Source organism: Crassostrea angulata, chromosome 7, assembly GCF_025612915.1.
Source record: "Crassostrea angulata isolate pt1a10 chromosome 7, ASM2561291v2, whole genome shotgun sequence".
Lineage (NCBI taxonomy): Eukaryota > Metazoa > Mollusca > Bivalvia > Ostreida > Ostreidae > Magallana > Magallana angulata.
In genome coordinates, this window is record NC_069117.1 from 55764997 (window position 1) to 55837085 (window position 72089).

The following is a 72089-nucleotide window of genomic DNA, read 5'->3' on the forward strand; positions in this document are numbered from 1 at the left end:
GTTTCCAAGTGCAACTTCTATTTAGCTCCCGAGTTTTGTATCTCGTGGATCAAATATCGACAAAATCTTAAAAAGCAAGTCTCTGATAACATCAACAAAAAAAGCAACACCCCAAGGGGATTTCTAGAATGCCTTTTGGAGTATCGTCTTTCCAAAAGAAATTATACCCATATTTCTTTTAAGTCGAGCGAGTTTGATACTCCCGATATATTTGAAATCGAGGATGAAGTTAAATCTTTAATAACAGCTGACAGGTGCATTAACATAGAGAACCCGCCTTACATTGAGTCTGCGAGGGAGATGTCTACCTATTTAAATTCCTCGCACACTCGGACCAAGACAAATTGTATGAATTGTACCACACTGCAGAAAATGATAAAATATGGCATTAAAATTTCCTGACAGGCACTTACACAACGTCAGAACTACTTAATTCACATACAAAGTGTATATCAAATGAAACCTTACATGTGAAGATTACATAATATAAGAATTTCGGTTAGTTGGCAACAAGACTTTCGGCGTTTTGATGAGCGTCTTGCTGTTATCATGGAAACTCGATCCCGACTTTTTTACGGCAGATTGACACCTGTTGTCAGACATAAGAGTTGTACCTTAATGGGGAAGCCCATGACCTGGGGAAGTTTAATTTTGATGTAAACCTCTCATTCACCTTAAATCAATGACAGATTTCATCGTGACCAATTCCTGTGATGATTTTAACAGAATTCATTCAATAGAAAATTAAGCTTTCATGGATCACGCCTGTATTCCCATAAAGATTAAATCGAAGAGATTCCATATTCATTTAACGATGCATAGAAAAATTATTTCATACCGGCATAACGCCTTCATGATTTCACAAGATAACATAAGGCAACAAGAAAGTCTTTTATTGAATAGACCTATACAATGTACATATAATGTGTCTCGGTGGCATGAATTTGTGCAAAGTAACCCTGATGGAGAAACCCGAGAAGTTCAGAGGCAGCCAGACGATGATTCAAATACCACAACAGACATTAAATAGAAATTAAAACGTCCAATAAAGCTTTCAATTCACGTTTATGTAATGCTGAACAAATGTTGAACAGGTCCTGCCAACACACTCATCACTGATTCAAAAGAGGAATCCAGTCTTGGGCAGATCTCGTCTTCGTGTTTATAAGGTAATGAAGACATAAAGTACGCGCTACCTGGTTAAACTCTATATATATACAAATGTAGCTGATGCTACGTGTTCAACATAAATGAGTGAAATTAGGAGAGAGAGAGAGAGAGAGAGAGAGAGAGAGAGAGAGAGAGAGAGAGAGAGAGAGAGAGAGAGAGAGAGAGAGAGAGAGAGATTTTGATGGGAGCGAGAGGTAGAAATTTTGACGAGAGAGAGAGAGAGAGAGAGAGAGAGAGCGTTTCACAGAGTGAGAGAAAGAGAGCGAGAAAGAAGGAACGTAAGTTTGACGAGAGCCAGAAAGGGCGGATGCTTTTCTTGGAGTTTTACTAATGAAACATGCGACCTTTTATTACATTTGGGAATAGATTTATCTACAACACATGCATCTTTGTGCTGTGGGGGAAAATACGAAGACGATGACAAATCAACATTTAAATTTTTTGTTGTCTCGAAATGTGCAAGCTTACGCAATTCCGATATGCTTTCAAATCGACAAAATATTTCTTTGTCGAGAATTCCCATAAGGAACTTTTGTTTCAGAAGTATTATCTTTCAATTGCTCAATGGGTTCTCACATATATTTTCTATAAATCATATTTCATAGAGGGTAATCTTTGATTTTATATCAAATAATTTAAGAGGAACACCCCCCCCCCCCCCCCCAGCTGCGATATATACTTCGTGTGCCTGATTCACTTACTGGTGTGTTAATGCCAAGGTCACTAGGTCAACCATTTAGCGACCTTCCCCAGACCACATATCATATACGTTGTACATAATTTCTAGATTAATATGTAATTAGTTAAAAGTAAATTATCTTTAACAAATTTAATTAAAAAAACTTACTGCTTTTCAGACATTTAACACTAAATATGACTACATAAAGTTCTGGTAATGGAATACATGTAATTCGTGTAGGCTACACCTGCAGAAAAAATTCCACTTTCAACTGAAATATGGTATTAATATTTTTAAAGTTAAGTAAAACCATTTGTCTTGTCGAAGACAATATCATTCACGCATAGAAAACTAGGTGACACTTGTAATTGCGCTTGTACTTTATAACAATTAATGTTGGCGAGAGGGGGAAGCAAAGGGATCAAAGATTTTTAATGAAATGACTTATCTTTGTAACATAAAAGACATCCCTCGTCGGTTAATTCAGTGCAAACTTCAATAGGTATTTAAAAGTGTCAAAAAATATGACCACGGATGATGTATGTTTGAGAGTTATGGGAAAGTGAAGCCACGGTCGGAGCTGGCCTGATGGAGTACTGTGTGAAGTCAAAAAACACGATTTCAATTTCCTTCTTCCCCCATAATAAATGTACATCATATTGGTTTGTCAGCATGGCGTAGGGTTTGAAGTGTTTTTATCGTTTTGTTGATCTGTGGAATTCTGACGTAGACAGGGCTTATCTTGAGACCAAATTATGGATGCAAAAGCAACTAAAACTTAAAGATGAGTTATCGTAAAATACGAAATATTTGAAAATAAAAACTGAAAAGAAACACTACCGTCATTATTCCAACCACGCGTGAACAAAGCTTGTAACGGGCGATCAAGTCAGCATGGCTAAGATCTGGCGCTGGTGCCGATATGAAAACCATACTAAATCATTTTAAGAACTATCGGGTAAAATATATGTACATGTACTCTCTTATCTTTTAGCCAATAACACAACAAATTGTGAAACCTTGAGCTATCAAAGCGGTTATGTCATTTGAGCGAGAAGACTTTGATTGTGTTCTTCTCTTTCAGCGATAGTCTGTAATAGCACTGAGTCACAAACAGTTTGTCATTGAGAGGACTGATACACAATTTCCAAGGCCACTGAAGGCCGTCCTTAACAACCGCACCCACCAGTTTACCCTCTTTGTTGAGCTGCAGTATGCGCTGTTGGTCCCACGACACGACCAGAATCTGGTCCCCAAAGAATGCAATACCGCGAGGCAGGCGGATCTCCTCGTGCGTAAAGCTCCATATTTTCTGACCATTTTTATTCAAACAGAGCACGGGTCGATTGGGGTAACCGTTCTTGGTGACCACAATTCTCTCCCCTTCTTTGTCGACTGCAATGTACATGAGGTTGTCGACATCCAACTTCTGCAGAAGGATCCGGATCCAGCGACCTTCCTCTCGTTTGAAAACGTGCACCGTGCTGCCTGAACAGGTGGCCAGAATACCGTTGTTGTAACTTGCAGACGTACATCTGTCCCCGACCGCAAGTGATTCCCCCGGGATAAGTTTATTATTTTTCAACTTTTCATGCTTAAGTTGCTTGGTGTCTGGTAAACAGACAATCACTTCATCGTCTTGAAATGCGGTGACGTCACCAGGAGCTGTTGAAAACTTGATGCACCCGATGTAACTGTATTTTTGGTCAAACAACTTCAGTGAACTGTGATAGGAGTCGGCAAGAACCACGTGACCAGATGCCAAAACTGTTGCACCTTCAATGGAACATTCGTTCTGATCCGGGGTAGAGGCATCGAAGGTTGACCTGAGTTTTGCCTGTATCAGTTTTCCATTTTTAGCCATGATGTCCGCAGACGGCCTTGATTGGGTTAAATCTCTTGTTGTTTTGTTTCCATCCAACCTTCCACTTCTCGGTGTTGGCGATGTGTTCTGGGATTCCTGCTTGTTTCGGAATGGTTCCACACTGGATGCCTTCGAATAAGTAGAAATGGCGCGATGCCGAAACGAAATTGGTCTCGATGTGTAACTTGGGATTGATTGGCTATCTTTGACTATGGAAGCTCTGGACATTAGCCGGTATGATGTGCTGCCTCTGTGTAACAAGGAGATAGACCTTGGTGTTTGTAGGACGCTTTGTCTGCTCTCTGTATATGATTTCGCATAAGGTAGTGCATATCGACTTGGTGTTTTTTCAACAGACAAAGTACCCAATGACTTGATCTGTTTCAGAATTTGGTCCACTGATCTATCGGTGATAAAGATAACTTTCACACTCTTTAGATTTTTGGAAAAGTTTAATAAAGCTATTTGCCTGTTTTGAAACATTTCGAATTGTTTCAAATAAGACGTCACAAAATCTATTGGTTGTTCATTCTGAACGGACTCCTGGAACGACTCCAAACATTCCCGCGTGTCTTTCAAAATGTCCTCGCACGTTTCCACCTCCAGTCTTAAAACCTCTGTTTCTTTATTCTTCTTTAGCATAAGTTCATTTATCACTTTATTTTCGAGGGCATCCAAAGCCTCCATAGTTTTCTTTCGCAAATTCGTCAAACGAGCTTTGATGTCATCCTCGGTTCGATCCAAGGATTCTAACTGGCTTCTTCTGTCGTTTAGAATTTTTTCAGTATGAGAGGACTGTTCCATCAGGACATTAGCCAATCTCCCGCTGTCAATTCGCCGTCTCTCGGCCGCTTCCTCGATAGGGACCACGCCCTCACACTTCTTGTGGGCGATAGTGGCACACCAAGAACAAAGGGAGAGGCTGTGATCTTCACAGTAAAACTCGATCTCCTTGTCCGAATGATGTGGGCACGTTCTAAGATTAGTTCCGGATTCAAAAGCCTCTAAAATACTTGTTAGTGCGTCATTCGTCTGTAGATGGTCCGCCCATGTCAAGGTTGGACCATTGTCGGGTTTGGGGGTCTCCTTTCGGCAGACTGGACAATTGAAAGCCGATGGGTCTGATTGGTTCTTTGTCGTCTTGACGATGTGATCCGCGATGCATTTCTTGCAGAAGGAATGGACACAAGATAACGTCTTCGGTTCTTTGAAGCGGTCCCCACATACTGGGCAGAGGGTTTGTTCCCTTGCTGCCTTGACGACAGCATTCATTGTCAGACCAAGTCTGAAAAAAAGAATATGTACTTAGCATGAATGTATATGTATCATATTGTTAACTTGACGGTACATGTATCATATGGTAACTTGAGGGTGCATGTAAAATATAGTTAACTCGACAGTTCATGTATCATATAGATAACTTGCGGTATTTCTTTCATATAGTTAACTTGGTATATGTGTTATAAAGTTAAATCGACAGTACATGTATCATACAGTAAACTCGATAGTACATATATCATATAGTTAACTCGACAGTAAATGCATGTATCATATAGATAACTTGACAGTATTTCTTTCATATAGTTAACTTGGCGGTATATGTGTTATAAAGGTAAATCGACAGTACATGTATCATACAGTAAAGTCGATAGTACATATATCATTTAGTTAAATCGAGAGAACATGTATCATACAGTTAACTCGACAGTACATATATCATACAGTTAAATCGACAGTACATATATCATACAGTAAACTCGATAGTACATGTACATATATCATATAGTTAATCGACAGTACATGTATCATACAGTAAACTCGATAGTACATATATCATACAGTTAAACCGTCAGTACATATATCATACAGTTAAATCGACAGTACATATATCATACAGTTAAATCGACAGTACATGTACAAATATCATATAGTTAAATCGACAGTTAGTCATGTATCATATAGATAACTTGACAATGTTTCTTTCATTATGTTTACTTGACGGTATATGTGTCATATAGTTAAATTGACAGTATATGTGTTATAAAGTTAATTCGACAACACATGTATAATACAGGTAACTCGATAGTACATATATCATATAGTTAACTCGACAGTACATGTATATAATATAGTTAACTTGACAATATAGCTTTCATACAGTTAACCTAACGGTATATGTGTCATATAGTTAATTCGACAGTACATATATTATATAGTTAACTCGACAGTACATGTATCATATAGTTAAATCGACATGTTTTACTAGAATATAGTTAAATCGCCAGTACACGATCACACAGCTAACTCGATAAGACATATATCATACTTTTAACCTCAACAGTACATGTATTCGAGTTAACTCAACAGTACATGTATCATATAGTTAACTCGGGAGTACGTGTATCATATAGTTAACACACACACATATATATATCTATAGTAAGCATAACTGTGCGATTTTTTAGCGATTCTACGTCTTTACAATTGATCAACTTCCAAAAGAATTACTGGTGTGGTTTATCGGCTAAGAACTATAGGCTTAAGTTAAAAATAAATATCTATCCAACTTCTTAAATCAGTTCAAAGAGTTTTATTTTAAATGATGAAACTGGCACTATGCATTAAGATTCTAAATATTTTGAGAATAGCATGTAGTATAATGAGAAAAGCAGCCCCATGGTCTCACACCCTGCATGGATCACATGATCGTTAATATCAACAGCTCTAATTTTGATTTTGATTTTCAACGGGAATTTTATAAAATTGATTTATGATTAAAATATATGCATTGAATTTATTGATTTAGGAAATTTAAAATGTTCACACAAACACAGAGAGAGAGAGAGAGAGAGAGAGAGAGAGAGAGAGAGAGAGAGAGAGAGTACTTGCTTCTGATGCTTACTTGATGGGGAGAAGTGAGTATTCAATTATAATTTAATTGGTTGACAGTGTCGGCAATGTGCAAAAGGGGCCTTGGGTTTCCGACGACGATTGCTGAAGTAAAATGTTAAGAATGCTTGAATTAATAATGATTTTAGTGTATGATAGGTTTGTTCTATTTTAGATCAAATGAACATTCTTACTGCATAATAGTACTGCGAATGACTCATTTTTGTGAAGTGTGGGGGTGGGGGTCCTTATAATCTTTATCTAATTATCGCCAAAAATATAGTCAATGGATTTCAAACTATCGTTTGCTCTGATCAATGGTGTCCTCCTATCTTCCATTTACAGAAATCCCTGATACAGACGTTTACATTTTAATTTCTGTGTTGTATTTGATGAAATTTATAAAGTCGTGTACCTCAATTAAGTTCATAAAATGGCATATGTGGTATTGAAGCGTTTACAGCCGTATGAGACACGTTCATTGTTCGCATATAGATGTTTATAGATTCTATCAGCAACTGGTAGTTTCTTCAATAGATTTATGGCATGCACATCTAATGATTTTTGACCTTTTTTTCTTTTATTCTCACTATTTTGTTTCTAATCGTCATAGATTACAGCCATTGTATGTACTCATATTTTAGATTTGTCTTCACTGTTCTGTACATAGCCTGCATATGACTAACTATTTAAACAATAGAAAGTAAGACATTAACTCATCAATCGTCGTGTACGAATATGTACATGTATATACCAACCTTGAAGATTTCATGATGATTTCAGAGGCTGCAGATTTTATTATACATATACATATATGTACAATGTACATTATCAACAGAAGCACCTGTCTGTCACTCGACAGAGCCCACAGACAGGGACGTTATTTACCTGAGTGATGTCATTTATCGCCACAAAGGTGTGCAAACCACTAGAGGAAGACATATGTCAGAGCGGGAGACTACAATGTATGTCGAGGTGTACTTCAGCGCGGGATGGTTTCCTCTTGTTTAGGAGAAGGCCGACATACCTAGAGCGACGATATCGTAAATAAAAATAAACGGGGGTTGTTGACCCAGCATTTCTTCATTCCTAAGTTAGTGAAAAAAAAAAACCTGATGGCCCCAGAGGTATTAAAACAAAATTCCTTCAAGAAATATTTAACTATTTTTTAATCATGAATCCTGTTGGTTAAGCCAATTTTTAAAATCCTGGAGATTTAGAGTTGAATCTGTTTAGATTGAAAAGCAAGGCTTCGATTTGATCCGGAATTTTTAGTCTATCAAATAAAAGATTACATAATTGTCTTGTGGAAGGAGCGGCTGAACGTTAAAGTGCACGAGATTGACGGGGTTGAACATTGGCAATTTCTTAGCTGCGGATCGAAGCTTCTCTTTTGATGGCCGTTCAGTGCAAGTTGTGTGCATTTGAAGAGAACGGACGAGACAAGATTAGACAGTTAAGCGCCAAATCATGCAGCATGCCGACTCGTAGCCATTGTGAGGCATCAAAGCGAACTTTCTTGTGGTTTAATTCATATTAACATACCAAGCGCTGACTTCATAAACAGGTCTTTACTTATTCTCTTGATAAAGTGAGGTAATTTCTGGTAAACCCAGACCATTCATCTTCCGTCGCTATACATTGCTAAGGTCTTTTGGGTAAACTCGATGCAATAATAAAGTAAACATGTGTTTCCTTAAAAAAGTCTAATTGCTGAACAGAAAAATATGTATGATGCAATTTGATAAGCCATTTATGCTTTATCAAGCAACTTACAACATCGCTAGGATACTTATATCACACGACGTTTGATTCTTGTGAATGTAAAAAGCAAATTTTGTGTGCCTTTTTTTTTCTTTGAAGATTAAAATAAGATAAAGAATAATATCTAATAAATAGTGTAGAGAACTTTTACGCAAAGGAAATAATGTATGATTGAAGAGCACAATGATATGATAAAATAAATATCTAAGACTACATATATATATAAATGCACTGTATATGTTTTTAACTTTGTAAGAGAAAAATTTAGATCAATAACGTTATATACTTACGAAATATTGGAATCTTTATGACTTTCTTTTTTGTTAGTTTAAAAAGAAAAAAAAAGTCTTAACAACAGGTTGACTGAGCGTGGTGTTTTTCTTTTATCCTTGTTCATTGATTTCTTTTCAAAATCAAGAACCATTTCAATTCACGACCAAAGCGGGGCAACTCTGTAGGGAAGAAATATAGTCGTGTTGCGACAGGATTCAAAATGGCAGTTTTTAAATCCTGGACAATAATAAATGAGAATTTTATAATGGACGTGTAGAGAGGTAAGTGTATGTCAATTGTCCATTGATGAACGGAAAGGTCAAAGGCGGGGGCGGCCTAGAATATTGGTGTTGTTATGTTTACATTGGAATTGTTATGTTACTATGTTTTGATACACGCGTAAATACAAATATTGATACGACATAGCAGGCAAATTATTCAGGAATTGAAAACAGTGCCATTTTTGAGACCAATATAGAACGTGGTTATTTATTTTAACCAAACACCTGTAATATATAAGCAGAACGATAAATGTTCTGAAAAATAAAAACTAACTATAACGGTTTATAATAATAACGCACTCGGATTAATTAAAGGCCAAAAGGTCCGCACTTTAAGCCGTTTAATCAACTACATGTATTACGTAATAGAACATTCACAATGTGCTATTATTTTGACCATGTTTTATGTTTTAGATTGTACGTTGAACGATGGAAGACTCGCTCCTCCAAACTACAACTGAACACATCACGTGCACAATATGTCTGGAAGTGTTCGAAGAACCCAAGGCGCTGCCATGTTTACACACATTCTGTAAGAAGTGTATCCACAGTCATATAACGCGTAACGTCGCCAGTCACACGTACCCTAAAGGATTCCGGTGTCCAATATGCCGGGTATTTGTGCCTGCTATAATAGGAAAGCAAAATTCTCCACAAACCTGGGCCAGCTATTTACAGGGGAATCACGTGATAGCTAGTCTGGTGGATGCATTCCAGACACCAAGGGATCAACGAAACGTAAAGTGTTGTCAAGAACATCCTCACAAAGAGCTTGAAATCTACTGCTTTGACCACAAAGTCTACCTCTGCTGTATTTGTTCTTTGAAGCATAGACAATGTACAGATGTACAGACCAAAGAGGATGCCATGGAACGCCTGGAGTCTTTGAGTGCTCTGACGATCAGCAAAGACACTGCAGAGAATATGCTGAAGGAAATGTACGAACAATGCAACGACATAGAAAAACAAATAGCAGCAAGAAAAAGTAGAGTTCTTGGTATGGAAGAAAAGGAGGTTAAGGCGAAACAGATCATATCTCAACTAAAAGAGGAAATGATTGAGCGAATTCAACAAGCAGAAGTATGCACCATTGCAAAGCTTAGCGCGAAGAAAGAGAAAGAAATCCAAAAAACCGAGAGAGACATTAAGAAGTACGAGAGATTCCTGAGTAATACTAAAGACAGCATCAGACTTCTCCAGTCTGCAAGTGACGGACAAAAGAAAGAAGAACTGGATGAGGCAGTGCAGGTAGCGTCTTACACCAAACAAAACTGCCTCAAAAAGCTAGTCTCCATGAACAAAAAACTTGACAAGGTTACTTTCGAATTTAAACCAACCAAAGCTGTCATCGATTTTCTCTCAAACTTTGAATTCATTGGAGGCATAGATACGACTCAGGACGAATCCGACGACGCCGAAAACTACGCGTCGTTAGGAAGTGGTAATTTCTCTGACGACGAGAGACCCCCTGTCTTTCACAGAGCCCATTCTTGCGCCGAGATACCGATGACGCCCTACTCTCGACAGAGGCCGGTGCCTGCCAGGCGACAGCGACGTGTTGCCTCAGCCTCGTCCCTGGATACGGAAAACACCACGCCCAGTTTAGCGCCAAATCAAATGCAAACTTATGCAGAAATACTCGTAAACTCCAGCAAGATAAAACCAAGTTGGATAACGGGGTTGAGCGTCTTTCCTGATGGGAAAATTCTTCTAGCAGACTACCATAACTCTAGAATGGTGTTGTATAGTTCAGACTACGACCAGCTGTCAGAAATCCTAGTCCAAACCGCGCCATATGACGTCACTGTTATAGATGATAGTAGTTTCATGATTACGCGTCCTGAATTTGCACAGAGCGTCGTCAGTGGAAGCGTTGTTGATGGTCGTCTGCGTCTTGGCGCCAGTTTAAAAACTTCGTTCCAAGCACGCTGTTTAAACTTTAACGAAGGATATCTCGCCGTTTGTTCAAGCTCCATTGTAGAAATATTGGAAAAGGATCAGGAGTTTTGGACGGAGAAAAATTCTCATTCGTTTGTGAGATCAAAGTTCACATACGTAGCTGTAGATGGCCAAAGAAAGAATATATTTTTGACGGACCAGAAGTATCCGGAACCACAGCTGATCTGCCTGTCTTTCTCCGGTGAAGTAATCTGGAGATTTGTCCATCCAGACTTGAACTTTCCTACAGGTGTCGCTTTCAGTGACACGCGGGTTTTTGTGGCATCCTGGGATAGATGTGCCGTCTTGGAGCTGGGTTTGGAGGGAGATTACCACGGGGTTATATTCAGGGATATTCGGTATCCATGGACTATAGCTGTAGGCTCCGACCACAACAAGTTGGTGGTCTCTCAGCACAAAAACACTCTTCCAGATGAGATAAAAAGATCTGTCAAACTTCTTCAGTTTGAATGCGAACCTGAAATGTGATTTTTGTTGGTAATTTTTTTCTTTTATCGAAAATTGTTTAGAAGTAAAGTCAATATATATATTTATTTAACACAATTGATGAGATGTAAGAATTTGATTTTGTAGATTTGCGTACTATACATGCAAGTATAATCGTATTGTACTATTCCCTTCACTATATATGGACCTCGTCATACATGTTTGATCTGTCCAAAACTCCGAACTCAACCCAATCTGATTAAAAGCAACAGTTATGTACATGTATGAAACAAACCAAGAAAATCCCCCGTTAAACAACGGACATCAACATGGCCGAAATAATGCCGTGAGGCAGTCAGACAGGATTTTTTTTTTTTGCAGATGCTTTAATATAATATGACATACACATGACATTAACCATAGTACCTTTGAAATGGTCTTCATTGCCAAATTTTAATGTACATGTATGTATCAGACTTTAGAGGTCTCGGAATTTTGTGCAAGTGTTAAACATTGAAAAAGTCAATGTCATGTTACCCTAACCTCGTGAGATGATCTTGTAAACAACACTAGTCATGTTGGAAAATTCTTAAACTTCGTAAACACATATACAGGGTATTACTGACATTTTAAAGATACCATGTACTAAGTATATACTTCTTTTATACACTGCAGAATTAGATAAGGTTTGTGTTGCTTCTTGTAGTAAGAAATTGAATGTTTTGGTGTCCGTAAATATTGCAACTTAGGCTATACTACATTTACTGGAAATACAATTATAAAGGGGTATGATATATATATGAATAACATTACATTATATCTATTAATATGGTTATCATGTGCTTAAAGGTTGATGAGAATATAATAAATGGTTGCTAACTCTATTTGACGTAATCGGGAAACAACATTGCAATTGACGTAGACAATAAGACAGGGATTTGTTATAGCCAACCGTGTAACTGCACGACTCCCCGGACTTTGGACTTTACATGTAGTCAATACTATTGACATGCATTAAAAGTTACTCAGTCTTTTAACAACCTGACGTTAGAATCAACACTTATTTTACATGTAGTATCTTTTGCAAACGTAGCCAGATCACACCTCATTGTTTCTCTAAAATCCGCCATTGTTTATAAACGTATTCATGAAATTTTGAATAAAATACAAGACCTGTTATTTTTTTTAAAGCTGCTTGGTCCGATTTTTTTGTTATTACAGTATCAAAATTTTTTCCATACAAACCATTTATCTTAGAAAGTTATGGACTTTCTCCTATTTACACGAGCAGAATCAGTCTCCTTTCAAAGTTAGAAAGATTCAAAGCAAATAAAAATAATTTCTTAACAAACCAATGCATCACGGGAACTCTTAGAAAAGGAAACCGTTTGGTTTCGTCCCCCGAATGATTGGGGTTATTCAACACGCATGCTATAAACCGATTGTAAAGAAAGCAAACTTCAGAAATTTTAGCGAACAAACACTTGTTTATTTGTAATTTGTCTGATTATTTCGACCTTTATTTCATGAGATGTCAAAGTCGTAATACAACCATACCCGTCTCGTCGTCTGGGGTGAAATTTAACATCAGGCGAAATAACGCGGTACCCTTTTATGTCGTTTGTTTGTAAGCAAATTTTGTACATATTTTTCTTCATTGAAATTTGGCTTAATTGACTAGAAAAAAACTACTGCAATGTCTATTATTATACATATACTAAGCATAACCATTTAAAAGCGTGCATAAAATTTAATATAAAATTGGACCAAGCAGCTTTAAACGTTCACATGTCTGCAATATTTTCTAGGACTCCTTATAAACAACGATAAAACAAGCGTTCACAAGCAATGTTTATTTTTCCCTGATGAGGTAGTTTATCATACAAGTACAAATGCATCTCTCGCCTCACTCTCTCTCTCTCTCTCTCTCTCTCTCTCTCTGAAGTACACGTTACTCACTGAAGTCAAGTTGATGGGATAAGAAAAACATCTACCATCCAGCACATTTTTCAAACAGATATTAAAAAATTTCAAAACTTTCTTCCTTGAAATCCTAACAGTGAAATTTTTACTTTCAACCAAAAGAGTTTGTAAAAATCTCTATGCCCTTTTTACATTTAGAAATACCATGGTGGTAAAAAAAGTAAGAAGGCATATAGATTACAACAAGCCCTTGAATCGGATGCAAATGGCACACAGACCTACTGCGATTGATAATTCCAGGGAGAATTAAACTCATGAGCTCTCCATCTTCTCCAAATATTTTTCTTACGCTTAATATATAAATATATGCATACGATACTTTTGATTTCGTTTAACATGAATTTTTAAAATTGTCAAAGAATCAAACAAAAACTACACTTTTGAGTTCACATAAAAAGGTAGGTCTAATGGTATGAATAAATATGGTAAATTGAAAGACACACAATGTAGTGTTTTCAGATGTAAAATGGGTAACTATTCAGCTGTGTGCATATCAAATTTCCATGCATCCATTGCAGGAGAAATAAGAAAATCTAGATCCATTTCTAGTCAAACAAAGTAATAACATTCTCATCTGTAAACTAAAGTTATTCCCCTTGACACGAATATTAAAGTGAAAATTATGGTACCTGTAATGTGAAATTTCATTACTTTTAATTCTAATCAAATTATTTAAGATCATACATCTTGTGGTACTGAACGAAGTTGATTTTATATCATCTCTTAATTAACAATGAGTGAAAAATGTTTCTGAATATAGTAAGATAATCATACTTCACCGGAGAACTTTGAAGGAGTATTATATACTAGAGCAAAAACTCAGTGCGATACATTTTGTGTGATCTTTTGTTCAGACTAATTCATATTCTAGAAATGGCAAATATTGTAATTCAATTTGTGTGTTTGGCCAATCATACACGGACCATATCAAGATTTCAATATCCAGGATGTGCTACTCTCCTGATAAACCTCTTAATCTTTAACAAATCAATAAATAAAATAATTTGAGGTAAGAATTTGGCATGTACATCTCAAGAAGATCCAGTAAACTGGAAGAACATAATTAACTGTCCCTCCAATAGAAAGGTTAATGTTCAATTACCCCGCACAATCTGACAAGAGACAAAACAACTCAAAAAATACATCTGAACCTAGTTACTATGCCAGCATACAGCATCAAGGCTCAATGGCTCTCCTGTAGCCATAGCTAAATACTCGTTCCTTAACGATGCACTAACAAATACAATTTGTCATGTTAAAATATATCCACTCCCTCCTCACTGACAAACAATACCCTTTTGTTAAACCAAATCTTATACATTAAAAACTTGATTTGAAGATTTACCAGTGCTTAGCGGCAACTTATTTTCGAGGCGTTTTCAAAGAAAAAAAGCAAAAGGGTGAAACATCGGAGGACCGCTTCGTGGAGGGTGAAAATAGTAACAATAAGCTTATTTCTCTGGAAATTTTCTTGCACACAAATAAAAATTGGTTTACAGTTAAAAAGTGTCTCAGCAAATAATTCATACAAACCAGCCGCCTTGCAAATCTCACAAGCTCTCTCTCTCTCTCTCTCTCTCTCATTCATTCAATTCGAATAGCTACATTTATCTGTTCTGGTTTACAGAAGTGTGCAAACAACTCGCACCATTAAATACTCGGCATTGAGGAACTAGGTACATCTTGAGGACACATGTCTTAGATTTCAGAAACAAACTTAACATTATTAAACAAGGAACAAAATTCTGATATGAAGTGGAGAGAGGTAGTGCAAACCTGTCAATATTCATGATATTTGTTGAGCAAACTTTGAACAATATACATGTATCACATACTGTTTAACTTTCTTGTTCCACATATATAAAAGGCCTAATTTAATACATGAACAGGAAAAAGCCCTGAAACTTAAACTTGGTAAGAATCTCTATTCCAGCTTTCTGTCCATGCAACAAGACTTTCTATATGCTTCAATTTAAAATAATTTGAATATGTACATGTAAAACGGGCTGGAAGATTTTAAATTTCCATGTCTGCTAAGAATCCATGCATAACACACTAAAAATTTTCAATTCAAAACACGAAACGGAGGGTAAAAAATGATTCTCATTAAAAATACTTGACATGAATTGAATGTGAGATCATTTCTATCTTATACACATATTTGTAGTTCAATAAAAGCAGAAAAATAGCAGCAGCTGTCATATTATTCACACAACACTTAGAGATGTACACTCTATGTCAGGTCTGGTCCTGCAGATCACAACACTTTACACACTCCACTAGTATTGCTGGGATACTAGTACACATAAACTATACACACATTCCATCAGTATCGCTTGGATAACTGGGACACACACAGATCATTAAGGTTTCCATTCCATGTATACACAAACATCCTTCTCGGTGTGTTCACCAACTGCCTCCTATAGATACACACGAAAGTTCTCGATAGTACCGATGACTTGGTCGAGACTCAACATGGAGTCCGTTATCAGAATCTGTTACAGTCATACAAAGAATAAATAATAAAACTGCAGTTGATCACACACCTCAGCACCAGCAGTCTCTCACAGACAGACGGGGAGCCGAAGCAGAGTCTTGCTCGAGCCTGAAACAGCTTTCTTGTTTATATTCACTGGTTTGATATTCTCACAGGTGTTTAGTCAGATCTATCTGTTTCAGTACAAGGCAAACTTGGAGTATTATATCAATTGCCAAATGATTGGAATTTCTGTCAAGGAATACACACATTCTCCTGCCTGTCCAACATTTCTATGATTAGTGGCGGGAGTTCATCAGGCATTTCTAACCGTAAATGAAGGACTCTCTCAGCTCCTACCAGCAAAAAAAAAATAAATAAAAAAATAAAAAAATTCTTACATGTTTCATGTTCCTTGAACAACAAATGAGCATTTGAGGCTAAAAAACATACCTAGATAAGTTTTGAATACAGATAATAGTACACATCCCTTTTTCAAGAAGCATGTATCAATATCAGATCAGGGCTGATAAAGGGAGTGTTATTGAAAAGGGTACATATTGTTATAATTATTACATGCTTATAATTACACATTGGTACTTATGATACTGAAAAAAATACTGAAAAGAGTATGCATTGTTTATGTATCATAAATAGCAAGATTTTAGCAATTACAGAACTGTAGCTCTATTGTATTTCAACCAGAAGTTTCCAGAAGACCTACCGTACAGTTCTGCAGCTTAAAAAATAACATATATCTTAAATCATAACTTATACAGTGTATTCACCAATTCTGAGCTTACCCTTAACACTAATGCTTCTCAAATCTGTAAGTTTGTACAGAATTTTTGCAAACACATTGGGCTGGTCTTTTCGCCTTGTCCTCACGTAATGTTTCAATGCCTCTAGAATTGGTTCCTGCATCTGTTCCACTCGCTCCGATTCTTCTAGTCCAGAGCGATCTAAATATAAAATAAGAGTATCTTATCTGCAATAATGTATCACTATCTGTGCAATAAAGCAATACAGTGTAACTTATAGTCAAGAATTTAGTTTTATGTAATACATGCATTCAAACTTTATACTTTCCACTTCATTCCTATGAATAAAAATTAAGACGAACTTTTTACAAAATGACACTCTGACACTGAGTACCATATTTACTCCTTTATTTTTAAGAAATCTGATTATCTTTCAGGTAACCATAATTTGTACACATATTTATATAAACATTTCTTATGCTTTCTAAAACTGCATTGTTTAGCTCAATAAATCTTAATATCTATTCAAATACCCATAATTGATCATGTTAACATTATTCAGTTGTGTCTTGTTGTATACTTTCTGCATTGACAATGAATGGATTATTTTTGTGGCCAATCAGAACTTTAGCTACATTGAAAGAGCTAAAAATTCTGCGATTTGCACACCTCAATAGATATGGCAGAATTACAGTATACAGGGAATTATTCACCATCAATTTATTTTCACTAATATTGCCCTTGGTTCAAATTATATCTCTTTTAACTGAATGGTGTTTTGGCAAATTCAAGACAGGACAAAGCTGTTTTTAAGTGTAAAAGGGTGAAAAAAAAAACATGGGGTGAAAGTAACCCTGCATAGCATTCCTTCTGTAAGGAGCTGATTCACAAAATCAGTGACTTATATTTTCATTCCAAATTCATAGATATAGATAATCTAAGATTCAAGGATATATGTCAATATACACAATAAGCTGCTTTCTTTGTTGTTCACACAGGCTGTAAGGTATTGATCATTGCAGAATAAAATCCACAATCTTACGTTAGCAGGTTTATGTATTTGTTGCAATGCTCACTACCTTCATACCCTTATGAAACACCAAGGGAAGTATTTATCACCAATAGTCTAAATAACCTTGTATCAAGATCACGAGCAAGTTTGTACCTCCAGATATAAGACATATTGCCGACAGCACAGCATACTCCATCTCGTCTATGTTCAACACTTTGAGAGAGGAAGCAAATCTAAATATAGTGTCAGTGAGTGTGCCGAAGCCCCCCTTTTGTAGCTGTTCCCGGTCCAGGCTCAGGCCCCCGTTAAACAGCATCACATCCTTGTCCAGGTCATAGCGCGAACACAGCCGTAAAATCTGTAATACATCAACCAATAGGCGTATCATCAAGCATGCTTCTTAAATATTGGGATAATTGGAAAACTGCTGGGTGTTGCTGCACATGATACAAGAAATTAGGTAGAAATGTTGTCCTTGTAAGTCCAGGTACCGGGAAGTGGTTTTCACTTCAAACATTTTAAATTCATTAAGAATTTCAGTTCTATTGCTAAAATAATCAGTTTGTCTTTAATATCACAGATTCAAAATGTTTGCCTAGTAAACTAGTTCTGGTAAAAAGTTTTAGATAAAAGTATTGTGAATGTATGTTCACATTGACTATAGTCAACAGTCACAGAACTACAGTATGTTCCAAGAAATGTTGTTAAAAAAAAATAACACGACATAACAATGAAAAAGACTTGGATTCTTTAAACCTTTTTTGTAAAACCCTGGGTAAAAATCAATTGAACTGAGCAGTTTACAAAGGCAGCATGTGTGACAGGTTAACCACTGTCCAGATCAAAGGGGGGCTCTGTCAGGGTGATTGATGACACAGGTACGGCAGACAGGACCACTGACACCTGTGTCCCCTTCTGATCAATACACAGATCTCCCAGCTGACATAACTCTGACAACAGTTGAGTGATATGTACATACATGTAATGAAACAAAATCATCATGTCTCTACGAATACATTAAACGAGTTACCTATATGAATACATGCATATATACATTTAAACCTTTTAAAAACTGAAGGATTGTAAGATTTATTTCTCAGAATACCATATATGAATTTTATGATATATAGGAGAGGTGTGTTTACCTCAACAAAATTCCTATCCTACATGTAACTCATGCTACATGAAAAGATTTCAAAATGAATTTATATATCAAAAAAAATTGAGAAGCCTGTAAAAATTCATGGAAAAAAATAAATATACCATATTCACTGTCTAAATATATCTAAATCATTGAAAAAGCTTTTCCAGGTTTAATAAAGAAAAAAGAAGGAAGCTTTTGATTGGTGGTGGGCGGACAGGAAGTCGGATCTCTGTCTGGAATTTTTTAGCCCCACAGGTCAGTAAAGTGTCAGCCAAGATGGAACACCATAAACACGCTCTAATAGTTCTACCTCAATCTATCATTGACTTACACGGCCCGAATCTATCTAACATGATGTGAACCAGTTCAGGTTACGACTAGCAATGATGCCTCGATGTCAAGGAAAATATGTTAATTTGAAAAGGGAACAATAGGGGTCATGTAGATGTATGAAAAACCTGTATACAAGATCTGTTCAATAGTGACAGGGTTGTCCCTGTGAAAGTTAATCAGTGTCTTACCATGATTTCTAAACAAGCTGCCTTAAGGAGAGTGATTTGATCTGAGGTAGAAAGGGAGGTAAATCCTGGCATTTTCTTGGCAAATTCAACAATTTTTATGATTCCTTTTGATGAAAGTTCTGTCACTTTATCCCACAACATGGACTTTTCCTTCTTTTGATTCTGCTGCAAAAATTAACATTCATTTCAGAATCCTGCAATTTCTGAGATGAAAGCAATGTTATACTCTGATATTCATTCTTCAATAATGACGACTGAAATTCAATCATAACAGAATGATTTTGTCACATTTTGTTTTGACAAAATCCACTTACTGAGTTTTCTTTTGATGCCTCGTCATTTTCTATGTCACCACGGGTGTCATGACAAGACATGGGGGATAAAACAGCTTCTTCAATCTGTGGAAAAGTCACTCGGTGCGCCTCCAGAATCTCCTGCAGCACGCTCTGCTCGTCCTCCGTCACTTCCTCTATGTTTGAAGACGGGTTCTCTAGCTTTGGCTTCTTCTTCTTGTTTCTGTCATTTCTCACAGCTACAACATTATTTCCAAAAATTTTAAACAACAACATTCCTATCAGTAGAGAACCACACTGTGATCATGTGACAGTAATCAGAAAACTCCTCCCTATATCTGTCATATCTAATTATTCAGTTCAGCTGTTGTTAACTTCCATGAATTGTCTTTAAAATCAATCAAATTACTTCTATTTGATTCAGTAAGAATGGGAATGCTTGCATGCGTTTACCTTCTTTAGACATTCCAGTGGCGTAACACTTCTGTAGACGACAGTATTGGCAGCGGTTTCTGGTAACTTTATTTATGGGACAATTCTTGTCCTTGTGGCAAGTGTACTGCATGTTTTTCTGAACACTTCTCCTGAAGAATCCCTAATGACATCAAGAAATTACATCATATGTCTAATGAAAAAATGTCAAGTGCATAAAAAATGTTTGAAGAAGCTTATAAACAATATCTGCATGCTTTCAGCTGCCTCATACTTTTATACAATGGAGAGCAATGTATATAGTCATATTAATTTACATATAAAGAATGCCACACTGTCTTTATTTTTAAAGTGAAGCGAAGTTTGCCAATTTTAGCAATGCGGTATTAGTTTTGTAAAATTTCAAATGCTTCATTTGCACACTTGTGTATTAGCTGAGGTAGTTGTTTGCAATGCTGTTTAACTTTGTGTCAGGCAAAAGCTAGTGGATTTCTTTTTTATTTACAGCCTAGCAAGTATCCTAATAAATGTGTACCAGGTTGTGTATGCAATCGCTTATCATACCTTGCAGCCCTCACAGGAGCTCACACCATAATGGTAGCCTGAGGACTTGTCACTGCATACCACGCAGGGCTTGTAGACCCGGGGTGGAGGGGGCGGGGAGGGGGACATGCTTATATCAGACATTGTAGTAGGACTCTGCATCTCATACATTCCCTGAGGGTCAAACACTTGACCTGTAAAAAAAGGTTAAAAACATCACAATCATGATACACTTGCTGAGATCTCTTACAAAGTTATATAGACCTGTCAACATCATGCAATGATGTTTGCTGTATGCATATTTACATTGATTCAGCCAGTATTAATTCATTCAAGCATTTTTATATAGGTTTTTTTAAAACTTGGATTACCTTCAATAACTGTGATTAGACTATATACCATATTAATGACATGACGGGGAGCCTTAAATTATAATAAAAAAATTTCTCCATCAGACATCAGAGTGAGATATGCTTATTTGACCTTAATTTCTACACAAGGACTTTTGGAGACAATTCCAAAACTTTTCACCTTTAAGGCCATCAATATATTTAATAGACCTCTATTAGTTATCTCTATTCCAACAAATCAAATTTTCTGCAAGATACTGTGGAATCATTAAAATTTGTGGGGGCCAATTTTCTTAGATTGCTTCAATTTTGCAGGTTCGTTGGGAACTATTTTCGTGTATTCTCGGATACTTACAAAAAGAAATATGACTTTATAGTGCTAATTTATTTATCCGTGGAGGATTTTAATTCGTCGATAAGCGATGCCCACGAATTCAACGAAAATTAAGCCACAACGAAATCTAATGATTCCACACTACCAAGAAAAATCTTTTATCAAATTTGTAGTACCCAATACTTGAAAACACACCCCCACATCTAAGATCTAACATTTCAAAACGTTTAATCTTCCTAATTAAACTGCTATTTCCATGATTTTTTCCTACAAGGCAATCTATAAAATTGTCAACTTAAGAAGGCATTGAACACTGAGACACCATGAAGTTCTGAGATCGTGGATGGTGTCACAGAATTAGCTGGCAGTCTAATTCTATGCAGAGGCTGGTCTAGCTGCCACGGAAACAAAAACAACAATCAATAGCCTGCTCACTGAGGACTTTACAGACTTCTGGTATCTGTCCTTGAAAATCTGATGTATTAAATCATACATTCAATTAGAGTACTGTAAACGTATTACATTTGGTTAAGTATTCTATTTAGTGTTTTTGGCGGAATGCGGCTTCAACTAAATCAATGCATGCTAAATGCCATGCAGATATGTATAAGAAAAGTCACATTCAGGAATACGCTAATTCAAATCCACACCAACTTGTTTAACTATTTTCCGCCAAATATAATACGTTTACAGTATGTCCATGGTGAACTAAGTACAGGAAGGTCATTTGTGCTGGTGAAATATTCTTGCAGGGACTACATAACATGTGCTTGTTACATACGTAAAATTAATTTATTATCTTCAATAATATGGTAAATGATTGTACTCTATGACACTGCAAGCACATGTGTATGAATTACATCGATTATTAAATTCAATGAAAATTATTGAGACAGTCTTGACTGAAGTCAAGAGGATATCAAATGATGAGTTTGCTGACACATCACTGAGATCTTAATGAATCAGTGAGATATTGCTGACACATCACTGAAATCTTAATGAATCAGTGAGATATTGCTGACATATCACTGAAATCTTAATGAATCAGTGAGATATTGCTGACACATCACTGAAATCTTAATGAATCAGTGAGATATTGCTGACACATCACTGAGATATTAATGAATCAGTGAGATATTGCTGACACATCACTGAAATCTTAATGAATCAGTGATATATTGCTGACACATCACTGAAATCTTAATGAATCAGTGAGATATTGCTGACACATCACTGAAATCTTAATGAATCAGTGAGATATTGCTGACACATCACTGAGATATTAATGAATCAGTGAGATATTGCTGACACATCACTGAAATCTTAATGAATCAGTGAGATATTGCCGAGATATCAAAGAAATAACATGTTCTGAAGAATTTACTCTATTGCATTTTGTAAGGACATGCATACCTGGGTAAACTTTGTTTGCTTCTATAGAAACCATAGATATTGCTATAGATTATTGTTATGGTATTTTACCTTAAAAGGTTGTTTACAAGGGCATGTAGTACGTACTCAAATGTGACATGTCATTGCACTTAACAACTTTTAACCCTGTAAACATTTCTATCATTATATATTATTATGTCATCATTTTCTTATTGTTTTCACACAATACTCCATATGTCTTTATTGTACAGGGTTTCAATAAATTTAATAAACATCTTACATAAATGCATGGATCAAAAACCAGAAAATATTGATTTATAAATTATTCAAGTTTAGAGTACTGGTAACTATTGAGTAGAAGATTTATCATGAATATGATTTCTACCTCCTAAATAAAGTGCCCTTGAATTTAATGAAGATATACCAATTAATTAAGTGGCAGAAAAGATAAGTCTTCAATTAGGCTCTTCAGAGGCTACAATGACATTGTATTCCTCTAATTACCATAATTATGTGTGATAATGATTTATCCAAATGTCATCAGTACAAAAGCCACTAAAATATGGATCCCACTTACAATTTTTCGCAGATCCTTTGAGTTCACATTAGTTAAAAGTACCATTAATGGTTAGGTGGAGAAATCTTATTAATACACACTTCATGATATTAAACAGTTGACAGTGCTGAAACATTGAAGTTCATCATCTTCTAGACATCAATGATATCAGATCCTAATATACACAAGTACCAGTACTCATTACACTTACAACGTTACCTAAGCAGGGTTTGACATTAAGTTTTTTATTTACTAGACCAGTCAGGCTACCTCAGCAACTTTTTACTAGCCCTGACTCTTTTACTATTAGCCCTGACCAATTTTGACAAAAATAAACTAAAAGTAATGACAAACATAAAATATTAAATACCTGTATCTGTTTAATTGTGTTGGTTTAAATTATCTTTACCAAAAATGAGTCATTCAACACTATAATTTAAGATTTAATTTACTCAAACTGTACTAATAATGATACAAGTTTTCAATGGTTGACCAGGGACCAACAAAACTTTAGGGAGACTTTACTTCTCCATAACAGAGATATATGGAGAAGTTTGAGAAATCGGGGAGACTTTCATTACTTGATAATGGAATAACATTAATGATGATATACACAAATTTAACCTAGCTTTAATAATTTAAATTAGATCAAGTTACCAACAAATTCACTGTTATATCAACACTAGCCTTAAAGTAATTAACATCGTTTTTTACAGCATGTGTTTGCATCACCCGTATCTATAACCCCTAAAGATAAGACAGACTCGATTAATTAATAACAAGAGGCATCTAAGCTGAGTTTGTGAAGACGTTTTTAGAATTAAATAATTATCATTTTATTGCCCTTGGGGTTAATTTACATGATTATGAACTTGGTGTACAAGGCGACTTTAAACATTTGGTTCGGAGGAAATTCCGACAAAGTTACCGATCAAAAAGTGAGACTTAGCATTTCCCCCCCTTCATCCTCTAGGTTAGTCCTTGGGTTGTACTTAAATGACGGTTTCTAGAATTTATGCCTGTTAGGAAAAGAGCTTTTACTTCTATCAATATTAGTATTACAAAAAATTATATATATGTGCACACTTTTTTTCACATGACCAGTCGGGCTAGTACACAGACATTTAACCCGACCGGACCTATCGTTTACTAGACAAAGTCTGTCCGGTGTGCCTTAGTGTCAAACCCTGCTAAGATAAGTTTCAGTTATAAATGCCATAAATTACTTCATCAGTCCTTTACATTATATGATTCATGGTTCATAGCTTCAAATAACTGATGTGCATTAGCTTCCATTTATCAAATCCCATTATATGTTACTTAATAAATCCATTTTTTAAATTATCAAATTGTCAAACTATCAATGGCTGATTATCAGGATGAGGTTGCCAGCTAGGATATCTTTAGTTCTGCTCCTCTGTTTGAAGAGCTTTGACTTACTTTTGATGCCCTGGTGCACCATGAAGTTCGTCTTCTGACTGTAGCCATACGGGTCATAAGCTCCCTGGGCCATGTAGGCGGCATGGTGCTCCATTCCATAGGGCTGCTCCGCATTCATCGGTGCTGTAATTCAAACAAGACTTCATTTTAACCACTCTGTATGTACGGTGCTTATCACCCACGATTTCTCAATAAAACACAGCATCCTTTCTTAACCACAGCAAGGCACGACATATAAAAGGATATAAGTGTACATATCAATGTTATTGTGAAATCAATACAGCTTGTAAACATTCCATGAATGTACTCTGACATAACTCATTTACTGTTCAGCAGGGAATTTTACACACAGATAGACAACAGTAAGAGCGGTTCACACAGGCACACACACAAAACATACATAGCCAATCGGCTCTGTTTGCAATGTTATGGAATGAGCTATCTAACCATGTCCGTGAAGTTGGCATTAGGCCAAACATCAGCTTAAACGAATTTTTGTCAACACATGAACTTAACCCTTTATACTCAATCGTTTTGATACATTTTAGACAGAAACTACAAAAAACTAATACAAGAAATACCTACATTTCCGCTCGGACATTTTCAATGACGAGTGAGGCGTGAACTAGAGAAAATATATTCATGTCTGTATTGTTGTCATGCCTGGTCAGTAATGAGAAAAGGGAAGTAACTTGCGAAAACCAAAACAAAGGAGCCTAAAAACCCCAAAAGACCCCCACGTTATGAATATAATACACTACGTTGCTTTATTAAAAAATGCAATTATTATAATTATTATTTAAATCTATTTATATACTAAAACGGGAGCATTGTTTTTTTTCAATTTCAATATTAGTGTACATTTATGATTTACTTTTTAAAAAAATATACATGGACATGTAAGTCAAACACTGTTTTAACTTGCACAAAATATGAGCGATTTACCTCTTTGTGTAATTTATCACTGACAATATGCAGCTCAAGCTGATAGTAAATGGTTCCCTACATATTTTTGATTTTTACAATTACCGGAAAATGTAACTATTTACGAAAATACACACAAATCTATACTTTTTTCAACAGTTGATATTTGACCTAAATTTTTACTCCCTCCTAAACCCTTTCAAAAATTGTTTCCAGCAAGATATGTTTTTTCATAAATCAAATATCATTTCATTCTTTGAATTACACCTGTAAAGTAAAAATAAATACTGGAATATAAGAAAATTTATTTGAAAAAAAGGAGGCGATTAATTATAATTATATACAGTTATGAAAAAAAATAAAGAAAAAATTTCAGATAACATTTTTTTTCTCGAAAAAAGTGTGAAGAAACCTTGCTGACCCTCTTCCCTAAATAAAAAACCATGAGTTCATCACATTCTCTGTCTATCAAATGGACACCCAATACTTCTCCACACTTCCTATTTCCGTGTAATCCAGAAATCAATATACACTCTACGTCAGAGGGTCACTGTCCTAAGGCCACGAGTATTGCACTTCCATGACCGAAATATTAATATGTGCTCCAAAAACTATCAGGCATAGTAAAAACACACACAAATCTTAACTTTTATTGTGATACATGGTAATGCACAAAACACTAATTACAAAATAAATTCATGCAATTCTTACATTACCACATGAAAATATAAACTATTTCAAAAATCAAACAGTGAAAAGGTAAGATATTTGTTTAATTAAAAAGACTGAATTCTAATAGTAAAAACATTTTTTGGCCAACACACAAAAAAATGGATTTTTCCTTTGTGCAGATTTTGGGCCAGTCAGATAACCCTTATTTAATCTTTCTAATTTTATTGATTTTTAGAAATTGTGCACGTTTAATTTTTCTATAAATGCAGAATTTTTACTATGATCATTAAATCATCTCTAATTCAATTTCTTTTCTCACAGCTTTATTCCAATTATAACTACCTACATTATGTTTTAAGACGGCAATTGTAATCAATCAATGTCCAATTTAACGATCCAATTTCATCAGAATGAAATCTTAACTAATGTGACTAAATCAAAGTACTTATATGCCATTCCATTACATGTGTATTTTATAATAATCAAAATGTGAAAAATCTTTCTTGAGTCGCTATACTGTAAATTCCTAATTAAATGCTAGGAATTAATATCCCCGTAAAATAGCCAGAAGCAGCCCTCGCGGATTTTAAAATCTCGCTTTTATTTTCTGAGAGCTGAGAACTATAAAAAATTAGTATGAAAATCCCAAGTTTGCGATTTTATATTTTCGCGATTTGATACAAAAGGGGGGAATTGCTAACTAAAGTACTCGCATATAATCAGGAATCTACAGTATAATATACAAATAAAGCTTTAAAGTTGATCTGATGATTTTTAAAATGACATAAAGCTCTCCTCCTACATTATTCCCAAAAAATTAAATGGTTGAGTATAAACTATGCTTCATCAGGTTGGGACTGGAATACATGTATACTATTCTAAGGATTTCTTTTAATCCATGGATTAACCAGGCTCTGCTGTACAGAAATCAAATGCCTCTAAAGAAACTGCCATTCCTTAAACTCTATTTGAATCTTTGATTATCATAAACCATTTATTTCTAATAATTGATACTAATTTCATATGCTTGTTGACCATCACTATACTTTTATCTAAAATCTATCTTTTGTACAATTTTATAGGTTAATCTTTCTGTTAGCGAAAATGATGTTTTTATACTATATAGATGTATGTGTTATACAGGGCCTTTTTTACCCCATGGTCCACCAGGGCTGTAAAGATTTTGCCTAGAAACACAGCTGTGGCTAAAGAGAAGTAACTGACAGCCCTGTTTTAATTTTCTCACTGTCAATGAAGGTGAAAAGGGAAAAAACATAACCGGTGATAATTTCCACCTATAAAAAATTATTTCTTTCTATCCTTTTTTCTAAAATTTAACATGTACAATAAAGGAAAATTATGGTATAAAGAAAGTCGATTTGGATCAAATGCAGTTCTGTGAAGGTCAGCCATTTGAAGGATGTTGACAGACTTTATAATAAGATAATGAAAGGAAAAGTGAGCATTTAGTTTAATATTCCACATTCCCACATTACCTGATATGATACACCTAATGAATGGTAGGGTACATATCAAATACACAAAATAATTCAATACAGGGTAATGACTCCCTAAAAATTATAACACTTCCAGTGCAAATTATAATGCACATCTATACTTGACTGAGTCTTTAACAATAAAATTTAATAATTCAATAGGGCCAAAACTCAAAGAGAAATCAGGGAATCAGAATTTCTTGGCAACATCCCCATCTACAAATTTTGTCCTAAATACCCGGCCTACATTTGAAACTTTATGAAATTTTCTGCAGTGGTTTAAAGGGAGTTTGCACTGACAATCTGTTAATTTCCATATATATTCAACAAGCATTGTGAGAGGATGACTAACTGACAAACAGGTGAAAAACATTATACCCCTGCAACTTATTGCATGGGGGTATCATAAAAAGTACAGCTAATAAATCCAGCCAAAGCCTATACTGAGCTATGAATTGGGACCCTCACCCGAGTCCTCAATAACAAATGACTTCAATATACAGATAATTTATATCACCTTGAAACAAACCTTTGTAAGAAGTGAGAAAAACATGAGGTAAGGATAGTAAAAAATTAACCAGTCATACGCTTTATATCAGCTTTTCATGTTGTTTTTACCAGGCATATGTAAGGAAGATACTTCCCTCTGGATAAATATGTATATCAATAAAAAGGATTCAGGTAATCAGTGAATTTACCTGTGATTGCTTATATTTTTTTAAGACTACATAATGTGTTCATGAATCATATACCTTTTTCAGAAAATTATTACAAACTGCTACATGTCAAAGAGGTATACATATATGATATATTATACGTGTACACTTAAACTGTTACACGGTATCTATTTCTGAGCTAGACCCTAAAGGTAAAAAGTAGAACCTCTCCTGTAAACCATCAATAACTAATAACTAAGTGTTTAACCTATCTCATAGCACAAATATTGTATACACAAGAAGTCTTCTCTGAAATCTATTTTACTACTGTATCAATCTCCACCTGCCAGGAGCCTGTGGTCAAATAGACAGAGAAACCTTCAAGTATACCCTTTGATGACTTGGTAAAAATTGAAGAAAGTACAAATCATAACAGTCACATAGATTTGACATAATTGTAAAGTTCACTTACGGAAATCCCCTCCAACAATGATAATATCAGAATTCAACTGTTGAACCCCAGGTTTTACCATGACATACATCAGACGCAGTGTGGTTGCGATTGTCGAAGTGAAGACTATCAGGCTAATGTCATGCAAGCCCGCGTTTTACTAATAAGTATATATATAAAGCCGTCTACGTCAGATCAATAGCGGCACAGGTCAACGACCCCATTTCTGATTACCTTCCAAAAAGTCAATGGCTCCATGATTCAAAAGCTGCATGTGGCTGGAATCTGATGACATTGGGTCATGCCCCATCCCGGGGTTCATTCTGTCCGTCTTCATACACCACCCAGTCTCCTTCTACGCATCATCTACAAACAAAAGAGTGGTCATTCATTGGTGTCCACATGTAGGTCACACGTGTTTTGTCTATACCAAAACCTTTACATTGTCATTTTTACAGGTAAATAATCTTACTTCATGTTAAAGATCATTTACATTTAATCTGTTTTGTCTAGTACATGCAAAAAATGAAGACAGTACATGTAAAACAGACTAGGAAATGATTGAGGCATTCTGTACATAGTTCTTTATTCACAATCGTTGTTTGTTTCCAAAAATAGCAGAGAGGTATCAATGACCTTTCTGTGAGTTTTTTTTTTTGGTTAACCTAATTCTCCCCACTGTGAGGGGGTCAAACTACTAATGATCATCCAGACCATTGTGTGCTCATCCTTTTTATCCTGTTTCACTATCCAATCTAGGTCAAAGGACAATGTCCTCAATCCCCATCTCAAATTAAAAAAAAAAGATGAGTGTGTAAAGATTCAATTTACTTAAAACCAGCTTTATGAATAAATAATTTATTGTGTTTATCCTTAATCTTTCACATAATCTCACATAACAATTTTTTAAAAGTACATAGATGTTCAGTTTGCTAGGTCTCTGAATTATCAGTAATTATTGCATGTGTATAATTGTCCATAATTACTACAATAAGCCCACTACAGAAATAAAATGACACACAGATGGAGAGAGAGACACGACATCTCAAACTATATGTAGGCAAAAAGCCACAAAAAACCTACAAGTCACATGTAAACTCTATACTTTGTGTTACTCCACAGATAATTGAATGTTGATACAAGTAACTAAATGAACTGTTCACGGTTTTAAGTTCAGGAAAAATGTTGATATTTTAGAATGGAAATATTTTTTTGTTATTTTTGTTTTGTTCCATAATATTTAGAAATGGTTTCAAATTAAGAGTCTGTCACCACTGATGGAAGAATAAGGTATGTCCATTAGGCGGCACACTTTGTTTTGAGCGCCTCTCTCTCTCTCTCTGTAACAACAGATGGAAAGACAATAAAAAGATCCATCTGCTACAGTTTAATAGTTTGCTATCTTTATCATGAGTCTTTCAAACCACATAAATTGACTAGGGCCAGTATTTCATAAATTTTAACAATTCTTCAAAAAGCTCAAAATCCCCAAAGTTTTGATTCATAAATTATATCCCCACTGAAATGACAACAACGGCAGGTCTCTGTATATCAACAAGAATTACTTGCTACCTTCAGACTGGCAGGAATATACAAATAAAGCATGTCTCCTCTAATTAGCTGGACGTGCTGCACACACTTGACACAAGCCATCATATGATATTTTAATGCCTTACATCAATGATAGTGCTGAGTTCCTTGGAAATTATCAAGGCAATGTCTTTTCATTGTTAATGAAATTACAGGGAATATTAATACATATATTCAGATGTATTAATCTACAATTATTTCAAATGACACATCTAACTATTCAAATTTAAAAGATCTTGTCCCGGTAAATGAAAGATGCATACAGGTTAATGAAATTCAGGATAAAAATGATGCTTCATGACAATAGATTTGTTTGAAATGGTATACCGGCCAGGGGCTTAATATTTTGGTAAACGATTAAAAATTTTAATGTCAATTTCATTGTAATATGAAGGAAATATAAAGTAACAAATCTCAGAGTTTTGTTCATTTTTGACAAATGAAATAACAAGCTCTTGACTTCCCCTTTAAAATGATGTCAAATTGAATATAGGTATCAAGATTACTTTTCCCATGATTTAATATAGAATGTCAAGAGACTGTTTTATTTTCAACATTCCAGGTAATTTTTTTCAAGCCTTCAAGTATGGGAAAAAGTTCTAGCATATCAATTTTGACGTCATAATACTTCTTGCACCAAAAAGACATTCTTGAATCATTTACTTGATCTTGACCTTAATTTTTATGAATGAGCATCTATACTTGCAGAACTGTAGCTACTTAAGTTGATGGACCATTATCGGTCAACCAAAATTTCCTAGTCCATCAACCCAAACTTCTGGTGGAGCTACAGTTTTGCAGCTTTATATTTTTCTGCTTGATATTTTGAAGAAAAAAGATTATAAAATGTTGCACATTTATTCATTCCAATTAGGTTATATTGATTATATATTAATTCATTGTGGTTCAAACTAATATAGCCAATAACAAAAGCTTAAAGAGGAATTGGTAGTAACAGGTGTTCTATAAACAAAAAAACCATCTGCAAAATAGCATGAATCCAAAAACACAATATTAAATTCATGTATCAATCGCAGTTGTTTCTAAAAATATATATAAACGAATGCATTTATTTTCTGTAACAAAAATCTGACATCTGAATATGATCAAATTTCACCTTAATTAAAATAATTTTCTTTAAATTCATGTGGCCACTTGCACTCCCTGTAAAAATATTGCTTAACAGATCACACCTTAAACAATTCATTAAATACATATACCTGTATCATCCAAATCCAGAACACTTGATGCTTTTTATGTGAATTAATTCATCCCAGACCAAAAATCCAGCAGGAGAGACCAACACAAAAACACTCACAAGAAAAAAGACACCAGTGCAGATAGACAGCAGTCTGTGTCAGGTATGAAGTTGTTCTACAGAATTTAGCCAACCATGAAAAACAACTCCTGGTCGGAATAGGATAGCCCAGGGTCAGTAGGTAATGCGACACCTCTCGGTAATGTCTGCCCGGCTATATATTGAGACTGGTCTGGATATAACTGGGTAATGTTATACATTGTGGAATGGATTAACTCTTTACTTCAAAAGCAGGATATATTTTAGCCTTTTTTAGGGACTTAAAAAAATACCACTGTTTGAAAAAGCTTTTCTCACTCTTTATTGTGTTAAATAATGCCATTGTAACATTTGTAAAGAAAGATTATTCAACTAAAGCTAACATCCATAGAAGAACATGTAAGTAGGCATACAATGGCTGCAGGCATTATTATGGTTGACAGATTAGAAAAAGCTGAGAGATCTACTAGATTATACATGTAGTAGTAAATGCTGTATATATACAGAGTCATTTCGGTAGTTAATCCACTTAATATTACCCGATACATGCACACGCAATATCATTTTATAAAAAATGTTAATAACCTATTTTTCATAAAAATTAAATTATGTCTTATTTTAATCTACTGCCATACCAAACCCTTCTAAATAAAAAAAAAATAATTTAGTTTGAAATTCACAGAAACAAAAATGAGAAATTTTTAATAAAATTTATTAAAGTGTAACGAAATAATTACGGGTATAGTTACATAATGACATTCTAAACCATACATTATAAATAACTTACAGGAAAAAAACTTAAACGGTTCCATTGATTGCAACCTCCATAAACTAAATTGGATATTGGAATGTAAAATTTGGAATCTGCATGCTAACTGTCTGCCTAAGGAACATTCTCCCCTTAAAATGTTACTTCAAATGCAGCACGTGTAACCACCTTCTGAACACCTGGGGTCTGGCACACAAATAGATATTTACAATACCAATTTATTCTGAACCAGAACTAAGACTTGTACATGTATAAAATAATTAAATAAATTAAGACTATTTAAGACAGTATCAACCACTAATATTTCTGAATTAAGGTGCATTAAATTCACTTTTTTCTCAAATTAACTTTTAAGTGTTACAAGGACATCACTGTATGCTAAATGTATCTTAGATTATCATCAGTACAATTAAGTTAAATTCTTAATATCCTCAGATAAAGAATGCATTGGTTGGATGGTCAGGGCCAGTTTTAGACTGTATTGATCTCCTTTAAAAGAGCTTTCTATAAAAGTATAGAGAAAATATCGTATCAAAATTTTGAAATGTAAAATTATATGGATTTTTTCTTTATCAAATAATAGTTTATAGCTAAACAAACCACATCTCAAACTTTAAGAAAGTTCTGATGGTTGATTTGCTACCATATCCAGCCCTTCAATCCGTACACTAATGCAGTTTAAATGTTGTTAAACTTGTCTCCCCCCCCCCCCCCCCCCCATTTCAGTTAAACTGGAAGGCCTGGCCCGAGGACCATAAAATGAGAACAAGTAAAATTTTAGATTTTGAATATCATAATACATGTATATTTCAAACCCAAATGTCTAAAAAATTGCAAGTTTGTATGATTTACAAACGCAAGTGAATGTTGAAAAACTTATCTTATTTTTTAAAGCCTCTCCCCACCCCTACAAATGAAATAGCTATATGAAAAAATTATGCATGCAGATGTACATCAGGTGATTTTTATCAATATACATGTCACATTCTTTCTGCTGATATTCATCACTAGAGCCTTCATTACATCTAGATAACAGTGCAAAAAAGCAAACTCAACAAAACTATTATACCCCCCCCCCCCCCCAAAAACAAAAAAAAAAAAAACACACACACACACAAATTTACTTTTTTTCAAATGTAACAATACTTATTCATCACCAAACTGAAAAAAATCAAATTCAAAATTTATAAATAATAAAGTCATGCAACTCTCTTTTGTTCAAGTCAAGAAAAAGCAAATCATATCCCCCCCCCAAAAAAAAATAAAAAATAAAACATACATTGTTATCCCTTTGGAAGCCCCAAAATTGATTACACATAGCCCTAGCACATGAAATCAACTGCTTTTGATAAGCTCATATTTAATGGCCTTCTAGAATTAAAGTAGGATAGGTCATTCTAGGTTGTTGACCAGAGTCTGTTTGAACACGTTGATAGTGCGCCTAGTCTAAATACACACTCCATGCACACAACAGGAATGCTCAGACTTGTTAACTCTGAGTCTCATCAGGATAATCTTCATTATCTTTCCAAAACTCCTACTCTCTTGAGCATTTATACTGTTCCCGGTGGTTTTGTGTTTATAGATTGTAAATACATAAATCTACCATGAAACATAACAAACCGATTCCTAGGTTGTACCGTTTTCTTTTTTCTGACTATGAAATAGCGCTGTATTGATTTAATCTTTTAATAGGTCATTTCTTCTGATGATGATGAATATCATCTCTGGATCCATTATTATGATGTGGTCAATGGACAGCAACCAACAATAAATAAAGTAAGCATAGCAAATCAATGAAATCCTAGCTAGTACTTGGTATGCATTTTGTACAGTATACAAGTATATATGGAGAACCCAATAAGGGTACTTTACTGTACAACTCCTACAAAGCACTGACATACATGTACTCTACTGTACTTTTAAGATATCCAGAAGCAAAAACAAACATATGATATTTTAAGTGCTCTTAATTCCATGATAAACTGTAAACAGTTTCATTTTCATAAAAGAACCATGATCCCCTGGCTATTGGAGGGTAAGGTCCTGACTGTTATTGACCATTGCCCAGGTAGATTACACAGTACACAACTAAGAATGAAACAGGTAGGGGTCACTCCGACCTGTCGATAGAATTCCACTGTCCATACCAGTTTAAATGGAAGAATGCCAGACAGCCCATTATTGCTTCAATTTGTCTGGATTGGCCAGGACAATGAATGATTTAGGACTTTATGGTGGATATTGGCTTGCAGCAAGGGGCTGTGGTGATGCGTTGAGTATTTTTTGTATTCTGTGCAGGTGTTTTACTCCAGTTCAAAAGAAGATTAACTGTTATTCGCTTGACCCATATCAATGAGCATGTCTGAATCAAAATGACTTGAACTTAAGTTGTCCAGGAAAAAAAAATCTTTCAATGGTTTGTTTACGAGATGCTGCAGTGTTCCTGAAGTAGACATATCATTATTCTGTGCCCAATACAAAATCATCAACATTGAAAGCTTAATGATACAGAACAAAGTTTTTGATTACCTTTTTCCAATGTACTTGTGGGAACCCATATCCTTATGGAACTTGGGGATGTTAGTCAATTCAAGAAAAGACTATATTTCATGTGTCATTAAAAGCCTAGTGAATTATATATGTGTGGGAAATAACCCATCTGTTTCACCAGACCTAACCAATGTTTCTATTTCTCTTACAGATTTAATGTCTGTCTCCTGTGTATATTTTCTCAAGGTTCACTGCTTTTGTGACCTTAAACTTTTCAACCCTGACCAAATTAAATAACTAGGAAAAATGTAAATTAATTGACGACATGAGGAGACAAAAGGATGTTTGTTTTGTGACAAAAAATACAAAATTTGCATTATTGTCAACCAAATACAAAGTTAAGAAATTAACTAAAGAAAACATATTGTGAAATTCAAATCATGCATTCACAATACCACATTACAGAACTTCTTTGTTTTAATAGTATCTTTTCAGAACAATTTCAGAGCTTTAATGTATTAATCATTTCAATAACATTAAGAAGGCTAATATTTTGTAACTAAATAGAAACAATTAAATTCAATATCAAAATAAGATTTAAATACTCAAAACTCTGTCCTGACAATTTTGTCTTGTTCATTTTTTTTGCTCCTGATATCAAATTGAAAATCTTATAGATGCATTATAATATATGGATTGCTCTAATCCATCATATCATTAACATTGTAAAATTGTGATCATTCAAAATGCACTTCACAACGTCAAGGCTTTTTGGTTGTGCGGAGTTCTGTAATCACAAAGCCTTGACATTGTGAAGATGTTTCAGTTGATACAATCATTGCACCTTGTGTGGGTGGCTTGGTTGGTAATACTGTCAGTTACAATCAAAAGTCAATAACACTTCATTAAAGTATTGGTAGGCCAAAAAAGAACTTCAGTTGTCTGAAAGAATGTCTTTGTAACGGTGGGAATTCAAAGGTCTGAGGTGAGAAACCTAAGTAATAAAGACTGTAGTCATTCACCAGCACTGAACTAACACAGTTATGAAAAGGATCTACTGCCTCCTTTCAAGCATCAAAATAAAAGTATTGAACATAGAAACAACAGTTAATCATTCTCATTCAGATGACTTATTTAAATGACTTGATCATTTGAATTGATACAATTAATCTGCCAATTTAAGTATGTTCACGTTTGATTTTAGATGGTAAGCTGTTACTTCTTTCATAAAATATATCTAAGATGTACATACAAAAAACTTTTTTGAGTAATATGATTCATGAACATACAGAAGACTAGCTCTTTCATTTATTTATACCATTAACTACATGAAGTTTATGGATCCAAATAAATTATAGAAAAACTCCTGAATTTGATCAATCATTTTTAAAATTCAAATAATTAAGCCATAGTTCTTTGTAGAGGGTTGATAGTTTAATATGTTAATATTTAGCCCACTTGATAGCACATCCATGCAACAAATGACTAGCCATGCAAAAAACATTCTCAAAAAATCAGCTACCGGTAGTTAATGGCCACGGGCTGTTAAACCAAAATGGTCATCTTTAAAACACAAAAGGCCAGTCTAATTTTATAACTGCGTACAATAAGAACCAGGATTTCCACGGATTGATAGACCTCATCAGATATAATCCCAGGCAAAACTATTCCATTAAGATGGAAAATGATAAGAATATTTCATTTCATGTTGTATTTGATTAAAAATTACAACAATTAAACAGTGTTATTTTTTCAAGTTACATTTAATATGAAAAAAGTTTAATAAGATTTGATAGCAATACATATCAAAATCTTCTGTTGTTTTTCCAACATTGCATGATGTATAGCCATCGATTAGTTATCTAAGAATGTCTAGAGCGCATGTTATTAGCTCAAGATGTATCAGGAACTGGACCTAATTGCATATTTGACAAGAACAAATAAGATTCACTTGGCATTGAATTTGGTCTGAATTTTAGAGTCAAAACTTCACTGAATTCATATAAAAAACAAACTGTTATATAAATTTGTTGCTAAAAAGATAAGTTGTACAAAAGTCAAGCAAAATTTAAATGTTTATATAAGACTTTATTTCGTTAGTGTGATGTTTTCCTACTTTTCTCACCACTGAGATGGCCTGTGCAAAAATTACCACTTTCTCATTCTTTTTAGCTGTAGAAAATACTGTTCACATGCCGAATGCAATATTTGTCAACCAAATTAGAAACATTTTGAATGTGTTATTTTTCAAGTACATGTATATAGATAAAGTTGAAATCACTGGAAACCCCTTTAATGGTCAATGGATCAAGCCAATATCTTATTATTTTAAAAAAGCTTATAACATATTCTATGATTTCTACAGAAAACAAAATTTTCTGTACTCATGTCATATTGCCAAAACAATAATTAAATGGGAAGTTTGGATTTTTTGTTTCTGACAAATAAACACTGCATGAAGTTATTGAACTCAGAGTATACTTAAATGATGCTCAAATTTCAAGGCAAAAAAGATAACTATAGTATAATCCTTTAATGTTCACTAATACATCGGTCATGATTTGTCACCATATAATGTTTACATAACTTTGTCTTTACTGATAAATCATGAATTGTCTTTGCTTTTATATACAAAACTTCACAAGTTCTATTTTAGACTTGTGCATGATTTGTCCACTCAAATATCGTTAAGTTATAAATCAGAAGTTTCTGTAACTGATTTGAATCATGAAAGTGACATTATCATACCAACATGCATCAGACAAACATTCCCACTCTCTTACACTTGTATGCTTTATACAATAGCATTCAGGTAAAGTTAAAGAGCACACCATGGGAAGGAGGCTAAGAGTTCAATGTATATTGATGACACATGGAGCTTTAGGTGTACTCTAATCTCTTAAGTTCCAGGTGATTTCCTGCAAATGTCTTGAATTGTGGATTGTATTTTTATAAATCTATATAATTAATAAGAAACAGGATATGAGAAAGAAGAACAAGATTCAAATAAAACTGAATTGGATGGTCTTCCTTGATCTGTGAGTGAGCACAATTAGAGACAGGGTCAATTCAGTCTGGGTTTTATCTACATACAAGTTACATGTATCTTATTAGGTATTAAACAATGATGTTCACATTATGTACGGATAAATCAATTTGGTTTTTTTTTTCTCATTCATTTCTTTATTTTAAAAAAATCAGAAAATACATACTGGTACTGTTGTGCAAAAGAATGAGGCCGACTCAACATATATAATTCAATCTACGTAACCAATTTAGGGACTCTAGATGAATCTGATACTCTATATATAAATCTTTCTAGAATGGTTAGGTGCATTGTTGGAAAGTCATGACAAGTCTTGCTGACATCTGACCAATCATCATGTTTTACTTGCTCTAAGAAATATCTACACTATTGTATTTCAATCCTCCAATGAGAAAGGGAAATCTTCTTCACAAAAGTAAAGAGGAGCCAATCAGAATATGGCATATGACAGAGTTACAGTAAGTAAGTTGAAATAACATAAAGTAAGCTTATGTGAGGCTTCCAACATGGATAAGGTGTATCATTCAATAATTTACTTGACCCCCCACCTCCAAAAAAAAAACCCTCTCAGTGGTTATTTAAGCAAGAGTGAGAGAAGAGAAAGAAGCACCTGAAGATGCTGAAAAGCCTGGATAATCTGTAAGTAGTGTTTTCTGTTGAATTATAATTAGGTTTTTATAAATGATATGCTAGTCTAAGGTAAAGAAAATCATATTTTCATGGCTTTAAGTTTGATGATTTGTTTCAAACAATATAGTTATGACAAAACTTAGTTATAACCTACAGATTTATGGTAGTTCAATATGCGTAGCAGGCCATTTCACATTAAAAAAATTAAACAAGCATTAATGTGACTTAAAAGTTTTTCTTGATTTGTGTGCTAGATCAAAGAATTAGCAAATTTCTAATCAATTTATAGGTTTTAATCAACTCAAGTCTATATAGGCTATCTCACTATATATATGGAGTCCAAGACAAATTCATCATACATCACCTTTTCTTTTCAGCCATTAAGCCATTCTTAAAATTACAAAATCTCAATTAACACAATATTCTATTCACTAAAAAGATGTATTAGAGGAAATGTCATCAATTTTCTTTAAATTACAACAACACACATAACCACTCTATGTATGCAGGACTAAAATAAACTGAAATAAAACATCCTGAAGCCCTGGCCAGATATGACCTTAGCCGAGAAAGTTTTCAAGCCCTAAATGATTTCCTCTTTTCCGGTCAAGATGAAATAAGCAAGCGAGCGTAGGGACATAATGAACATCACAGGAAGCCCACTGTGGCTCTCTCTTCCTTTATTCTTTTCCAGCAGGAAAACTCATTCTCAGTCAATAATTTTACACATGATTATATTTGCACTGTTGCAGACTAAGGTTGATTGCTTGTTTTTCCCACCATTCTATCAAATTTATCAGAACTGTCATAAATCATTCTTTTTAGCTCATTATCAGCTAAGGATCAGGTACAGCACTTTCATATTAAGAATTCTTACCATAAAAAGGTTTATATAGACTACAGCAGAGTCATATTACAGTCACTGATAATGCAGGCAAGATAATAAACATTACAAGGTAAATCTATCAGCTGCAATTAGAGCTTCTCCATCATGCTGCATTATAACGCATCTTCATTCACTCGAATGCAAGTGGTATACAAATCAGATATTAGTGCATGCACTTTTACTGTACATATGTTAGCCTTTGGGCCATCGTGAGCTGTACTATATATATAACTACCGGTATATCATTTGCAATATTTACCTAAATCATTGCCGTCTCTGTCTGTGCATTAAACATGTACTATCCTTGGAATGATCTGGGGTAATCCGTTCCAAATAAAGAAGGGAGCTGTAACACTTGTATCACAACAGAAACAGAACAGTCAAGGTATAGTATTAAAAACTGGAGACAAGACTCACAAATGTCTACAACACTTTCCCACAATTAAAATCTCTATGGTAAATATACCTAAACTACTTGATAAAGTTGTAGTGAACAGTGTGGGATGTTTAGAAGTTGGTCACACTGTGTGGATTTTGAAGGTCATCTGCCCTAGCCTGACCGCTGGATGACCCCCGCTTATTACATCATAGAGCCAGAGCATTGATCTGATCCAGTCTAGCATGCTCACTAGGTTGAATTGCTGTCCTATATTCAGTGAGGGGCCATTAATGGGGAAAAGGGAACTAAAGAAAAACAAAGAGGAAAAAAGTTTGCTACTCCAAAGCTGTACATAGGCACAGTGTATTTCATTCGATGCATGGAGCTTCGATCTTGTTGTTATGTTTAATAAATATTTTCTCTAAATCCACTTAATAAAAAATGTTACTTTATAATCTCCGGAATGATAATGCATGTTTCTGAGAGCATGAATTTTTAAGCAAAGAAGTCATGAATTCTTAACCAGTTAATCATAAAACAATTGCTTTTTTTAATTATTTTTTTTAGTGAATTCATGCACCTTAAAATTTTGCTTCATTGTTTTTCAAAGGGAAATTCATGCAAGCATGTAATGTATGAATGATCTCCATTAATTTACTCATTGATATATTATTTAGAGATTATTCTTGCCGTACAAATGCATTAACATCAATAGAGTCTGCAGTCATTGAACACATTTTCAATTAAAAACTCAAGACAAAACCAGACATTGTGAATTTGCAAATTGATAAATATTAAAGTAATTATATTTATTCATATATATAAACATTTTTGTAACTTTTCTGATCTTCAAACTAGGACTGCAAGGTTTAAAAACTTTCATAGAACAGATTAAATTGTTTATTTATACATATATAGTGTTTTATATCGAACATTCTTAAAATTTTAGAATAATCAATACAGGATAAATATTTGCACTGAAGTCTTGATGTATGAATAAACAAAAAATAATCGTATCACAATCGTTTTCTCATTTCCATTAATTGTCCGGATTTTCTCACTTCACACATACAAAGTGACACTGGCTCGTTCTCACTGCTCATGCAATAAGTAGCTCATTTTTTCTATTGACTATTGGAATAAGATCAAGCATATGTAGAATCTCCAAGTTTTTTATTTTTATAACAAATTATATTTATTTCCTCGAGCTTTCCAATACAATTAGATTCAGACAACAATGGATTTGATAATAAAAAAAGCAAACTCTATTGTTTATAAAGAAACAATTCTTAATATTATATCATTCTCTTAATTGTATAAATATTTACCCTATACTGATCTGATTACAATAGTAAATGAATTTTTTTACAACCTTTAAATATTTGCAGGAAAAAGAAATTTGGATCATATCATATTCTTTGTACCGGTAAATTTACAGAGACTTACCCCTGTAGTACAAAAGGATTCAGTAATGACGTCTTGACTCAATAATTTAACACAACAATGTTTCAATAAATAGTTTCTTTCATGATAACAGTTACATATTACATCTGTTTCAGAATCTGTTGCCCAAAATTTGAATTTAAATTTTTTTTAAATTAATAACTATATGAGTTACTTTGCACTTTTATAAACGTACTATTTTTAGATGAAATAAACGGTCATTGACATGTAGTAGCTTGCAAGGAATGGCCATCAATAAACAGTTAGCAATACTATATGTACTAAACCTGAGAGAGATTCAAATTATAAGAAATGTTTTTGAAGGACTTAGTTAATTTCAAAATTAGTTCCATATATGCTACAGTAACGCCATCTAAAATATTTGAATAATACAAGACAATTCATGTTGAATCTGGCATCGAATCACATAAACCCTTTCAATTATCCTTGAGTTACTATTACCTGCAAGCTTAAACAGGGAATGAATTATATGGCAATCCCCAACAAGCCCACACAGCATATTGTAAGATATGTCCAATGATGTGTCTCCATTATCCCTTTGATAAAAATCTCATTTCCTTTCCAAACAGGATTAACTTGTAGTCAAATTCATGGGATGTCATTAAACTCCTTTGAACAATTTCTAAGACATTTCTGTAGCCGTGACTGACTGGGGCAGGAGACAAAGCCAAGGATCAGAATCAGTACATGACCCTATGTGATAAAAACGGTCTAAAATAACCCCAACAGAACAATAACGCTTTTTCACAATACCTTTCTATTATCATATATCTAAGGTTTTCTATAAGAACATCTTTTTAAAAGTTTTAATTTACATTCGATTCTACAAACTGACAATTTACTGGAATATGATAAAAATACCTCGGAACATTTTCAATAAAAAACTTTTAAAAGCACAGAATTATTTAATAAAATCAACAATGTTAGTTACCTTAGCAAGTACATGTAAAAAGACAATTACAAAAAAGAACAACATATAATTGATTTTAAAATTTCATTACGAATGTAGACAATTCTCCAATAGTACTGTAGTATCACATGTTTACCAGTATACAGGCCAAATTTTATCGATTGCTCAATAATTTTTAAGGTTTGTTGAGACTACCGGTATATTTCATTTCTAGGAAACTTTTTTTAGGCAATAATTGTCCACAGTTTATGCTTTGTGTTCACTAACCCTGAGCGTCTATGATTTATCAACATTCTGTCTTTTTTGGCAACAAGTTTTTTTCCCCTATTTGTTTTTTCCTTAAATTTTTTTCAAAAATCATATCATACAGTAAAACTCGTTAACTAACAACATAGATATAGCGAAATCTTGGATTAACTAAGTTTTGGCGATATTTGGTGGAATATGATTTTGTAACAAGTTAGCATGGATTTGTTTTCTTTATTTCTGAACGTACCTCAGTTTATCTACTTATATCTTTTACATTTGACGATGTACTTGATTTAGCGGACCCCGTTTTCTGCCAAAAATGCTAACTAAATTCAATCTTTAAAATTATATTTTCCAGCAGAAAAAGAGTTTATTCTTAAAAACTATGTCAAATTGTACTAAATTACCAGGGAGCGTCAAGCAGATTCATACATACTGCAAATGAGTATATCTTCAATACATTAATACTCATATAATTACATTCAATTTGTCTGTATATGTCATAATAGAAGACTGAAATATTAACTCATATTTCTTAATTTGTATACATGTGAAAAAACTAGTTAAGATGAATAATAAATGCCACCTTAATAATATATTGGCCTCCCCCACCTCATTTAAAAATATGTCATTTATACACCCTCCACCCACTGTCAACCAATGAAATACAGTATTACAATAGAAATATCTGCGTTTATTAGTTGAAATGAGTAGCACAAAAGGTCAAGTACCTGGGGGAGATGGAGTTGTGCCTGATTCATACTGGGGTGAACAGTCTACAGATAGGCTCAATTCTCCTCTCTCCTCATGCATATCAAATGGAAACAGATCAATAAACACTCATTTCATACAGGAAAAAAAATGTAATGGATATTGACATACCTAAACTGAGAAAATGAAACAGCTTTCTTTTATGGCTGTAATGATAATAAATCTCTGACTCATTATTCCAAGGGTGTATCTTTTTGAGAGACAAAAATACCAGCTGAAATATATTACTTCTTGTTTTTGCTTCTGGCAAAAAAATGTTTGAAATCAGAGGACACATTTACATTGTCTCACTCGTTGAAAAGAAGGATATGTTGTAGTATCAGGTATATTATCCTTTATATGAAGGTACAAGTACAGACTCTATCTGCCGACAAACAAGGAAGAGAATTTCTTCTTTTAACAAGGAACAGAATTTCTTCTTTTACATGGCTGTAATATCACTCCTATAAATGGGTGTGAGACAGAGTTCATACTGTCGTTTTAGTGTTTAAAATCCATTATGATGTCATAATCTATTTCATTAAATTTTCCCAATATTCTATTGCTGAAAATGACTTAGGTAAAAAATGAAACCAATTCCTGGCAGCCAAATTGAAATAATATATAAAACAATCAGGATATATATTATCTTCAATTTTATGTACTTTTAAAATAGATCTAGAAATAGAAAAACCATATTCTAACTGAGAGATTGTTAGAAATACAGCTTACTCCACTTATATTGAAATCGCTTATTTTGAAATTCCGCTTATTTTAAAACAGAAATAAATCCCCAGTTTTTGCCTCTCATTTTCTTTGCATTGATTTAACGGATATAATGAAATTGGCTATTTTGAAATATCGCTTATATTGAAGCCACTGATCGGTCCCCAAAGGTGTTAATTAGTTGTTTTTATAACGGTTATACTAAAGTACTCCCTGGCGGCCGTCGTCACGGTTGGTGACAGTAATTATGCCAGACTGACCGGTTGATATACAAAGGTGTGAATTGATAAGTTCTCATCATGTGTGTTTTTATAAGAATGCGATCGGAGATTATGATGAGGTTTAAGACAGTAACAAAATGAAACTTACAAAACTTATGGATATAGTTTTAATCAAACTTACAAGGACTAATATTCCATGTAATCTGTTCACTGTATTAGATAAATGATGACCAAATAATTTGTTCGGGTTTGGTTTTCTATGCTTACATCGGGATTGAACTTTCAAAAATAGCGGCTTCACACCAGTCAATTTTGTTTATATTGAAATAGGGATATATTGAAATAATTTGCATGGTCCCCTCAATTTCAATATATCCGGAGTAGGCTGTATTGATACTTTGTCAGACAGTTAAGGATATAGTTACTAATTGAACTAATTAAAAGAATGTCAGCAATATTGATACTTTGTCAGACAGTTAAGGATATAGTTACTAATTGAACTAATTGAGAGAATGTCAGCAATATTGATACTTTGTCAGACAGTTAAGGAAATAGTTACTAATTGAACTAATTGAGAGAATGTCAGCAATATTGATACTTTGTCAGACAGTTATTAGGAAATAGTAAGTAATTGAAAATAACAGTTTTTTAAATCATGTACGTACTATACCTAAAACTAATATGCTCTAATACATATGTTTAAAAAAAAAGCTTTAAAAAGCTTAATATTTATTTCCATAAGAGTGATCAAACAATGTCCTTCTCCAGGCCTCATTATTTGACAACCTCCTATAAAAGAAGAAAATCAATTTTGGCCCCTTTCTAAAATGTATCAACATTTTTTAGAATGTTACTTTAACTAATACATGCATGTATATATAACTACATAAATCAAAGCTTCAATTTTTAATCCAATAGTTTTATGTTTCAAATAAAGGTTCTATTATCTAATGTCTCAATGAGCTCTTCTGGTAGTCATTGGAAAGAAAAAATCTATTTTTTTGAATTAGCTATCCATATTATTACAAACTTACTTTATGGATATACCGTAATGGATATAGCAAAATAACTCCACTGGTCCCTAGGACCTCACTATGTAACCAAGTTAAACTGTTTATAGATATATAGGTGTTATTTTCAAGAGTTAACATAGATGTGAATTTTTTACCCATTCTTATTTATGTCCCCTTGTTAACAAGTGTGTGACTGTCAGTCAATATATCAGGTCTTACTAGCTCAGTGGTTAGAAAGCTGGCACAGTATGCCTGAGGCCCGGGGTTTGAGTCCTGATTGAAACATGACTTTTCACAACCTGTTACATATATTTTCACTCATTGGAAGTACATATACATGTATTATATTTGCTTCCTCAGTAAAAAGCTAATTGAAATTAATCTAGCAAGTTTTAAATGCAAAAAGCACTAAAACGGTAGGAAAAGGTTATAGATCCTGATGTCATAGAGGTTAGATTCATGTATCTGTATATTTGCAAAATTAAATGCTAACTGAGGACTTTCAAGGTTTCCTGTGGCATAACATTATTCAACTACAGACCATAGGACAATATATAACTATGAATTCATTATTGTATGCATGACTCTAAAAAAATTCAAATACCTTTGATGAGTAATTATCTACCGTTATTTGCATTCTTACCCCTGGCAAGATATTTTGGTTTAGGTTAAGTTTAAGTTCAATTTCTTTGTGTTCATTCAAGTAGTTATTCAATCATTTTGATAAGGTTTTTGCTAGTTCCTTCCTTGGTGCACTTTAACCTTTTGGCAAATCTCCATCAAGAAAAAAGGTCGGTCTACACTAATAACTCAAGAGTTAGTGTGAGCAAACATATGACCAGACAAAACAGGTACTGTGTTAGAAAACACTTCTGTCTGGCCCAAAAGTCAACAAAGTGGTCACTTACCTGGATTAAACAGCCTCGTTGTCGGGTACACAAGGTGAATGCACTGTCCACTCTTACACTTCTTTTCAGTTGGAGAACTGTTTCACTGTTGGTGTGTTCCCCTTACGGTACCCCACTGCTATATGCACTGACCAGCAGTCATAAAAATTGGCACAATCAAGTTCATACTTCCAGCATATGTTAAATAGTAACAATATCCCGGCTCTCTGCAGGCCTGTCTAGAAAACAAACAGTATTACTGTGTCCATTTATCTATCAGAATAATTTAGGAGTCATTAGCATTCTGAATCCAGTGGCCAGAACCAAGATACTTCTGGGACAGAAGAATACCACCTGGCTCTGAGTTATCATACATGTAGATCAATACCAGAAACTACAGTTACTGTACACCATTTCTTCACATCCCATATCCTATGCTCCAAAGTTATTGCTTATGGAATTCTTTCTATATACAGTGCATGAGAATTAAGTTGATTATATCATGTACATGTTGCTACATATTATTTGACAATTTGAAATTTGAGATAATAGTTCAAATAGAAATGCTTGTGTTTTTATCTTTAACTCTGAAATTACGCTAATCAGCAAAAATGGCTTCACATGTAATATCTATAGGAATCTGGAACAAGTTGGTCATTATTTGGACAGAATACACAACTCTGAGAGAGGTGTTTGACCCCTTCCTATCACCAGATATACTAGGTTAATCAGCCACACACGCTTTGTCCTGGACTTTCTATTTACACAGCAATGGGCTGGTTATCGGCTTAGCTGCCATTACCTAACACAAAGGTCCCTGCCCTGACCCCTCAAGCCTTGGCAACCTTTTGGTCCACTCTGTCCACTCAGAGGTTCACATGGTGTATAATGTCTCTCTCAATACATCAAACGGCTTGGTCCCCTGTAAGATATTCATATATCAGCTCTTTAGGAAATTACTTCTTGACAACATATATGGCATGCAATAAAGATGGCTATATGTGGATCACTGTCCTATTTACTTCCTTTAGACCACTGATCTGCTTTTCTGAGTGGGAACTAAGCAGCACCTGTTTGTTCATATATATGATTTATGAATGCATGCATTAGTAGAACATTCCAGTTAGGGGTCAAAGATTCCACAATTTACTGTATACAAGGTTATTTTTGCCCCACGTTATTTTTGCCCTTCTTCACTTGTTAATGGTTTCGCCCCTTCTTGAATTCACCCAAACGAAGTTGTATTTTAAAGAGAGATTATCTGAGACATAGGAATTCACCCAGCTAACAATGAGGGTGAAAGAGGCAAAAATGAAATGGGAGGCAAATATTTCCCTGTATACAGTTTTCTTGTTCACCATAGCCATCATCTTAAGTTTCTCAATATATATATTGTACTCTATTCCATGATGTTCATGGATTATTGTTTGCTTACATGTATCTATCCCAAGATTTAAATATTATTACTATTTAAATCCACTAAAGAATGAAAAAAATCACAAGATTTTCTCCAAGGTAACACCTTGTCTTATTGTCAGGCTCAGGTTGCATGAAGAATACAGTTCATAATAACTAGTCTATGGAGATAATAAACTGGTAGAAAATACATGTACTTTTGTGAAATTAGATCATCATCTATTCAGGGGGGGAGGGGCAGGGGGGCGTGTCCCCCCCCCCTTTTCTCGCAGCAACTAATCTTTTTAAATTTACTTATAAAAAATTGAATTATCATGGAGTTGGCCTCCCTCACTTTTTTGGGGGCATGTAAAAAATTGATATGAAAATAAGGAAAAAAGGGTTGAAATTGAAGTTAAATAGTACACCCAATTTTCAGATCGTTTTCACAATATAAATTCTCATTTAAAGTTTGACATCCCCTACACACATTTGTTGTCTCTCTGTGATCCCTGAAATTTTGTACCAGTAAATAAAATTTAAAAATTCTTCCAACTTGCTGGCTTAATTCTAACCAATTTCACAGATTTTAAAATCAAGTCTCTTTGATTTTTTTTTTCAAAAGAATGTTCAATGCCCCCTCCCCTTTCCCATCCCTTTCCAATCCTCATTATGGCTTCTCTCTGATCCTATATGATACGATTGATGTGTTGTATTGGTATAAAGTTCAATCAAATGTTGGTTTTTTGTTAATAATATTATTTACAAACACATTCAGTCAGTTTATTATGTTTGCTATGAGTTATTTTATCAAAGAAGTTGAAATGTCTTTACTTTACAATATTTGTTAACAAATGTAAGACTTGAGCTGTCGCTTGTCATTTTGTAACCGTGGGTTTGTTCTCAAGAAACACAACACAGTTGTTAAAGTTTCAGTTTGTGGACTCGAGTGACAATTACTGTTTCACTTAAATACTCAGCAATACATGGCTCTGACTTTTCAATGTCATCATAGTGCCAAAAAAAAAAAAAAATGAAATGTAATGAGATTAACCAAGACCTTGGACTGTCAAAATCTGACTTCACTATCTGAAGACTGAATGTTAGAGTTGAATTGCATTATACAAAATACAAACTCTTTAGGAATTTGACCCTAAGATTACTAATAGAAATTAACAATAGAATGTCACTGACCTCTAAACAAACTGGTCCTAAAGAATATTAACTAAGCTAAGAAGGACAACTCTTATAAATTAGTAACTTCATGCTGGGTGCATGAGGTTAGAAGTGTGTAAATGTGAGTAAATGTACTACATGTATTATTTAACCTTTTAAATGTTTTATTTATTTCTAACTACATAGATATTAGAAAATTTTATTTCTTAATTTTATTTACAGTTCATAACCATTAAAATATCAAATTATCACAACTTGACGTATAACTCTTCAGCATGTTAAATTTTGGTTATCAAATGAAAGTAAATCATATTAAACATCAAAAAATAAAATTTTGGTCTCAAATCGTGTTCAGGCCCTTTTATTAACAAGCTGTTAATTATTAACTTCAGTTGTAGGTTCTCTGTTCTTTATACATGTATGTAGTTTTCTATATCTGATTGTTCCATTTGTTTCTTTGATCAACTTTGATCCCAAATCTAGGCCTCTGGGGGTCATAGTTTCATCAAATTTAAGATATATTTACTGAATATTAGATTTCTGAGAATAAGATTCTGGAAACATCCCAACCGATTTTTATTATTTTCTACGTATACTTCTCGCTGAATGGTACCTGCAATGGTTTTTCATTCATTTAAACAGCTTTGAAAGCCCTTAAGAAAAGAAACTTAATGTCAAGTTTCGTAAAAATTAACTCTGTGATCTCAGAGATTAAATAAAAATATAAAGAGTAAACTAATGAATGAATAAACAGAAAGACGAACAGGTCAGAAGATCAAAAAAGTTTGCGAGCTTAATTAAGAACATGAAACAAAAATTACAATTTTGAAAAAATACATTTACTGTCTCTGACTAATGAACATACAATACCAATGCTTTTCAAATATATAATTATTAGTTAAAGTATTTCTTTCATCAATACATAAACACAGTTGATCGAAGCAGTAATTTAGGGTCCTTGACACACGGATGACTTCCAGTTTTTATGATAGTACGTCACAAAATGGTAAGTACAACCTATTATGAAACAACTGAACAAAAATACATATATTGCCGGTCTGATTAAAACCATCCCCCCTTCTCCTTACACTTGTCAGTGTCTTACGCGTATCGATATAAGTTCATCTTCACACAACCATTACTTTGTTTTGAAAAATCTATTGGAAGTCTTCACAAGGAGATAGAAAAAATAGTTCATGCTTGTTTGCTGATGTGTAACCTCAAGTATTGAAGAGTTACACCTTTCATAAAACAGATAAACGCATGTCTGTGATTGGTTGGGGTATTTTTAGATTGTATGCAAATGTAGAGCGAGTTCATGTGAAGATGACTTCTTATTGATAGCAGTCGTACCCTGATGAGCGTAAGGAGAATGCTAGATTTCCAGATCTCTTAAAATAAAAGTTTAAGGTTGTATGCATCTTTAAGGTGTGGAAGACCTTAAACTAACAGTACTCTCAGACTCCATGGTTTAGGGTAAAATATTTCTTAATCAGAGCTTATATATATAACTCTTCTAACTTTTTCATCAGAAAAGAGCAGATAACCTTGATTGTCACCTAGGAACAAAATAAAATATCCATTTGTTTTGGAATGAAGTTACTCCACTTAAATTTATATAGACCAGTTGGTGTCATGTTTGACAAACTTATGAAGTTCCCAATAATTGTGTCCTCTTTCATATTTTTTGGCTTATCATGGAGTAAATATAATTGGTGACTTGCTGCTATGTCTATTAACGTGATAGTGATTACGTATAAGTCTTAATTAAAAAAAAAATACCATTTCTAATACGCCAAAGAATCAATGATTAAACGAGACTTGTTTCTCTTCCGAATAGTCTCTTCGTTAGCCTGTTTCCCTGGCCTACCCATAATGCTCCGCAACTACTGTTGCGGAGCATTATGGGTAGGCCAGGGAAACAGGCTAGTCCTTCGTAGTTAACTTATGTTCCTAGTAGTTCTAGTTACCTCTGTCGATCATCAAAAATATATAAGTATTTCAGGCACGTAGCATCGTTTTTGAAAGTGGGGGCGCCAGACCCATATAAAAAAAAATTTGCCAAGCAAAAAAAAAAGGAAAAAAGGGAAATTTAAAGTTTCCAAAAATCTTCAAAATCCTAATCCGTTGGGGGGAAGGGGGGGGGGGGGGGTAGACTCAACTATACTTCCAATAAAAAAATTCTTCCCTACCAAAATTTTTTTTCCTCCAAATCATGAAATTCCTAATCCGGGGGGGGGGGGGGGGGGGGGGGGGGGGGGGCGATATATTCAATTTCACTACTCATTTCCTTATTTTCATATCAATTTTTTACTAACTTCCAAAAAAGTGGGGGGGGGTGCCACCTCCATTATAATTCATTTTTATATGTAAATTTGCGAGAAAAAGTGGAGGGTCCAGGCCCCCCTGCCCCCCCCCCCCCCCCCCCGATGCTACGTGCCTGTATTTATAAAGCTTTTGACTCACCATTATTATTAATAACGAGGGTACACTTTGCCGAAAATCTTCCTCTCAAAATGTTTTTTTTTATTTTTAAAACAATTTATGGCTTTAACCACAATCGCTAAATAAAATTTTTATACTAAAGGGTAAACTTTTATTACAGAAACAAGGGCCTAGCCGTAGCTTTTACTTCTCACTAATAACGGGAGTCAGTAAAACCATTTCTAAAAAGTATAAAACAAAGAATTTTTATTTCATTTCAAATCAATGTATTTAAAAGTAGAGAGATGACTTATAAAAGTTAGAAGCAGTTTGAAATTGCTAGTAAGTCCCACTATTTTACAATAGAAAACAACAACAAATGAAAAATTAAGGAACAATTTTTATTAGAATTATAATATTTGATATCATACATATTGGAGCAATTAAAGAAAAAATCTATTTTTCTTTTATTTAAAGACGAAGTCTTGTCTGGTTTTTGACTTATTAAAAGATCATATATTTTTCTCTTTCTTAAAAAAGTACAACATTTTTGACAGAATATAAACGACATAGGAAAATATCACAACTTTGCTGAATTTTCCCTGATTAATTATTATCAAATGATCACATGACTGGCTTGGATTCGCCAAAGCGTGTCCACCACCTTAACCTCATTTTTGCTATTAAGTGCTGGTTTATCGATAATGAAAGTAGGTTTTTACTTAATTTTACAATAATTTCTTATCAGGTACAATTCAGTTATAGTTTACGGACATCACACCACACGTGGTGAAATACCATGTGGGTGTTAGCAGTTACTCTGGTGTAAGTATTTTTAGTTTATTGGCAAAATGTCTTAATCTATAAGTACTAGAATTTCATTTAATTGTATAAACTTAGAGTAGTTAAGTTTTATCATTTCACTGTAGAATAAAACTTTTATATTTTTAATAGATGTCAGAGCCACATTAGTACTACGTCTATTTTTATTATCCTTTAAGTTGAGTAAGAGGAAAAAGATAATGACACTGATCTGACCTTGGTATGAAAACTGGATGGTCAAAATTCGTCAAATTGAAACCAATCACTTTGTATTGTTGTCTGTTTGACTGTATAAAAAATTCATTCATTCCTTAATAATAGAGGTATGAGAACACTTCTTCCCTGTAAAAAGGATAATCTTTCAAAGAACAACTTTGATTCCTTTTCATTTTATTATTTTTTTTGTAAAGACATGTCCTCATAGAAACTGCCTAGATTTCAATAAACATATGTAATATCTGTCATCATGATCATAATTAAAAATCAAATTGGTTTTTTATATTGCTGTGCAGTAAATTCGGTTTGTAATCGCTATACTTCATATCAATCCATTTTACATCTCCCTTTTCACCCGGTTCTTTGCATTTATTTTTAAAAAATGAGCAAAAGTATACATATTAGCATTATTGTCAATCAATAATTGACAAAAAACTTTGCATAGACTTTCCCATGGAAATTTATAACCTTTCCGTCCAGCCAGTGCAGTCCGTTTTCTGATTAAAGTTATATCTTTGATCCGCCCCGACAATTCGATGTTGCTACACAAAGATCCTTTGGGTGGGTTCAGAGTATTTCCAATGGTACCAATACCTGATGGTAACAATTTGTGCCATTGGACCCAAATGTACCTTGAACGAGTTTTGAGGTACAAATATCAAGAGATTAACCAATGTTAACATCGGTACCTTTGGTGTACCATTGTTTAATACTGGCTGATTATTTAGCGGAAAATGTTAAACCAAGATGCAATGTGTTTGCGTCGTTGACCATTTTGCACCAAGGGATACATTCAGAATTAGAATTTTTGTACAGCAAAGTATTTTTTCTTACATTTTTTCTTCTCCTGCAAAACGTGCGTAGATCTTTGAAAAACATTTGAAAAGCTAGAATGAGTCATTGCTATGAGATTACTATACTTAGTCTATCAAATACACCCCATGGTTTTAATACCGTTTGTCCAGGGACACATTTGAAAATAAATACTATGGTTAATGCCAACAACAATCTAAAGGGCCCTACCCCAAATGTTAAAAATGTTGGTGTTTTGTGGAAAGTACGTTTGAGAGCTTTCGATGTATGGCTGATCGGTTTTGGAACATCTATAAAAGAAAGGTTTTTTTTAAAGAGAATATTCTCCTCCTTAAAAAATATTAAGGCCGAATAGATAGCCTAAATCATAAGCAAAAAATTTGAGAAAACTTTTAAAATTTTGGGTGATTTGGATGGCAGTCACAATCCAACCAAAGTCCCCAAACACCTGAAGCATACCTACATAAACGGAAAGAAATTTTATTCAGTTGTATTTCTGGCATTTTACAATGTTTGTAAGAAATTGTTCAGCTACAACAAGATTCAAGGTGGGAAAAGCTATGAAATTAATCTGTTGCCTTCAAGGCATACATAATATCCGCCTTTTTTGTGACGTCATAAAAAAGTTACCTTCGCTAACAAAGCTCTAGATCGGGTGCATTCTGAGTACTGCCGTTGGCAGACTAGACTATATTATTTATTCATAACTTTAACCTTAGGCAATACAGCCCATCAGTTTACAACAATCCATACAATACATTACAATACAAACAGACTCCTTGGAGTCTAAAATGGGGGGGGGGGGGGGTGGGGGTGAAACCCCTCGTCAAGTGTTCCACAGTTCCACAGTTCCACAACAAATTAAATGCACCAATTATATACTAATTGAAAATACAGTGTTTTAAAAGTCAACAAGCGTCACACATATCTAAGGCACAGTATAAATCTCAAACACACGCCAACACACAAGAGAACATGTCTCCCAAACACACTAGATAATTTTCGTGCAATCTGACAGTCAGTTATCTCGGACCAACAAAGCACATTTAATATATTTGGCAAGACCAACCAAGGTAGATACGTGATCAGAGCCCAACAACTGAAGTAATTTAAATGTACTTGGAGACTTGAAATAGTACTCGCTTATATATTTTTTCGTAAATTGTAATATTTTGGACATTGAAGAATAAAATGAAACTCGTCTTCGATTTGTTGAGTATCACAAACATCACATAATCTAGCCTGCCTGTTTTTACCTTGGTATCTTCCTGTTTCAATATTTAAACAATGTGAAGACAGTCTTATGCGAGAAATATGTGTCTTAAGATTATTATGGATTGGTTTTGTTAGGTATGATTGGATTTTCGAATAATTGTGTTTTGCAAGATATCTGTATAAAATACACTTTGAAGAATTTTCCATAAAGGCATTGCTTTCTTGCATGTAAATATCAAAAATTCTATTCTCATATATATGTAAAAACTGACAAGGAATAAGTGACTGCTGTCCAATCCAGAATTCTCCTAGACCCACATGAAACAACTCATTTTTGACATCTCTTGCCCAATTGACACCAGAGGCTGCACAATTCTCAGACTAAAGTTACCACTGGTAAATTTGCTTACCATTTGTATGCTAATGGTACCAATGTTTGTCGATAAAATTTACCACAGGTAGACATTTCTGCAGACGATCTAGAGATTTACATAGGTTTAAATACAAAATGTTTAAGTTGCAATATTGTAAATTTGTATTTTTTCACAGTAAATTCATTTACAATATCAATGACATACATGTGCGGGCAAATTAGATTTGTCATTAGCGGATTTCATACGAAATAGGACAGTTTATATTCAGTAAATGATAATACTAGTACAATACACATGTATAATTATTTGTGTATTACATGTATATATAACAATGGTCATCTTCACAGCCAAAGGAATAGTTTGTACCTCTAAGTGTTTTTAAAGAACGAAAGAGGAATAACTTTAATCCAAATTTGCCCAAATTAATGAAGTCACACAAAATATATACAATTTGAAGTGTCTTAAAATTAAACAATTAAGGACTTGTAGTTCCTTTGTATAAAAGAGATGACAAAAAAATGAATCCTCGAATACCTACAGACTAGTTGCATTGCTTTCGATCAAGTTTTCTTTGAAAATGTTAATGAAAGCAGAACATTAAAAATGTTTAACGTTACAATAGTAAATTCATAAGTAAGATGTATGTTAAATTAAAACAATTTTTACGTGAAACATCAAAGAAAACTCATCAAGAAAACAGTGTTAATAGTGAAGCTAAGCATATACTTCTTGTAGATCTATTCTAAGTAGGGTACCTCTGACGATCGCCTCAAAAAACATGTACATGTAAATATATGGTTTTAAATCAATGTATTCAAAACTGGACAGATATCTAATAAGCAGTTTGAAATTGCTATAATACGTCACACATTTTTACTATAGAAAAGGACACTACATGTGCGGTATATAAAATATATATGAAATATTACACATTTTTTAGTTAAAAATCATGAAAAAAATTTCAAATTATTGTCAGATATTTAATATGTTGTTTTAATCAATTATTCATATACTATAAAAAAAAAAATACTACTCAATATTGATAATATGGATCGGATACCTTAATGCAGCTCAATCTGATATGTCTTTGATCCGCTCCGACAAATTCGATTTTGCTACACAACTTGAGATCCTTTATGTTGCGACATCGAATGGCTTTCTCCTCAACAGATTAGACACTTATTTGGAAACTTTTTTTTTTTTGAAAAAGCAGAAATTATCCATCATGGTGGAAGACGAGGAAAGTACAGAAAATGATGAAGACCTTCAAAATGTAATCAGTGATCTTGTTGTCATTGAACGTAGCCAAGTATTACCCAGTATTGTCTCTGTACTGACACACAGTTAAAAACATTTTCATGTAAGAAATAATCTTTCACTTTGAATATGAAAATGATTACATCGAATATTTGAAAATATCTCTCTCTCTCTCTCTCTCTCTCTCTCTCTCTCTCTCTCTCTCTCTCTCTCTCTCTCTCTCTCTCTCTCTCATACATATAAGATAGTTCCGGCTAGATAGAAGTATATTTATAAGCGATATTTGGAATCGGGTCGAAAACGTGATGTATGACTTGATGAAATTTGAATACATGTAACATGAAATCCATTGTTAATGTCTTTTAACAGTTTTATGTAAACGTGGGTAAGGTTAATTTCTTTTGAAATTTGATACTGTCCTTCATAAATGAAAAACCAATCTATAAGTTATGGAAGAACATTTTTTAATTATTGCACAACATTCATATATTGAAAATCTATAATCAGGTAAGTTTTTCAGAGTACATGTGCTTTATTCGTAGGGAAAACACACTCTAGATACTAGTAACAAAGTTATGGACACATTTCAGCACACTGCTTAAAATTGCATGAGTGGAACAAGAGAGGAATTCAAACAAGACAGGAGCAATATTTTTTAAAACCATTACAATAATACATGTAGAACTCTTTTTCTTGAACAAAATGGTATATAGCATGTATACAAGACTCAGCAGAATCAAATTGCATGGAATTGCAAACCTTACCTTAATGGTAGCTTTCTTCCATTTTAACAACCCCTCCCCTACGGTCTTTCTCTATCTCTTGTACCACTCGCCTTCAATTCTGAGTCCTCTGATCAGGGTGCACGGCTGGTTAAAAGATAAATAATAGTGAGGTATAGTAAAATTTCAATAGAATATTACATTTTAGTGAAAATAAAAGATTAGTTAAATAGTATTTACAATTTAAAGATTCAACCGCAACCGAAGGCAATACATAGTATTTTTTTAACATATTTTGTACATTTTGTACTGTACAAAATTACAACTGGGATTGGGTACGACCGCCCTCTCCCAATACGAGTATATAATGCAGTACAAATAATGTATATAATATATATAATATACAACATGTAAGGTCAACAGATTATACATGTATAAAATTTGCAATGCTGTACAAACATCAACTAAACATTCATGGTAGTGATGTGTGTTCAATTTTTAATAATTTTTAAGTCTACCTAATTTTCCAATATTATATGTTTTATCTGATAATGAAAATGTAAATATATAATAGCATTTTTCTAATCCTGGTAATAGTACCTCATGCCCACCCCTCCAGATTACAAGTGAATTTCATTTGCAACCAAATTACCTCAAACAGATTAGCAACATGTGAAGACTCTGTCAGCAGCAAAATGTCATACTACTTGATTTGTTTTTTGGGCAGTTAAGCTGGTTTTAATGCAAATTGGTCAATTTTAGTAAAAATTCAGTATTTTTGATGAAGTTACGACCCTCGTATCTTTGTGCATTGTGTTTACAAATTTAATTTCATATCATTTAAAATTACCATGGGTTTTTACAATGTAAAGAAATGAGTTTCAGTTACTAGTAATTGCAATGTGTACATACAAAAAAAACTTTCTGCATTGATGCGTACATTGTTTTGAATATCCTTGTTCAGAAAAAAAATGTTTATAATTCAAGTTTATTAAGGGGACTTCCCACAGTAAGTATGGTTGAAAATAAAATTAAGCACGCATGCAAAATATTACATTGACAAACGTTTAGATAACATAATTCTGACTTTATAAAAATATCTACATATATACAACGTATTACCTTTTCATACGATTAAAAGAAACATGTTGCGGGATTCGAACCTTCTTTTCAAAATGAAGATTGGGGGCGGCATCCATGCAACAGGTGCCTGTAATATAGAACAAAACAAAACAAATGATAAAAACACTATTATGAAACGGTTCAGTTGAGTTCATAACCAGCAAATGGAAAACAATGTTATTGAAACGAAACATTTACCAGTAAATCTACCAATAAATACTTGATGCGATATTCGTTTACACAACCATCTACTGTGAATAATCTGTTTAGCGACAATCGACATTGTGTTTTTTATATTTTACTGTATATCTTAAAATAAAATAGAAAAATTTTCAAATCAGCTTTCCGTGCCAATCATTTTGGTGAAAACATTTTTCACAGGTTATTCGTGTGTTTCGGAAACGTAAAGGTGATGTACTGCATAGAAATGGGATCGGGCTCGTCATTCACCATGTTTTTAGGTAACATCTCTGACGTCATTTGTCTACAGACTATGTACACCTAGCGTTTCCTGATTGAGTGGTGTTACACCAGAGTCATTTTGTTTAAATCAAATACAAGCATAAATTAAACGTTCATTTAAAAAAAAGTTTATGTCGAATTTTGGTCGTATTAAAATGAGGAAAACATATGGGGTCCGTTAGGGATATCGATATTGAGGGACCCATGACATTTATCAGATTTGAAGAAATGTCAAAAATCAGAAGCATTTATTCAACTTCCGGTAAGAGAGTTATGTGCCGCTTGACCATATCTTAGGTTGGGCTCAAAGTAAGAATGGAGAATGAGACCCGAATTCCCTCTTGTTCTTTATTGGATGGGAAGCTATTTTTTTTATACTGTACACATGCATTGAACCCCTAATGCCCAGATAACTAACGGTCAAACACGACCTCTGTTTAAGGTGGCTCTATACACCACTTTTTGATGACGCAGTACGCAAAAAAGTAAATCTGGAAACATGCATTTCCGGTACTGGCTGATTTAATCTGAGGTGAATTGTATGGGAACCGCTATTTTGAAAAAAAATGTTAAATGGATAGATTTAATTTGATAATTGGAAAATTCATTACTTACAAGTAATGTGGTACTAGTATGTGACACCTTCACGTTGTGCATGTGGTATTATTTATCGAATTAAACAATAAAATCAAGTATAAATTTTTAAAGAGTTTATTTAGCATCATCGATATGTTACGCCGTAGCGCAGTGGGTTAGTGGGTTCACTACAAACCTGTAGGTCATGTGTTCGATTCCCGTTGAGAACAATAAATTTTTTAACTTTCAAAAAATTTTAAAACGTATTTTTTGGTTGAATACCGTGAAAGAAAATTCTAAACAGGTGAAAATATTTCAATTATAATATACTTTAATGCACATTAATATCGACACCTAACGGGGATGAGAGGGTTGCTTTGAATTTCTCTCAGGTTGGGATACATAAATCCTATTAGCATAGTCAATGTTCCCCTTTATTTATTTGACTTAGTTTTGCACTAAAGCGAATATATTCACTTATACAGGGCAAAGTCTGTAATGAAATATGCATGTATTTATCATTCCAACATTATATTTAGGAAATTTTCTTCAACTCAGAAATGAAAAGTCCCCAAGGTGTTTGGGCCTTGGGACTTAGGAACGATAACCCTTACATGAGGAACTTTCATACCAAATAAAATTTAAAATATTTTTTGTGTTTATTTGCAATTGTTTTCATTCAATTTTTTATTTCACATTAATTAAAATACATTTTCTTATAACATCAAGCAACTTTTTCAGATGATTTGTCAACAGAGTAAGAAAATATGAAAAAATATGTTTTGGGGAAATACTAAAAAAAATTGCAATAATAACATTTTTGAATGTTAAGAAGTGTTATATTTTTTTTTATGTGTCCGAAGGAAATATCCATCGTATGACAAAATAATTTCTCTCAATTTGTTGATAGCTGTCTTTTTACAAAAACACGAAAAAACATTTAAAAATTCTTTAAAAATACCTATAGTATCCCTATCGTCATTTTAATATTTGATAAGTATATGTTTTGTGGTCTTCTATTGAAAATTGGAATAAACTGAGGGTGTATAGAGCCACCTTAATTGTTTTCCTTTTTTCTATCTTAGCAAATTGAGTTAAGAGTTTCACTAGCTATATATAATGGCAGTTTTTGCCACCAGTGGTTTTGGTTTAATTAAATAAGGAATAAATTTTCATGGAAAATCTAATATCGAGAAACGTCTCATATATCCTTAATTGCTCAACATTTGGCCTTTTGGTCCAATGTTTGATATGAGGTCGTTAAATTTTTGTGGCAATTTTGTAATTGGGATAATTTAAAAACAATTACTCGGACTATGGAACTACATGCCTTTATGAGAAAAGGCAGTGCTGTTAATGTGACTGATGACTTTTGTAAAAGAACCAAATCCACCAGTTCCTGTTTAGAGGCCCTGTATATAGTCAAAATTCTACATTAAGATATTTGGCATTTTTATTCATATATAAAAACATTGGAAACCCTACTTAAATTATATATGAGCACCAAATTAATTTGGGCCATTCAATGAAGAATTGTAGTATCCAAACCCATTTTCAAAACAGGGCCGATTTTGACCACTAATGTAATTAGTTCTTTTGTGCATGTACGTTTTATTTAGGAAGAGCGATAATAAGGAATGGTATTCTGTTTAAGTTGTAGTTACCTTGTCAGCTTTTGAGGACGCATGATCTAATGACCTACGTGATGAATGATGATTTCAGTCACCTATGGGAAAACATAATTCCTTGTGATGCAAAGCCTAAAATTCGAAGAACTAAAAATACTGAAAGTCGTGCTCATTGACCCTTTAAATTTTACAAACTTTGGAGGAATAAACCTGAAAAACGCGTTAACAAATTATTGTTTTGGGGAGGGGTGTTTATTTTAAGTTAATTGACTCTTGGAGGAGGTTAAGTGTTTTGTAGGCTAAAAAATGTTTTAGATACACATATATTACTTTACCTTGGTCTTAATTGAACATATACTGACACTAGTTTTAACGTTGAAGTTTACGTTAATAAAGTATAATAGTGACCAAATGTATCTTACTTTAAATTACACACCGGGGTACATCACTTAATTAAGTATATTTCAACTATTTTTGCTTGTGAATGAAAAACAGCGTACATTTGTAATAAGTACCATTTGCATCTACGATATATAATGTAGAAAATCATAAATGGAAGGCTGCATTTATTGTCTTCTATCCGTGTCAACCGCGAAATGCGAAGTAATAACATAAGACAGGATGCAGACATCAAAGTCAAACTATATATATATATATACCAACAAAATATTTTTCCATGTGCTATGGGGTCCGACTCATGTGACCTAAAACATTACAGGAACTATAGAGAAATCATTTTGATCATCATCTTTATTGAGTTTGTACTTCAAAGATGCAACCCATGGACTGAATTACGAAGAAAATAGGAATAGTTCGTGTGTGGGGGATATGAAAATGACATAATTGGTTAATAGAGGGAAAATAACTGTTTCTTTTATGAAATTTGAATAAAAAGATGAATGTGTACCCAACCCGCCTTCTTCTTACTTTCATAAGTATCTATTTCTGGAGGTACAACGTTATATATTAATTATCATGTCAATGAACCAAATGACTCTACACTACAGTAACTGCAAAATTAAAATCATGGTTTGGATGTAGATACCACAACGGTACCAGGTTGAACTTTGACATGTACTCGTAACTCGTTACAATGTACTTACAAGCTTAAGCTTTCTGGTTAGTCACAGGAAGATTTGCTTGATAGCACTAAAAGTATGTTTTTTCTAAATATCAAAATCTGAAACATTACAAAAATTGAAAAATACAAAAAAGGAGAAAAAACTCAAGTCATCAATTTACATATTTATTGTTCGTAAGATAAAAATAATATTAATTCATAAACAAAAGATTTCGAGGCCATACATAAGCAAATTTTATTCAACAGCAGTTCACCATTGAAAACCCAGAGACGAAGGCAGTGCTGGCTCCTAACACGTGATCAAACAGAGGAATCTACTAAAAGCCTGCGAGAAGAACAGGTTCCACCGGTTTTTGTGAATAAATACATCAACAGCTTTACATATTATAAAACGATCAAGCATTAATTTCTGTAAAAACAGTGTAATGGAATTGTGAATTACATACAATTCATAATTTTGATAACGATAACTAAAAAGATTCTTCTAAATTCTTCAAAATCACAAACAATCACAAGTTATCGAAATTCCTGAAAAACAAAGTAATCACTGATTCAATACTTTCTCTTTAAAAAATTCCAAAACAATGAGGTAGTGAGGTATAGAGAACAACTTCGCCGGGATTTATATTTAACATCAATGAGTGAAAACCGGGATACTATACAAAATTTGTATTTGTTGATGCGTGCGTCTATACTCAGGAACTTATACAACTTCCGGTTTACAACTTACAACTTGCACGATATCACAAAATAATAGGGATTGACAGGATCAACATAACAAAGCTTAGCAATATACACCGACCCTAAGCTAAGCAAGTGTATTGAGGGAAAACAATCAGTATACAATATAAAACAGAGTACAACAATGATACCAAATCAGCTTGAGGTAATATCTAAGGGGAAACATTGATCAACAACACAAAACCCGTATTTCTCTGTACACACTCGGTCAGTTTCTGCACATGGGGCTGTCTACTTTTTCCTTATTTACATTCTGGGAATATTAGCACTAACTAATAGACACTACTTACTGCTTGCACTAAAATCAGAATTCAGTCTTAAGGTTACAATAAAAAACCTTTATGAAAGATCATTCTTGAAACTGCATAATGTTACCCCGCCCCACCCACCCCTTCATTAATCAGCAGTTCTATTCACTTCAATTACAATTATTATGCCCTCTTGCATCGAGGAGATATCCAGAATTATACAGCGTGCAATTTCCCAATGACGGTACAACCTATGGCAGCAGTAGACACGGAAAAGCTACACTCACTACCATCACAGCGCCATTACCAAGTAACTGTAGAGACAAAACTTGCTAATACGCCTTAAGGATTTCTGTCATAGCATGCGAGTTGCTTACAGCATTGAATAATACTATACACATTTATATACAGCACCTGTGAACCGTAAAACAGTATCTCTAGCTATATAAATATTATGTCCACAATCCCTGACTTCAGCTATAATATGTCTGTCCCTCGTTAAACAAGTCCAGGAGCTGCGGAGGAATATCACCTTGGTGATCAAGCCGGATACACAAAACACGCTCGGCATGGCGGGTGCTGATAGTACGGAGGTCTGTCACTTTCATCAGAATCTTTGCCCAGTGTACGGGCTGGTGCGGGCGCTTGGTTGCTATGTAACGCTTAAACGCTCCGAGAATGGAATCCTGGAGTTTCTCCACAGCTTCCGGTTCCTTTAACCCTGAGCGATCTAAAAAGTATGAACGAGTGATTTTTAAATTATTTGTTAAATTTTTCATTTAAAAAAAATAACAACGGAGAGAGAGATAGAAGGAGAGAGACGCAATATATACCTGATTGCATCAACAACACAGCTGCAAGCAACGCAAGTTCTGTTTTGTCCAACTTGAGTTTGGACAAACCAACAGCGAACTCAAATATTGGTTCGACAAGAAGGCCCAGCCCCTCAGATTTGAGCTGTGATTTGTGTAGACAGACGCCATTATGCATAGTGATGGTCTCCTTTTCTGGGTCGTACCGGCAGGCTGCTCGCAGACACATGATCTCCATGCAACAAGACTTCAGCAACAGGATTTGGTCGTCCACGAACAACTATTAAAACAATTAAAATCATTTAACCTTTTTGTTTCATGAAAACGTTTCTGTAAACAACGGATATATGGTTTAAAGTATGGTTTAATATGGTGTTAAGAATGCACTTATACATGTATATACATAGGGGTTGGGTTGCGATCTACTGTACGAGTACTATTTAAAATGTGTAGGGCTTTTCCTAGGGGTTGGTGGTTTCTCTTATCAGTTTCTGATGGCAAAAAAAACATGACGTACGAACCTTGTTATAAACTTTGATTAAAAAATTTGATGCATTAGCTGTTTGTACAATTTTTGAATCAAAACCAGCATCCCTTTAATCGGATCAATAACTTGATATTCAGTATTCTAAGCATTAATTTTTTTTTCAACTTTAGTAACAAGCATATTTGTATCAATTTTTTTCAACGATGTATTTATATGATGATTCAGTCTTCAGATCTCAATACGCGATGTGAATCTGTCAGAGAGCTGAAAATGGCTGCTGTCTGACAAGACTGTCTTGCAATTGCTCATAAAAAAGTAGTTCAGAGGAAATCAGAAGTTTATGACCACAAACACATTTCATATTGGTATTTTTTTTAATCAAAAGATGTAAACTAGGAGATATAAACTACTGTGAAGTCATTTTTATCTATGGGGGTCAATGTCATACAGATTTTTCGTTTTCAAGACCGTTTATCATTCCACGTGCCGACACGTTTTTTTCTAACAGAATATGTACGGGCATTAAGGAGTTTCGACTTAAGCGGTCCAATATGTTATTGAGGTCAAGACATACTATATGCTAAGTAATATCACATTACAGGTGCTTTTGTTAACGTTGGCCGCCGTATGGTCCCACGAAATGAATAATGGAAATATTATCCCTTTTTACATTAGAGGCTGTGTTTTCTGTTCGATGGAAAGACCATATAAAAGTCCTTGCAAAAATTGTTCAAGGGGATCGTTGAAACCTTAAACCAGTTTATACTGTGAGGTCGCAATCCCAGCACTGCTATTCATAAATGCCATCAAAATTTCGAAATTGATTATGCTTCGTGTTTCAATGCAGACATCATTTTACACATTTTCATTTTCCCTTAATCTAATTTTTTTATGGATGAAACGAAATCCGATAGGTGGCAAGAACAACTTGATAATATATCATTCTGTACACCGTCTAAATTTGATTTTAAAAAATGAAGGAATTCTTGTGAGAAAACCAATTAAAAATTGCCTTCATGTTGATAAGTCTTTATTGTAACGATAAGTGTATTCAAATTTGTATGTGAAAAGGTGAAGTTGTTTTTCAAAGTCTGCAATGCTGAGGAAAAATACCACTGTTTTGGCAGGACATAATCTGTCGGTACAGATCGATAAAGGCTCCAAATCTGATAGAACTATAAACAAGCTTCTAAACCTGTGAGCAGGTGCGAGCTGCTCTGTCCCTGACACCTAACTGTTCATCACTCAAACCTCAGGCATAGACTAAACATCTGAACAATGCCAACTTACAGGAACTTCACAGATAACTAGCATCCAATCTCAATTTTTTCTTGCCATAAACACAATACATAAAATTGTCTTAAAAATAAGCAGTTGTACATTCACAATTTTTAAGGATTGAAAATGAAATAGAAAATGCGAAGGTAAATGTACTGCAAATTAAGTCTTTGAAGTCTTTTTGACTACTGAATATTGATAACACCAACGACTGAGGGGTCTTACTTGGATAAATCCCGGTACGTTTTTGGCAAACTCCACAACCTTTACAATAGAGGGTGTCATGGCTTCTGCCAACTGCTGCCAAGCTTCGGGGTCGGAGGAAATTAAGTCATCCTGGCTCTGTATAAAGTAAAGCACAACCGTAAGAAATGCTTGAAATTATGAGAACAGCAAACTGAACAACATCAAATATTATTTTGTGTAAGTGTCGCGATGGCAACAGTTTACTTTTTATAAAACTTTATTCATATCTAAACTACATATATGGTACAGTTTTTTAAGTGATTCTAGAAAATTTCCATTATTTCTTACATTGTGTATATCAATATATTAGGAAGCGTTGACGATTTCCTACTTACAACGGGTTCTTTGATTGGCACTTTGACAGCAGTCTGTTCATACGCTGACGTCACTTCCGTTATGATTGTTTTGTCGGTTTCTGTCAGGCTATCATGGTTACATGCCTCCATAGGTTTCGGTTTAACTTTAACGTTGTCTTGTTTTCGTTTTTCTCTGTTTTCTTCTATCAGTTTTCTCTTAGCTTTCCTTTGCTTCTCATTTAATACAACTACAACATAATGGTCACTAGTATAAGTACATCATTACAATGAAATCAAATAAACATGTATACATATTTTTTTCAATCTCAAAACACCAAAGAATATGACCTAGATATCTCAGTCTACATGCTGTTCATGTGGCCTTACTTTGAAGACCCAATTTGATCGACTTTCTTAACCCGTCGTGCTATTAGCTTTAAACAGTCTATTGGTGGTCACAAATGACATTACGGCCGGGACATTGATCTCAATACGTGGGATTACTGCCTCCTCCGAGAGCACCGAAAACCCGGATGATCGGTCAAGATGACCTAGCCCTGTAATGCACGCAGTATGTAATGTATTTATATCTCTGTATTTGCTCTCTGGTCATGTGACTGACCTTAAATCAACTTGTCGATAAGAGCTGTGACCTCAATCGGGGTTAAAACGACCGCTTTACGCGTATATTCAGGGGATTTGCATTATTTACTAGTAAAGAACCGACCAGATGACCAATTTATTGTCTTTTCCTGACCTTACACTCGATATGCGTTGAATTGCTAGAACGCATAGAATCATATACGAAGCTTTATAGTTAAAACTGGTTATATTCGTCAGATGACACTCAGTATCAACTGTCCTCGAGCATAGTTTCACTTAATCTAAGTTAAAGAGAAAATGCACAATTTACCATTTATCTATGTTTTAATCGGCCCCAGTTTAAAAGGTGTCAAGGTTTGTGGTCACTAACGTGATAAATGGGACATATTGAATTGGCATATGGAAAACACCAGCGATAAAAAGGCCCCGTTTTACCTAATAGTGCACTGGTTGCCTAGTTACTATCGACCGGCGACCTTATTTTTAGGACATTGGACGCTCGATCGATAGAATTTGCTGGACTATGCAAAAATACCAAACTACCTATCTCTTTATCAAACTGTGTACACTGTTGAGTAAGTTACAGGTCAAGCGCCATACAATTTCAAGTTTTATACAACAGCCGTTTATAATGATGTATTTTGTATGCTCAAAACTGGTCCTGATTTGGAATAATATCAATGTATATCTTTTATGGAGACCATGGCAGGGTAAAAGTATTTGTTTGAAGATATGTCCTTGATTATTTATAATCTAATCATACTCTGTTCCCATTTTAATTCTTTAGATGTACACAAAAAAACTAAAACTACAAGAAAATAACATTAATGCGAGTATCGCACTGGTCACAGTGAAGGAAATCTTTTTTGTTCCTAGGTGACTGACATTAATGGATCAAGTTTGGATCAGAAATCCCAGCATGTAGACCGAGAGGATGCCCAGTAAACTGCCAGCTCCTGATTAAATGCAGGCGGCAGGTGCAATAATTCGTGAATTTAGTACTTACGATCCGTTGCCATGCCAACATTTAAGCATTTTCTAAATCTACACTCTTGGCACTGGTTACGAGAATTCTTATCGATCGAACACATTTTGTTCCACTTGCAATGGTACTGGAGGTTTTTCTGTATAGTGCGGCGGAAAAATCCCTGAAAAAAAAATCATAGTTATGAAGAAAAAACTAACAGCAATCTCAAAATCTTAAATGTACAGAGGTATAGAGTATTTTAACTTATGAGGTAAAATACATAATGACGAAGGAATTTGACGCTTGACATCCCGACCACCTCGTTTTGATATTCGCGGAGCTATCTTCCCCTAGCTTCGACTACAACAAACGACAGGTGATATTAATGGAGTCAATTGGACTAAAACACAGAATCCGTCTTCCTTCTGTTCAGACCAGCATAAAAAACGACATAAATATATAAGGACAGATATTTCAAAAGCGTCATGAGTGATAGGGTAACTGTGCACTCACAAATACACTTGTACTCGATAGCCATATACATGTACATGTATGTATGTAAAAACACCATAGTTTGAAAAAAAAAATCAACAAAGAAGCTAAAATATTTTTATTCTGTTTTTGATTTTGTTTAATTTGTTTTACTAAGAGCAGACTGTTCGATCTTCGTCGCCGGAAAATGGCACATAATCATTGTTCAACCCTACATTGTTTTTCAATTTTTTATTTCCTTAAAGTCAATAGCAGTATTCTAAACTTGTTTTGGTTTCACTTTCAAATCCATAAGGCCAAATGCACACGTTGTTTCCTATTTACAATAAAATACCCTCCAGTTTAACACTTGGTGCCAAGACCAATGCTAGTTAGTTGCGAGATTCTACTATAATCACCGGTTGGTGACATAAATTATGTCTCATGAATGTAACGCTCAAAATTGACTCCCTTTCTGCCACTTAATGCGACCTTGACCTACCTTGCAACCTTCGCAGGTCATACAGCGATAGTGGTAGCCAGTGGCGGCGTCGCCACACACAACACAAGGTTCTGGTCCATTGGTCAGGTCCATATAACTCGGGATGTACGGTGTTCCTGGAAAATAAAAAGATTCTGAATAAACACATTCGTTACCAAAAAAAAAACCACCATTCATTTAATTTTTCACGATATCTAAATGTTTCTTTAGAACAACTTCTGTAAATAAATACCAGGCTCATCTCAAGAACACAACTTCATCATTTTTTTCAATTGTTTATTTTTCTGCCCCTTGTTTCAGAAAATTGCGTGGGGAACAATATTTACTTGACAAAAAACAACGTTAAATGCATGTTTTTTTTGTATCAACATGCATGCATTTTTCCTCTTTTTCAACACTGATATGTATCAATCTTTTTTTTATTTGTTTACATGCATTAAAACTATGATAAATATTTGTTGATTTTACATGTTCACATACTGGAGACACTCTTCTCTCAGAAAAGCGTCTTATAACCTGTCTTTTAAAAAAAAGTTGTTGTTCAACCCAAAACACTATTTAAAAAGCTAATGTAAAACATTTTTTGTTAGCACTAGCGGCTGTCCATAGAAATCAATAGGGCTACAAACTTTTGAGGAGAGTGCATCGAAGGGCAATGAACTCGACAATCAAAATGGCGCATGGCGGGATGTCGTGTGTTATACGTAACACTGCGTAATGGTCATTGAAAGGGAATGTAGCCGACGAGGATCGTCCTCATGGTAAGAGCAGTTCATATATCTTTAATTTATGTAAAGTTTTTAATTTTTTCTGAACCATTCAGAAGGTGCCAATGGATCACAGTCTTAATTGTAAGTTCATAAGGACATAGCTTTGACCCTAATGTTAACACGATCAGCTGTTTTGGTTTTAGATGAAAATCTGTACATGCGAGTAGTTTTGCAAAAAAAAGATAGATTTGTTTAAAAAGTAAATAAGTGTAAAATAAGAGCAGTAGTTTTAAATATGACAAGAATTTCGTAAATAAAAACATCGAAATCCACAGACTGGGTCAATCCAAGTTCAGAAGGTCTATGACCGGAGACCGACCATAGTGTTAAGGAACCTTTGGGTATATCTACTGCTTGTAAGAGTTAATTAAACTGTTAAACGCATTTTTTGGGAGTTTATCTTCACATATGAATGTATTTAGATCTTTTAAACGGAATTTAAGAATCATATGAATTGGAATCCTGCTACTTAAATATCACATCTTTCATATATTGAATTGGAGTCTTGGTACTTATTTAGTTTCTACTTTGTGCACATTTTCGCTCCTTGCAACTTGTTTTCTGGACTGCAACTTTTGTGTTCGAGGGCTGGGGATCCGGTATTAGTGAGAAGGTATGCTGTATACAGACATGTATATCAGAAGAACAGCAGGTGTTCTGGTGTGTGTAATTATTAGGAAAACCTTGCACGTCTGCGGTAAATATGGTGTGTTTTCACCCTGAAACGTGTGTGTCATCATTTATGAGACATTTGACTCAAAACTTATAGAGGCATGTAAGACCAAATGGAATGTAGGGGTATCTCTATTCGATTCAGAAGAGATGGTTGGTGCATTGAACGTTCTTAATCCTTTTTTTTTTTTTTTTTTTTTTTTTTACATATTTTAACTAATAAATATATATATAAATAAGTTAATAGTTACATTGCGGCCACCAGACATATGCTCAAAGTTAAATCAAGCAGTTTTATGTTAAAATTTTAGCGCCCCCCCCCCCCGGATTGAACTTATGTATTGAATTCTTTCGTAGGTCTTAATATAGAAAGTGTCCAAAAGTAATATATCCCTTGAAGATGAATCGATATTAACACAAGCAACAAGCCCAGTGCAAGGTCTCTCTGGTTCAGTAAAACTTATTTCTACATTCCTGTGTTAAGCACAGTATACCGGTCGAGGTTTATTGAGAAAAAATGGATTTGTGCTGCGTCGGTTGAAGTAGATTGGAATTATCCATGCAATGTTTTATGCACATCGTATCCGAGTCGAGTTCATTGGGGTTTGCACGTTGTTATTTGCATACATCCAAATCAACAAACCTATCCATCTTCTTTAGACGATGAAGAAAAATAACGATCTCCTAAGTGGGTTTAAAAATCTCATAGAATATTTCTTGAGATGTGGTTTCCAACTGCTTACCTCGAAAGATATCAAATCATCATTGGTCATGAGGATAGTAGATTAAACCACAGTTTTACGCTGGTGAACTTCAGTCTATCATTTTTGCACACAACTCGAAGTTACATTGCTGTCTTATTTCTTGAGATTAAGGATATTCACGCTACAACTAACTAGATCGGGAGATGGATTGGACAGGTGGTTTTACTGTTGACTTTGGTACAGTAGCTGTGCGTTTGCAATAAAGCAAGAAAGGTATAGAATCTACAAACATAGCGACATATGGCTACATGGAGGGTATATAGGTATGTAAATACTGAGAGGCTCTCTTGAAGCTACGGGGTCCCTATGTAAATGAAGTCCATTTTTCTTTACATATCATTATACAAAAAAGCTTCGGTATCCCTTGGGTCAACTGTGTACATAAAATACAAACCAAGGCTGCTATTTAATTCTATTTCGGTGGAAAGCCCTTGTGCGCGTTCTTGTTTTTCACATACATTTTTATACATCGTCAACCTGTTAGCCCGCGGACTTAACTTATCAGATGCGTGAATATTTAAATGCAGTCCGGCGCGTCCAGTATGATAAATGAAATGAGAAATCCGGCTTGTCCTGTCTAGGTCATTTTTTATGTAGAACCGCCAGTACATGATTTCCAATGACTGATGAGATTCGCATGTTCTATTCATTGACGGGTTGATGGGATGGACTTTTTTATCGTTTGTATTTCACAATTAACTATTTCAAGTAGAGAAGTTATATTTTACAGAAAGCAAAAAAAAAAAAAAAAAAAAAAGATCCAAGAAATTCACTCAATTTCTTGAAGAAAACTTTTGTTGTAATTCAAGAGCATGTGTAAAGGTAAATGAGTTATGTTCTAATGCATAACTGGCCTGCAATATATTTTAAATTCTCTACTATATATATTACTAGTGCGTGATCTGATAAACCATCTGGCTTAAGAATAAACAAACGCAAACTCATACTCATGTGTACTCTTATGCTAAAAAAAAACGATAATGTTTTTGGCATGGACGGCAAACCAGCAATTAAGACCGACATCTCTCCTCCATAGACAGTTCGACCCATTCAGAATTTAAATTGGCTCTCCCCTCGGTTCGATTCTATCCTAATTGCATTTCGTACTCAACACAATGCTTCGTCCATCGGCACCCCTTATCCCTTATTCTTCGCTGCCAAACGCTGACGAAGATCTCTGCACTTCTTATCTTTAAACTTCTTGCACAGTGCCACCTTATGCAACTTTTCTGAAACTAACGGTGGCTTTTATTGACGCGACAACAGATTTATTGTCGGTGTGCGGAGTCATCAATTATAGTAAACACTGATTATAACATAAACTAACTTTTATGTTCTCTAAATCAGAAAAGTTCGCCCGTGAAATCTGGAAAACGATAGATTTACGATTCATATTTCGAAAACCTAGGTCATTCTACCACATTGAGGAGGAATTAGGGTGTTTGTTTTAAGATAATTCTACGTGGGTTACTCAATTTTCCTGTATCCGTGGTCGAGCGCTTATCTAGACGTCAAAACAACACCAAAATCATTTGTAAGCTGCTGTCTTCCCATTTCACAAACCTTCGTAAGGTGACCCATTCTATAAACCCTTTTAAAACGGTAAATAATCTAAGAAGGAAATTTTTGTCAAATTCTAAACTATTAGATAATAGAATTTTGACCTTTAAGGTATTTTTGTGAATAGTCAGTTACTAGTACAGTAGTAGAAGGCACCAGTACAAAATTTATAATCTCGCAAAACCAAGATGAACTTTAAGGGCTAAATTTAGGGTCATTTATTACAGGTCATTTATTACAGGATAGTAGAGTTGTAATAGGATTACATCGACAAATGCAATTCTGAAAACAAATTATGGGTTTTAAATAAATCGTACCTATATACTTGTGTGCAT

General features: G+C 34.1%; 4 protein-coding genes and 1 long non-coding RNA gene across 11 annotated transcripts in view; 1 reads left to right on the forward strand and 4 right to left on the reverse strand.

Moving 5' to 3' along the window:
• Positions 1-2633: 2633 nt before the first annotated feature.
• On the reverse strand, positions 2634-8708 carry LOC128155982 (tripartite motif-containing protein 2-like). Of its 2 annotated transcripts, none has more exons than XM_052817923.1 (3): positions 8657-8708; positions 6616-6707; positions 2634-4998 (listed from the first exon to the last, which is right to left on the reverse strand). In XM_052817923.1, the coding sequence occupies exon 3, from the start codon at positions 4983-4985 to the stop codon at positions 2892-2894; it is 2094 nt and encodes a 697-aa protein (XP_052673883.1). In that variant the 5' UTR covers positions 4986-4998; positions 6616-6707; positions 8657-8708; the 3' UTR covers positions 2634-2891. The 2 variants fall into 2 exon arrangements, with proteins under 2 accessions (XP_052673883.1, XP_052673884.1); XM_052817924.1 differs by lacking the exon at positions 8657-8708 and adding an exon at positions 7491-7623.
• Positions 8709-8800: 92 nt separating this feature from the next.
• LOC128156987 (tripartite motif-containing protein 55-like) lies at positions 8801-12189 on the forward strand. The gene is made up of 2 exons (XM_052819335.1): positions 8801-8920; positions 9335-12189. The coding sequence occupies exon 2, from the start codon at positions 9350-9352 to the stop codon at positions 11345-11347; it is 1998 nt and encodes a 665-aa protein (XP_052675295.1). The 5' UTR covers positions 8801-8920; positions 9335-9349; the 3' UTR covers positions 11348-12189.
• A 954-nt stretch (positions 12190-13143) lies between these two features.
• LOC128192677 (retinoic acid receptor beta-like) lies at positions 13144-46994 on the reverse strand. 6 transcript variants are annotated; one of them, XM_052865554.1, is made up of 11 exons: positions 46857-46994; positions 46076-46293; positions 28979-29110; positions 24546-24668; positions 20495-20667; positions 19952-20093; positions 19520-19737; positions 19206-19370; positions 17694-17898; positions 16571-16729; positions 13144-16123 (listed from the first exon to the last, which is right to left on the reverse strand). In XM_052865554.1, the coding sequence occupies exons 3-11, from the start codon at positions 29079-29081 to the stop codon at positions 16023-16025; spliced, it is 1389 nt and encodes a 462-aa protein (XP_052721514.1). In that variant the 5' UTR covers positions 29082-29110; positions 46076-46293; positions 46857-46994; the 3' UTR covers positions 13144-16022. The 6 variants fall into 6 exon arrangements, with proteins under 6 accessions (XP_052721514.1, XP_052721515.1, XP_052721512.1 ...); XM_052865555.1 differs by lacking the exons at positions 46076-46293; positions 46857-46994 and adding an exon at positions 39715-40039 and having other exon boundaries at positions 19206-19367; XM_052865552.1 differs by lacking the exons at positions 46076-46293; positions 46857-46994 and adding an exon at positions 39715-40028.
• Positions 46995-55172: 8178 nt separating this feature from the next.
• Positions 55173-57666, reverse strand: LOC128191635 (uncharacterized). The gene is made up of 3 exons (XR_008244444.1): positions 57591-57666; positions 56511-56615; positions 55173-55753 (listed from the first exon to the last, which is right to left on the reverse strand). It is a non-coding gene; the product is annotated as an uncharacterized LOC128191635 (long non-coding RNA).
• A 3823-nt stretch (positions 57667-61489) lies between these two features.
• Positions 61490-72089, reverse strand: part of LOC128155401 (thyroid hormone receptor beta-A-like) — a 14581-nt gene continuing 3981 nt past the window's right edge. The window contains exons 2-7 of the mRNA XM_052817091.1: positions 67989-68104; positions 67055-67196; positions 65485-65693; positions 65129-65245; positions 63160-63418; positions 61490-63056 (exon numbers count right to left, since the gene is read on the reverse strand). Coding sequence (XP_052673051.1) covers positions 62800-63056; positions 63160-63418; positions 65129-65245; positions 65485-65693; positions 67055-67196; positions 67989-68104 — 1100 coding nt within the window. The 3' untranslated portion in view covers positions 61490-62799. The remainder of the gene's footprint in view (positions 63057-63159; positions 63419-65128; positions 65246-65484; positions 65694-67054; positions 67197-67988; positions 68105-72089) is intronic.

What these genes read in the sequence shown, in the direction of transcription:
- LOC128155982 (XM_052817923.1), bottom strand. Translation starts at nt 4,985, where the DNA reads ATGAATGCTGTCGTCAAGGCAGCAAGGGAACAAACCCTCTGCCCAGTA.
- LOC128156987 (XM_052819335.1), top strand. Translation starts at nt 9,350, where the DNA reads ATGGAAGACTCGCTCCTCCAAACTACAACTGAACACATCACGTGCACA.
- LOC128192677 (XM_052865554.1), bottom strand. Translation starts at nt 29,081, where the DNA reads ATGAAGACGGACAGAATGAACCCCGGGATGGGGCATGACCCAATGTCA. An exon ending in GGTGCACCAGGGCATCAAAA is followed by an intron (nt 20,668 to 24,545) that starts GTAAGTCAAAGC and finishes CTTTTTTTACAG; the next exon opens with GTCAAGTGTTTGACCCTCAG. An exon ending in CACTGGAATGTCTAAAGAAG is followed by an intron (nt 19,738 to 19,951) that starts GTAAACGCATGC and finishes ATAATGTTGTAG; the next exon opens with CTGTGAGAAATGACAGAAAC.